Source organism: Sceloporus undulatus, chromosome 7 (genome assembly GCF_019175285.1).
Source record: "Sceloporus undulatus isolate JIND9_A2432 ecotype Alabama chromosome 7, SceUnd_v1.1, whole genome shotgun sequence".
NCBI classification, from domain to species: Eukaryota; Metazoa; Chordata; class Lepidosauria; order Squamata; family Phrynosomatidae; genus Sceloporus; species Sceloporus undulatus.
The window spans coordinates 4000965-4069438 of NC_056528.1; the positions used below are offsets into that span (position 1 = coordinate 4000965).

General features: G+C 43.9%; 1 protein-coding gene across 1 annotated transcript; it reads left to right on the forward strand.

Moving 5' to 3' along the window:
* The first annotated feature begins 11875 nt into the window (after positions 1-11875).
* PLEKHN1 (pleckstrin homology domain containing N1) lies at positions 11876-60657 on the forward strand. Its single transcript, XM_042479323.1, is given in 17 exon segments — positions 11876-12040; positions 19966-20065; positions 32584-32730; positions 33943-34023; positions 35338-35425; positions 41125-41138; positions 41140-41250; positions 44206-44355; positions 44513-44593; positions 52552-52621; positions 53491-53645; positions 54441-54626; positions 54978-55241; positions 55871-56023; positions 56955-57170; positions 58373-58427; positions 59000-60657. Coding segments are annotated over 17 exon segments (2109 nt in total). The 5' UTR covers positions 11876-11960; the 3' UTR covers positions 59158-60657.
* The last annotated feature ends 7817 nt before the right edge of the window (positions 60658-68474 follow it).

Below are 68474 nucleotides of genomic sequence, written 5' to 3' on the forward strand. Positions count from 1 at the left end.
TCAGCTTGCCTTAATGGGTTTGTGCCAATTCCTTTATATCCATGGAAGGGACTTTGTCTGAGTGCTAGAGTTTTATTTCCACTGCACAGCTTCTAAATCAAAGTGACTGCTCTTCCATGAGTAAGCTTTACAATATGTTTTTGCAGTGCTCCAACTTATTATTTAGACAGTGCCTTCAGTTTCTTCTGTGACTGTGACAAGTCCCATGCCACAACCATGTCTCCCTTGGCAGTCTTATCATTGTCCGCTTGTTTTTTGGATATATATTTTGTTTGCCTGTGATAGCGTGGGATATGAAATATTTCACACAATGTGTTGGGCGAAGCAGGTAAAATTGTTCCATGTGCTTTTCAACCTTTGCTCTTCCAGAGGTTTGGGACTTCAATGCTCGGAGGTCACAGCCTGCATGGGCAACGGTCTAGATGACTTGTTATATTCACAAAGGAGTTTAGCACATGGGGGACAACTGGAAGTATAAACGGCGATTAACCCATGACAAACCCACAATTGCGCGAATGGTTTTCACACGACGTCGAGACAAAACGTGATTAAAGTGCCATTATCCCGTGAATAACAAGGTAAAACAAAACAGCAGCAAATCCTTCATGGGATTTATTGCCTGTTCATTCATGGGATAATAGCTCTTGTGTTAATCTCATTTTAATCACGTTTTAATGTCAGTTGTGTGATTTTTGTGGGTTAATCACTGTTTAAACTCCACATTTGCCCCTGTGTGATAAACTCCAAAGTGACTTTTATGGCAACTTTGCCCCAAAGGCCAGAGGTATAGCTATGGAGAAAGGGGAAGAATGAGGGCATTGCCCCTAATAACAATTCTGTTATCACCAAACGATATTTTCTTTCAGTCCCCAAATTTCTAGTGTAGAGAGTGAAATGTTACAAATGGTTTTGTAGTGCTTCCTTTTGCTGTGTTCACATTCACTTCGTAACTTTGCCCGCTCCTTTTCTTTGGATGCCTGAACTGTATTTCGAAATGCTCAGTTGAATATGTAAGTCACTGCAATACTAGAAATTTGGGGGCTGGAGGAAAATTGCGCCAGGGGACAGTATTCGTATTGGGTTAGGGGCGATGTGCTCATTTTGTGCATGCTGTATCTACCTTCTTGATAGATACGCATGGAAAAATGCATTGTCGGAGTGGGTTGTCTGTGCAACTCGCTTGGGGAGGATGTCCATTAGAAATGGGGATGCAATCTCTGTGTGCAACCTTGAAGGACGACCCATTTAAAAACACATTTGGAAGTAAAAACACAACTCTGTTATTGAGGCCTGTTACATTCAAGCTAGGCTGGAAATGTTCTCATGGCAAGGAATGGCATCCACCAATTCCGTCCTTGGATATAACATTGAACAACTGACAATCAGAGCATCTCTATTTCATCAGAGCATCCCAAATGCCATGAAACAGTGGGAAAGAATGTCATTGTGTGCCATTCGAAAGAATGGAGAGTGATAGTGGATTTGATAAACAAAACTGGGAAGTAAAAGTATATAATATTGCCAACTGAGGGTGTGTAGTGTATGCCATCAGTGGCCTCTTGTGTGTGTATATGTGTTTCTTTTCTCAGTTTGACCCACAACTGACCAACCCAAATGACTAACCCTAACATGACTTTTGAAGTGCTTTTCATCTTAAGTCTGTTATTGTTATTATTTTAGTGTAGGGCTGCTGCCTTTTGGGGATGGTTCGTTCAACGTTTGAGCATGTATTGTCCGAAAACTGTAGCAAAGGAGTTGCGGAAGGGAGGAAGAGAGAACCCTGCCACTCTTCCCTTCTGCAACCTCCATTCTGGGAATATAAGCTCTGGCTTAGCCATACTACAAAGCCCTGGCTCCAACCACCCGATGTTCAAAGAGCCTCTATTTTGTCGTCGTTTTAATTTATATGTAAAGGTGTGCCAACTTATTTATGTGCATTGGTACTTTATTTTGTGTTTCCGAATTTTTTGCACTATGAAAGGGATGGGGACACGAGCAATACAAGCCAGTGTGTAAAATAAACATTTTAAAAAACGTTGTTGTTTTAATCTACTGCAAGTTGTAAGATGCGTCGTCCACCACCATGAGCCCAGTTCGTTGCACATAGAAAATGTGGGAGCCAGATCGGGGGTTTCCATTAGTATTTCAACATTTCTCCCTATTACTTATCACAGTGTCAGTGCGCATGGGTATTCCCTATTCAGACTCTTATTGCTATTTGCCAACAAGTTGATTTTAACTTACAGCAATCCTATTATGAGAGAGAAACTGCTAAAGGACCTGGGTCTTTGACTACCCTATAAAAGTCTTCCAAATTCTGGGCTGTGGCCTCCTTGATGGATTTAATTCACCTTTAGTGTGTTTTACACTTTACTGAGTATTATCTCTGCTTAGTCATCTTGGCTTCTAGGGAGAGTTTGGATTCTAGGACCCATTCATTTGTCTTTTCAGCAGTCTACTGTATTTGTAGAACTCTCCTCCAGCACCACAATTCAAACGTGTTCATTTTCTTCCCATCAGCTTCATTCAGCGTCCGGTAATAACTTGAAGGCACACAACAACATCACCTTTGTTTGTTGAGCACTAACATAATGTAATGTTTTATTGGCCCCATACAGACAGACCAAAATAAAGCTGCTTCAGGTCATTTTGGAGGTAAGCTGTTTAAATCATACATGCATGCATGCTAAGAGTCCGGAAGCTGTGCCAAAGCCATGACCCAGTCCTAAGAACTGGAGTGCAGCTTCGGCGCAACTTCTGGACTCTTAGTGCACATGCATAATTTAAACAGCATACCTCCAAAGTGACTAGAAGCAGCTTTATTTTTGGCTGGTCTATATGGGGCCATAGGCCTGTTACAGATAGGCCAAAATAAAGCTGCTTCGGGTCTCTTTGGAGATATGCTATTTAAATGACGCACCTGTAAAATAGAGAAAGAAATAGAGAGGAAACATTGGAAGATAATTTTGTATATGATCTCGACGGCAAGACTACTATATGCACAAAGATGGAAAATAGAACAAATACCAACTATAGAGGACTGGTTTAATAAGGTGATGGAAATGAAAGAGGCGGACAGACTTTCTCGAAGTATAAAAAGAAAGGAAGAGGAAGAGGAAGACGATGATGTGTGGAATATAATAGAACAGTATTGGAATAGTGTAATGTGAATAGAGGAGTGTTAAGAAGAAAAGATAAAGAGATAGGAAATGGGTTAGGAAGGGAGAGGGGAGGAAAGGGGGGAGAAGAGGTGGGGGGAAGGGACGGGAAGGGAGAGGGGAAGGGAATTGAGAATATGTAAGTGGTGAAAGCGAATGTAAATAGTTTTGTTGAATACAATAAATATAATAATAATAATAAACTTTAAAAAAAATGACGCATGGGTCCTAAGAGTCCGGAGATTGCACCAAAGCCACACTCCATTCCTAAGCACTGGAGTGCAGCTTTGGTGCAGCTTCCGGATTCTTCGGATGCATGCATCATTTAAACAGCATACCTCCAAAGAGACCCGAAGCAGCTTTATTTTGGCAGTCTGTAACAAGCCCATAGTTCCCATTTTAATGCTATATCATTTTACAATTGCTGTGTGCCAGGAGAGGGCACCCTCACACTCCCCACATGCTGCTAGGGTTCAAAAAAATTCAGTGGACACACCATGCATTGCACACTTTAAAGGCATCCTTACCTCGATGGACCACTTGTATGACAACAAGAGTGATAGTTCACTCGACTTTACTGAAGACAGTCTGCTATTTCACCAATGTCTTTTCTCATTGAGCAAAATGAAGGCCTTGCCCTGGCACATTAATAATTCTGCCTCCTCATTCATTTTTTTCCACGAGGCCCCAAATTTCTAGCATTGCAGGATCTGAAAAGTTCGGTTCAGGTGTTAGAAATACAATTTATATGCATCCAGGTGAAAGGAGGCAGTCGAAGTGACCGAAGGAACGCAAATGCAGCAATTGAGAGAGTTTCTAGGTGAGAAAGATCTTGCAGGGCAGGTCTCACTCTTTGCAATGCTAGAAATTTGGGAACCGAAGGACAATTTCAACAAGTGGGACAGTATTATTATTTTGTGGAGCAATGCCCTCCTTTTGCCCCCCAACACACCCCAGTTATACCCCGTCCCTCTGTTTGAAAGGCTTTCCAACCCAGGTTCCTTTTAAAGGTAAAGACTAGTTACCAGTTACAAGGATTTTCCCAGGGCCTGAAGTTTGTAGGTCAAAAACTGAGACCCAGGAATGGATCCAGTGATGCCATTATGTATTGTGTCTTAATACATATTATTCATTAATACGGTTGCTTACAGCTTCTCATTCAAACACATACACAGCATATTCTTCTATATTGGAATTCGTACCAAAATCTTAGCTAAGAAAAACAAATCTATCCGGATTATGGATTTTGATATGACCTGTGGATAAATCGAAGGCAAAACTTAGGGGCATGTAATGAAAGATATAAAGGACGAATGGCGGAGGATTCAATGCAGAATATTTTGTTTTCCTGCATCTTAAATATGCACCAGCGTCTGCACTTTACAAGCTCTGGAGTGTAGGATCCTGTTTGGGGCTGACAGCTTTTTGCCTTCGGTGTGAATAAAACATCCATTCAGAGGCTGTCTGGTTCTCCCTCCGGCAGGAGCTGCCCTGTTGCCTCGGTCTGACGGCAGCGGCAGGGAAAGCCTGCCCTAGATCAAATCAGCTGGAAGCTGGACTTTCAGCAGCTGCTGTCAGTCAAGTCACTGCCCTAGAAAGCCAGAGTTCATTCATTCCGGATCAGAAGTGAGAGGAAGAGGAATCGTGGGGGATGCTTACTTACCCCTATCAGTTTGCTAAGGGGAAATCTTTTCACTCTTGTTGTAAAAAGCTAAGGAATCTTATAGAATCATAGAGTTGGGAGAGACCGCAAGGGCCATCCAGTCCAACCCCATTCTGCCATGCAGGAACTCTCAATCAAAGCATCCCCGACAGATGGGCATCCAGCCTCTGTTTAAAGACCTCCAAAGAAGGAGATTCCATTAGACTCCAAGGGAGCATCTTCCACTGTCCAACAACCCTTACTGTTAGGAGGTTTCTCCTAAGGTGGAATCTCTTTGCCTGGACCTTGCATCCATTGCTCCTGGTCCTAGTCTAAGGAGCAGCAGAAAACAAGCTCACTCCTTCCTCAATATGACACCCCTTCAAATATTTAAACAGGGCTATCATATCACCTCTTAACCTTCTCTTCTCCAGGCTAAACATCCCCAGCTCCCTCAGTCATTCCTCATAGGACATAGTTTCCAGACCTTCACCATTTTAGTTGCCCTCCTTTGGACACATGGCTCCAGTTTCTCAACATCCTTTTTGAATAAATAATTGAAATGCCCAGAAGTGGACACAATATTCCAGGTGGGGCCTGACCAAAGCAGAATAGAGTGGCACTATGACTTCCCTTGATCTAGACACTAGACTTCTATAACATTACACTATCACATGTTATTTAACATTGTATACCTGTTTTTGTCTAATATTTTCTGTGGTTATTAGGGGACCACGGTAGTTTTCTTTTGCATGGATAACACCCCAAGTCTCACAGAACTTTTCCTTTCAAAGGTTGGGCAGGGACGTAGCCAAGGGGGGGGGTTCTTGGGGTCCGGACCCCCCTTCCGTTAGATAAAATGAATGGTGTGTGCTGCTGTGCCGCCGCACCCAAGCCCCATTATAATGGTGGCACTTAGTCTGGAACCCCCCCCCCCTTCCCAAAATCCTGGCTACGTCCCTGGCAAGGGCTGCATATTTTGCTGCACTGTTCTTAACTTCCACAATAAAATACTTTTGTAGAGTTCATGCAGCAAAATAACCAAGTGAAGGAGGCACAAGCCAAGGCAAATTTAGCTTTAGCCTTGAACTTGGCATGGGATTTGCCCAAGGCTACCATCTCTCCAGCCCAGCCGCCTCCCTCTGCAAGATAGGGATAAAACCACCAACCTGACAGTGATTCATATCTCTTCTATTTTGCTTTTGCTTGTTTGTTTAACCTAATTGAGATTATCGTGACCTCGTTCCGAAGGATTACTGATGAATATTCTCCAAGTATTTTGATCCCTTTGGAAATATTTCACAAAACGCTGCTATTATCATGTCTGGTGTCTTTCAAATAACAAGAATAATAGGTCACAGGATTACAGAGCTGAACAGGATCTCAAAGTTCATTTAGTCCAGCTCAGTCAATGCAGAAAATCCGCTGGTGCTCCATTCCTAACAGATAGCCATCCAGTCTTACTAATGGCAGAGAAACCTTCAAGAGGGGAGGGAAGTGCTGGGTGCAAGGAATGTCTCTGGACATATTAACGTATATATTGGACTATAAGTCGACCTCATGTATAAGTCAAGGGCAAGTTAGGGGCAAAAGTATGGATTTTGCTATGGATAGGTCAAGGATAAAATTTAGGGGCATATAGCAAAGGAACTAAAAGATGAAGCAAAGCAAAACAATGTCAAAGAACTTACAAAAGTCCATCAGACATAACACTTTGCACTTACTCTTAAGGATGGATTCATAAGAGAGTAGATGGGGTCAGCGCTTCACATATTATACTCTTGCTTTTCACCAGGAGATGGTTCCTTCTTTTAAATAAGAGTTAAGATACAATACTTAACTCATGGATAAGTCGACTCAGGTTTTTTCTGTCCATTTTTTGACCTACATTTCTAGACTTATCCATGAGTATACGCAGTACTTTTGTTCCTAAAATCTTTGCTCTGTGGAACATCAGACGTCATATTATACTACATCTGTGTAGTTCAGTATCCTTTAAACTAGGGATGAGCAGTTTCCCTAAATCATTGGATCCCATAGAGCCATGCTCCCGCACTCCAAAATACAGGTAAACTGAGATTCCATATTAGCCCTGCCTTCTTAATAATATGTTTGTGTGAAACATCCATAGTCATGGTAGGAACAGAGGTCTCTTTGAAATTTTGGCTTTGAAAAATTGGTGTTGTGCAGGTGGAGGGAAGATGGAGGAAAGGGAAATCTAGGGCCCAAACAGATAGGCCAAAATAAAGCTGCTTTGGGTCACTTTGGAGACATGCTGTTTAAATGATACACACATCTTAAGAGGCCAGAAGCTGCACTAACGCTGCACTCCAGTCCTTAGGACTGAAGCATGGCTTTGGCACGGCTTCCGGCCTCTTGGGACACATGCATCATTTAAACAGCATACCTCCAAAGTGACCCAAAGCAGCTTTATCTTAGCCTATCTATTCAGGCCCTTAGTTCCTGGACATGAGGTTCTCCATCCTGGAATGGCACCAGATCACTGGGATTTCAGGCAGGTAGACTTTGCCAAAAATACCTGGAGATACCAATGGCTGAACCAGAGATTTTGCTTTCAGCCGCTCTGCCACTGGTCTACAGCCTTTCCTTTTCTATTTGGAGCCGGCATTACAAGATGGAAGGAAGGAAAACGGATTGTAGGAAGGGACTGGATACATCCGATAGTTGTTAGATGGCCCTGGGCTTTTTAAAAAAAAACCCAAACTAAGCAGCCATATCTGTGATTTCATTTTTTCCTATTAACCTACCTTTAAAAAAATTAATCTGAGGCATCCCAGTTCCGACTGGAAGATCAATAAAAACAAAAATGATGCTTATGTAAGTCACATTGGAACATATATGTGGGATCGGTCATTGGAGTATTCTCTTTCCACGCAGCCTCCCACCTGCTCCGCATTACTGGCCAGACTCTTCCTCCAGTCTCAGATATCTATAAATAACCACCAGTTGCATAAAGTTTTTCCAAGAGCGCAGTCTATCACCTAGCCAGCAGTCTTTAAAAAACAAAACCCAGAATTTCCTTTTTTAAAAGTACCTTATTACTAGGAACACAAACCTGTGACATGACTGGGGGGCTTTGTTTAAAGAGCGTTGTTCTTAACAGCTGAAGCTGATATTAGGCTGCATCCAAGCAAAACAGAATGAAAACCCTTCATAGAGTAATGAAGGCATGGATATTTGGCAACAGATGCAGAGCTTCATGTCTGAGGCACTGAAGTAATTGGAGATAATTGGCAGCAGAGAAGAGAATCATAGACTTGGAAGAGACCCCAAGGGTCATGCAATCCAACCCTCTGCCATGCAGGAACTTTCACTTAAAGCATCCCTGACAGATGAGCATGGTTCACACTACATTTGCCCCGATTGCATTTTCTTGCTGCAAAATAAAATAACCCACTCGTAGTTCACATTCACAAATGAATTGATTCAAAATGGATCCGCTCCAGCCGTCCCAAGGGCAAATTTTAATCAATTCCGATCCGCATCTGGTTCACGCTTGTGCGGAATCGATTTATCCAAAAAGACGCTGAGAAAAGTCAGCGTCAAAAAGACGCGGGTTAAACGGGTCTTGAAAATGGCTCCCTTCTCTGAGTTGCTCCAGTGATTTGGTTCAAGTGCAAACCAGGGTCATTTAGGCCTGATACAGACAGGCCAAAATAAAGCTGCTTCGAGTCACTTTGGAAGTATGCTGTTTAAATGATGCATGCGTCCTAAGAGGCCAGAAGCCACGCCAAAGCCATGCTCCAGTTCTAAGGACTGGAGTGCAGCCTTGGTGCAGCTTCCAGACTCTTAGGACGCATGCATCATTGAAACAGCATACCTCCAAAATGACCTGAAGCAGCTTTATTTTGGTCTGTCCTGGTTCAAAAGATCTGGTTTAAAAGGTAGTGGGAATGAGGCCTGTAATGATCCCCGGTGCCGCTCCTTGTGTAACTTCAAGGCATTAGCCACTCATAGAGTCCCAGCAGATCTCAAAGTTTGCAGAACACCTCCTTGCCCAGCATCACTTAAGACAGAAAGAACAGAAAGGATGAGGAAGAAAACCCAAAATAGTCTCATGAGAACTGAACACGGTCAGCGGTTAGTATGTTCTCTAAAGCTGCATCCCGCCCTCCATTGTTATGAAGCAGCCGTTGCCTCTTCTTCACACAAGACTTAAGAGTCTTTTGTAGACACAACGGCTTGTGCAAATCTAAGCACACCGGGCGAAATACCAAAGCGATTCAGCTGGAGGGATACTACACCGAGTACGCTTTGATTCTTTCGCTCTTTTTGGGTGGGACCTTCATTATATAGCATCTAATATATTTAATGTAGAAGAGACGAGAACACCTCCGCACAATTGTTCAAAAGGATCACAGGGAAAAGATGAGCAAAGTGAAATGATAACAAAGTAGATGACACCCAGGTTCTCCAAAATCTCATTAGATTTGAGATTACAGCCCATTTCTGTTGCAATGTATTCAGCACATGGATTAAATACAGTTTCTCATGTCTTTATTTTTAATGAAGACACTAGTACTGCTTCGAAAGCTTGCAATATAAATTGTATGCATTTTGGTTGGTCCAATAAAGGTATCACTGTTTTGTGGATTTTGCATGTTATTGTCCTAAGTAACATCTTGTGATATGAAGTCGAAGGCTTTTAAAACATGGCAGTAAACTATTTTCTCTACATGCTAATGGGAATTAATGGCTTTTTAAAAGTAACTTTCTATTAATCTAGCCTTGACTTTAAGAGTTTGTCGTGGGTCCAGAGTGGAGCAGAGAAAATGCAATTGGGGCATGTGTAGCGTAAACCACGATCCGATGTCAAATCGGTCCATCGATTTGGATCACGCATCGATTTATCTGTAAGTGGGAATGAGGCCTTTGACAGTAGAAAATGCAATATCAATAAACCACAGCTTGCTTTCCTTCTGCAGCATCCAAAATCTGATGTCTGAGGCAGATGCCTCACTCTGCGTAATGGCAAAGCCAGCTCCCTGACGGTGCCTAATGTTACCAAAACAAAACAAAGCCGCATTGCAAGTAATAAAGCAGTTTGACACTGCCATGACTCAGTGCTATGGAATTCTGGTTTTGGTTTGTTTTTAGTTTTGTGAGCTTTTCATCCCTCCTTGCCAGAGACTACAAACTACAAATCCCAGATTTTGATAGCATTGAGCCATAGGAGTGAAAGTGGTGCCGAACTGCTTTGTTTTTGTAGTACACCAAAGCTGCCCTGAGACCCAGTCTTGGGAGAAGGACGGGATATAAATCAATATATTCATCATCATCATCATTACCATCATATTCCAAATAGTAAGTTTGTTTCCCTTCTTTCAATGTACAGGTAGAATGGGCTTCCAGTTAGTTGCAAAGCCAGTTGAGGAGGGGAAACCCACCAAAAATATGAATCATGCCTTTGGAGGAAACTGCTTTGGACTTTCCCTCTTTCTTTTTTTTGTCTCAACAAGCCTGGCTACTTACAGGTGAAACTGGCAAGGAGTCCTTCTGTCTCGGTGGTTGTTGTGATTTGAAAAGTGCCTAAAGGAAGATAAGAGTCTGTTCTTCCAGAGACTAGGACATGAAGCAATGGATTCAAACTACAGGGAGAAAAAAGATTCCACTGAAATGTTAGGAAGAATTGCCTAAGAGTAAGAGTTGTTCGATGGTGGAATAGCCTTCTTCGGAGAGTGATGGAGCCTCTTTCTTTGGAGGTTTTTAAACAGAGCCAGTAGGGCTTAGTGGTTTGAGTGTTGGATTATGACTCTGGAGACCCAGGTTCAAATCCCAGCTCTGGTATGGAAACCCACTGGGTGACTTTGGCCAAGACACACTCTCTCAGCCTCAGAGGAAGGCAATAGCAAACCTTCTTTGAGCAAATATTGCCAAGAAAACCCCATGATAGGTTTGCCTTAGGAATGCCGTAAATTGGAAACAACTTGAAGGCACACAACAACCAGAGGCTGGATGGCTATTTGTTGTGTGTTTGTGTGCGCACGTTTTGATTCTGTCTTCCTTCCTGGCAGAAGGGGGTTCGACTGGATGACCCTTGGGGTCTCTTCCAACTCTAGGGTTCTAGTTACCTGTTAGGAGGTCAAACATATAGCCATGTGAGTCTGTAGAATCAGTTTGTAGAGAGATCTTGTAGCACCTTTGAGACTAAGTCTACAAATGCTCATGCTGCCAACTTCTTTCTTTTAGTGAGTCTCAAAGGTGTGATAAGATCTCTCTCCATACTGATTCTACAGACTAACACAGTATTAAACTAAAGAAGTTGGCAGCCAACTTCTTTCTTTCGGTGAGTCTCAAAGGGATGACAAGATCTCTTTCCATACTGTTTCTACAAACTAACACGGTTATATCTTTAAAATGAAGACGTTGGCAGCCAACCTCTTTCTTTCAGCGAGTCTCAAAGGTGCAACACAGTCTCTCTCCATACTGATTCTATGGACTAACACGGCTATATCTTTGAACTAAAGAAGTTGGCAGCCAAGTAAAGAAGTCGACAGCCAACGTCTTTCTTTCAGTGAGTCTCAAAGATGCGACAGGATCTCTCTCCATACTGATTCTACAGACTAACATGGCTATATCTTTGAACTAAAGTAGTTGGCAGCCAACGTCTTTCTTTCGGTGAGTCTCACAGCTGTGACACACGATCTCTTTCTCGGCGCACTGTTAGGGGATCAAATGACCCCTTCAGCTGTTGGGAAGGAGAAAGCGCCACAAAAGAGTTCCTGCCTAGCCTTGTATTGTGCTTCTGCTTGTGAGACAGAGAGACGCAGAAGAGCGAGAGCTGTATCACAACCTTTAGGAAGGGAAGTGAGAGCACCCAACCTTCAACAAAACTGCCTTAGGCAGAAAGGCCTTTTATTCCCAGCTCACACACCCATCAGAGTCACTCTTGCAGACGGAAGTGGGGAATGTGTGCATGACACACTAACACACACATACAGAGAGAGAGGCTACTCCAGCAGCACATTGGCACACCTCCTCTGGCTTCACACCCTCCCTTGTCTGTGCTCTCCAAAGAGCACTGTCTCCTCCTTTCTTTCTTTCTTTCTTTCTTTTCTTTCTTTTCTTTCTTTCCTGTTGGCTTCTGTTTTCTCCCCAGCTGTTCCTGGATTAGAGGAGTCACTCTCTCCACCAGCAACATGGGGAACATGGCTTGTGTTCCCCAAGCACCTGGGAGGTTCAGATATTCCTTCTCTAGGAAGCCCTCGCTCAGGAAAGAGTGAGTATTATTACTATTATTATCTCCAAGTTTGCTTTCGAAACATTTTTTAAAGTCTCGGTGGGAAGAAAGGGAGTGAAAATTGCATTCTCTGGCTGTGCCTTTGCAAGGAAAGGTTTTTGTCTTGACTTGCAAACAGGAAAAGAACCAAGTCGGACAAGCCGCTTTCCTTGGGGTTTATAGGGACCTAGTGCTGAAAGGACTATCACACTGGGGCTAACTGTGGCATTAAAGAGAGATTAAAGCGCATTTAAAGCATCCCGCAAATGAAGCAGAAATGGCGAGTAATTGCGCCGATGATTATCACACGCAACTGTGCAAATAGTGATAGCGGAGACGCGTTGTCGCTGAAGTCCCCAAAGTAAAATGGTGTGCGTTAATGCTTCTTTGTGACCACTTTAACGGCAGGTTTGGGGCGACATCGTGTGGAATCGTTTCACGTAATTTCACGGTTTTTGGTTTGTATGTACAGAGCTGTGTAAACCTACAGTGCTTTATAAATAAATCCTAATAATAATAATAATAGTAATAGTGCTGTAAAATTTTACACAAGGAGATAAAATATACACAAACCTTCCAGACAGCGTGCGATCTGCAAGCCAAATAAAGTTACAAAATTAATGCCTCATTCAGTCTACTTCCTCAGATGCATATAATACTGTATTCACTGTTTCTAGTTGTATCTGGGCTGGGCTACTTGTTCAATTCATGCATTGAAGCCACACCAAGTTTTAATGCAACTGCATGGTTAAAATCAAATATGAATTCAAGGTTGCATGGGTATCCCTCGGCTATTGGCAAAAATTGACGGACATCCCTTTTCACAGCATCTGGTGTCTGATTTATATTGATATTGATGTGTTTCATAGTTCCTCATTTAGTGCAGCCCCAAAGAGGCTTCTCTAAGAATTAGTGCTTGGAAAGAGCTGGGAAATTGTGGATTTGTTTTTCTGTATGCTTTCCTGGAAAGTTGTCATTGGTGTATAGAGCAAGCCTGCGCATGTCTGCTCACAAGTAAACCCCACACCATTGGGGCTTAATTCCAGCATCCATAGAATTGCGTCCCTATTTGCTCACTTCTTGTATTGTGCATTTGGTAGGGAAAACTTTTCCGACCGCATGTACACTTCTGCACACTCCTCCTTTTGCTGTCTGTGTGTACAGTGTCTTATGGGCCCTTGCACGCCTGCCAGATTTATGGCAGCATAAGGTTTGATGGACTAGAGCCCACTTCAGCAAGCAAAGTGGGCATGAAACCGTATGCCACTATAAATCCATTAGGGTTTAAAGCACTCTCTTTGTCTTTCATAGTGACTTCTAAGGAAACAACCTCTATGGCATCCTAAAGGCAAATCAATTTATTATACCATGAACTTTTATGGATTGCAGCGGTCTCCTAGAATCACAGTGTTGGGAGTTACCCCGAGGCCGTATAGTCCAACCTTCGTTATGTTTGCATTTGTCTCTATAAATTAATAACATGCATGTTGTTTGGTAACACATTTGGTAGCCATTTGGTATCCTTAGGTTTGTATTTGTCACCATTAAAATAATAACATGCATGTTGTTCGATAACGCACTTGGCATCTTTATTTTTCTGCGTGTTATTAATTTGTCTCCATTAAATTAATAACATGCATGTTGTTAATAACATGCTTAGTGATCATTTGGTATCTTTATGTTTGCATTGGTCTCCATTAAATTAATACCATGCATGTTGTCTGATAATAGCATGCTTGGTAATCCTTTGGCATCTTTATCTTTGGGTTTGTCTCCATTAAAATGATTATTGATAATGACATCCGTGGTAATTTTGACCGGAACGAATTCTAGTAACTATAATCCACATGAGTCTATGGGACTGGATTGCAAAACCAAGGCGCTTGTTGTTATTTCCTGTGCAAAATGACTTTTCATGTAGGAAGTTCAGCTTGTCTGGAAGGGTGGACCTCACTTTCAGGTAAATCTGTTCACTAGAACTGCATGTTTTAGGCCAAAAGAAGGCAATTTTGGTGAGTCCAAGAGCCACCTTTCTGCCCTGGGACATTCTGGGATATTGTTCATAGATACTGAAAAATGCTAGCTTCCTCCCATCCCAAAACAAAACTGGAAAGCTTCCAGGAGAAGCAATTCACTCCTTCTTTTTCGGATGCTCTGCAGGGAGGACTAAGACCTGCAAAAACAGTCTGAGACCAAATCTGCACTGCAGAAATAATGCAGTTTGATACTGCTTTATTTGGCCTTGGAATTCTTGGATTTACACCTAGAGAATATCAGAGTGCTCTGGTGCCACAACAAACTACAGTTCCCAGGCTCCCATAGCATTGTTTCTGCGGTGCAGAACTGACCTTAGAAACCACATATACAGTCCCTAGGAGAAGAGTCACTCTTTACTAGCTTCTGATTTAACCCTCTGTCCCTTGCTGTCATTACATGCAGACTTGAAAATATAAGATTTGGGTGTTTTAAAAACTTCATAGGCCTCCCTGTTTAAAAAGGGCTGTCTTGTTTTGGTTTTGTTTGCTCATGCAGAACTAACTCAGGCTTACAGCTGAATGGCAACACATGGATGAAGCTGCCATTCTAAGGGTCCCTCTGGTTCCTTCTCTTGGCATAATAAGGTCCTGGATAGATCCTAGATAGATCAGGCCTATCATGGTCAGCTAAGCATACATACAGTCTCTGTGTATGAAGGGCTGGAGAACTGGCCTAGATCAGTGGGCATGCATGCTGTCGCCCCAGCATGGAGTTTGCCAGAGTTCATGTACTAGAAAGCCAGAGGGATGTGGCACTTTGCAATAAATAAGTGGTGTTTGAGTTGCAGTTTGGGCACTCGGTCTGCAAAAGGTTCACCATCACTGGCATAGATTAACTCAGTGCTCTGGCAATTTAAGGGTCAGCCTCAGATTTCTAGGTGCCTAGTCACCAGCTAGAGAGCAAGCGTGGCATAGTGGTTTGGGTTTTGGACGATGACTCTGGAGTCCATGGTTCGAATCCCCGCTCAGCCATGAAACCCACTGGGTGGTCTTGGGCAAGTGGTGAAGGCCGTTGGTCTTAAGAAAGGAGTTAGACAAATGGACGTAGGAAGATATGATAATGGCAGTTGTCATCACTCTCAATTACTAAATGACAGCTCCATGCATAGAGGCATGAATCTGAGGAGGAACAGAACTACTGTTGTCTTCATGCAAAAGCAAACTGCTGCAGCCTCTCCTTGCTTGTCTGTCCTTCCTTATTAATAACTTCTGCCGTCTTCACCACATTCTGATGTTGTTTGGTCATATACGTCCCAGCTTTCATCTATGAAATGTTGGAGGATATGTGGTCATACCCTCCAGCCAGCGTGGTGCAGTAGTTTGAGCATTGGACTAGGACATTGGGAGACCAGGGTCCAAATCCTGGGCCGGCCATGGAAACCCATTGGGCACCCTTGGGCAAGTCATCCTCAGAAGAAGGCAATGGCAAACCTCTGAAGAAACTTGCCAAGAAAACCCTACTATAGGCAAGTTCCTTAGGGTCGCCATAAGTCAGAAATGACTTGAAGGCACACCACAACAACAACATGTGGTCACTTAGCAAAGTTTTTATCTTCGTAGACTCTTTTCTGTATTGATTGGTTTGAGCAGCTTGTCGGCATTTGCCACAAAGCTCCAGTATTGCAATTTTCATGCAACCTCAGTTTCACTGTTGTTTGATTTGAGGATATGCCATAGACAACTGATACTACCCCATGGTTGCATGTTGAAAAGGAAGCCTGGCTGGTTTGCTTAGATGGAACATTCTTGATAACAGTCTAAAGACTCCCACTGAAAACTACTGGGTTAAATGACACTTTGGTTCAGCTCAGCAAGCCATTTCTTTTTATGTAATGCTGCTGTTTTGCATGGTATTTATTATACTAACACCACCATGCAAATAAACCCACGGACATTATCGCCCTGCAAATTCTTTTGCTGCTGGGCAGAGACAGGAGAGGATTTTGTTCTTGTTCACTTTTAATAAGGATGCACTGAAATGAGCAAGTTTCTTCATATTCATAACGGGGGGAAAGGGGTTTGAGTCCTAGTCTATGACTCCAGAGACCATGGTCCTATACAGACAGCCAAAATAAAGCTGCTTCGAGTCTCTTTGGAGGTATGGTGTTTCAATGATGCATGCATCCTAAGAGTCTGGAAGCTGCACCAAAGCTGCACTCCAGTCCTTAGGACTGATCATGGCTTTGGTGCGGCTTCCGGACTCTTAGAACGCATGTATCATTGAAACACCATACTTCCAAAGTGACTCGAAGCAGCTTTATTTTGGCTGTCTGTATCAGGCCCATGTTTCAAATCCCTGCTTGGCCATGGAAACCTATTGGGTGACTTTGGGCAAGTCACACTTTCTCAACCTCAGAGGAAGGCAAAGGCAAATGTGCAGAGTACAAGGCAACGCACAGAGACAATGCTCATTCACATGCTGCTTCTGTGCATTTTAATGTGCCACTAGAAGAAATCTTGCCAAGGAAATCTCATTACAGGTTAGCCTCAGGGTCACCTTAAGTCGGAAATGAAGGCACACAACAACAACAAGTGCACAGAGGTTAGGAGCTGATGCTGGCATGATGGCAGTGGGGTTTTCCCTCTTGTGCGCAAGGTGCAAGTGAAAGCTTCAAGCCTCTTTGCAGAGTAGTCTTTAAAAATGCCTTCTGCCAAGCAGATTGGGGAAGGAGGCATGGAGCCATCCAACTTCGCTAGTCCATTTTACTGGAATCCCTCTTTATGAGTTCCATCATGGAAGAAATATAAGATATAGCTGTAACAAATATTGATGTTGCCCAGTAAAAGGTGACTTGAATGTTCAGGTTCACCTCCTAACCTCTTAATATAAAACATTGCAGTGGGCCAATTGGGAATTGCATTGTACAATCCCTGTATGGAATATACATGTTGAGTATCGTATGTGGATCAGTGGCCAGAGAACATGACTGACAACCCATTGTGCAATTGTAATGCACAATGCAGAAAGGCAATGTATAGAGGCAATGCTCATTAACACACTGCTTCTGTATATTTTAATGTGCTATCGCATACATAACCACCCCACATGCACAATTTTGCTTATACCACCTTCAGCTGGGTATGTCTGTGTACATTGTACAAATGATTCACTTCATGCAAATTATGTCTCTCTATAAGAAGGTTAGGATAGGGAAGGGCTGCTATGAAAGAAGTGGACAAGATCATAAAATGTAAAGACATAACTCTGGCCACTAAAGTGGGGATCATCCAAGCCGTTGTGTTCCCCATCACAATATAGGAATGTGAGAGCTGGACAGTTAGCCAGGATGACTAAATTGAGGCTTTCATATAATGAATCATTAGCAGAGACAACAATGCTAGGAAAGGTGGAAGGCAGCAGAAAGAGGGGAGCCAGCATGGCATAGTAGTTTGAATGTTGGCCTATGACTCTGGAGCAGGGGTAGGCAACCTTTTTGAGCCGGGGGCCGGGTTGCTGTCCCTCAGACAACTGGGGGGGCTGAAGCCAAAATAAAATAATTAAATAATTTTTAAAAATTTTAAATAAATAAATAAACCGGGACAAATGTAGGACAACATTTTCAAACGGTGGACACTTTTTTAAAAAAAGTGGAGTACACATGAAAAAAATTGCTGATTTTTTTAAAAATGTTAATATAAATGCATGTTTCTGAGGCTTCTATAGACAATTACCCCTGCGCGCGAAAGGCCAAAGGCCCCGGTGGCAATCGGCGGCAGGACCGGGCTGGGGCCGGTCCCAAAGCCTTGCTGGGCCGCATCCGGCCCGCGGGCCGCAGGTTGCCTACCCCTGCTCTGGAGACTAGAGTTCGAATCCCGGCTCAGCCATGTAAACCCACCTTCAGCAAGTTCCAGTCTCTCGGCCTCAGAGGATGCCAAGGACAAACCCCCTCTGAAGAAACCTGCCAAGAAAACCCCATGTTTGGTCACTTTAGGGTCGCCATAAGTCAGAAATGACATGAAGGCACACAACAACAACAACAGCAGCAGAAAGAGAGGAAGACAGCATGCTAGTTGGATAGCCTCAGACAGGGAGGACAGGCCCTGAACAAAGAGGATGAGGACAGAAAGTCTTGGAGGTGTCTTGTCCACAGGGTCACCATAGTCGAGGTTGACTGGAGGGCGGCTAACAGCAACAACATATCACTAACATGATGCCAGCCTATGTGCAAAAGATGCTACCTATCCCTGTCGTCTGTGGTAAGGGTCCAAATAACTGCTTGCAACCCCAGTCTTCAACATTTCGGAAAGACCCACTGTTTTAGTCGGGACTCTTTAACCCAGGAGTAATACAGGGCCTTGGATTCACACAATCACAATACACTAATCTAGGTATTCTCTTTCTTTGTTTCTGTTTCTTTAAAAACATCTAGCTGACTATTATGCCACTCTACTCAACTCAGTGTCAAATAGTAGCTTACTATGCTGTGTTGCTATTGGTGAAAAATAAGCCTACTCAGCTTTATGGACCTTGAACTGTTTTTATTATGGGTTATTATCTTCTGTTGGAGTCAAGCCTCTTTGCCACCAAAAAGTTGAGGTGGGTTAAAAAGCGATCTTTTTGGTTGTGGTATATACACAGATCCCATTTTTGCTTCTGATCAGATAAGTTTGGTAGGGTTCTCTAATGGTTTTATAAACCTATTAGACATATTTGACTCAAAAGCAAGAAGGACAAATAAGTATGTACACCACGAGAAGCAATGCATCCTCAAAGCATTTACAACAGTGTTAGGATCTTTAGGATCTCCTCTGAACAAAACTTGACAAGAAAACCCCACTGATAGGTTTGCCTTAGGGTCACCATGAGTAGGAAGTAACTGAGGGCACACAACAACAACAACAACAGCAACAGCAACAGCAACCCACTAATGAGTTAAAATTCCCTATTCATTCCCAGTACCTCTAGTTAAAAATTGATTTAGAATAACAATAGGCTTGGGAAGTCAAGTGCCCTATCTCTGGGCATTGACCTTGGAGGGTGCATGGAACTCCTGGCATGCAAACTATGCGCTCTACCACTGAGCTGATGTTTTCCCTTAAGTTTGGGAACTTAGGTTTGCCTTGAAATTACACCTTGGGGCATAGGAATTCTTCCCTGGAGGCTCAGATTGAATATGGTGACGGAAAAAGGTACTTGGCACATGATAGTAGTCACACATCCTGATAGCTCCAAGAGTAGTTTTATGAAAGGGATGCCCAGGCAGTGTCAGCTGTAGCACACTGACTCAACATATGCTTTGCTTACAAAACATCCTAGCCTGAAACTTTAAGTATGGCTGGGAAAGATCCCTATTTAAAGAACTGAAGAGCTGATACGAGTCAGTACAAAGGAGAACTCAACTGTTGGTCCATGCTTTCTAAATGATAGGTATGAATGCCAGTCCAGTCCACATCAGTGCTTTGAACAGTTATGTTTTGGCATAGAGAGTCTGGCACCCCTGGAAGCGTGATGGTGGGGTGGGAGGATTCTTCAAAATGGGATCCTTAAAGTATTGTTTCTAAGCTTTGATATACAGCTACTACTGATCAAGGTGGCACTATAGTTTAATTTGATATGAAATAGGCTCCTATACCATTGATATCAAAGTAGTGGTTTGTCAAACTCACATGTCTGAAGAGAGTGTGCCTTTTCTTCCTGTCCATGCTTCCGCATCTGAAAAAAAGGAAGACGGAAACATTAGTTTAAATGTGAAGTCGAAGACTTTCATGGCTGGCATCCCTAGTTTTTTGGGCTTTGTGGCCATGTTCTAGAAGAGCTTATTCCTGACATTTCGCCAGCATCTGTGAATGCTGGCAATACTCTTCCTTGCCTTGCTTTTCTGCTTTGCTCTGTTTGCCTTGCCTTGATCATCTCAACTATGTTCCTTTTTTATTATTATTGCTTTGCAGACAAGAGAGTAAGAAAAAACTAGCTGGCCTTTTCGGTTTTGAACCGGGACAGGAGAGGGATGTGAGCTCCGACAAAATACTCCAGTATATTCCTGGAAAAGTAAGTACTGTCAGTTTTTGTGGGGTAACTATCTTATTTCTAATTGCGTATATGGCACTTTTAATCATGTATGTGGCGCTTCTGATGTGCAATATCTTGTTTGCACTCACATCCCCTTTTGTCTTGGTCGCCCTAAAGTAATAATGGCCTTATTTTAAGAGTTGAGAAACTGAGATGTAAATATTTGATCAAGGCTGGTCACTTAGATTATGGCCGAGGAAATTTAACATGAATGCAAGACCCTTCGGTCCGTACCTAAAGCTTCTTGCGCATTATATAACACAATGTGGTTCAAACTGATTCAAATTGTAATGCCACTGTTGTTACTGTTGTATGCCTTCAGGTTGACTCTATGTATGGCAACCCTGTCTTCAGGTTTACTTGGTATAATTTATTCAGAGGCGGTTTGCCACTGCCTTCCTCTGAGGTTGAGAGAGTGTGACTTTCAGAAGGTCACCTAGTGGGTTTCCATGGGTTTTCTATGGGTTTTCCAAGGGGTGGATTTGAATCCTGGCCTCCTGGAGACCTAATCGAGCACTTAAAGCTCTATACTGCATTGGCTCCATCATGCCATATCCCCAAAAATGATTGAAAATGGAAGAGTACTAGGTAAGTCGAAATTCTTTATTACAGTCAAATTGGTATGCATTCAATATTTCCCCCAACTTGGGTTCAAATCCCTGCTCAGCCATGGAAACCTATTGGGTGACCTTGGCCAAGTCACACTCTCTCAGCCTCAGAGGAAGGCAAAAGCAAACCCCTCTGAAGTGAACCCATCTTGCCAAGACAACCCTGTGATATGTTTGCCTTTTAGGGTCACCATAAGTAGGAAAGGCACAGAACAAGAGTAGTATTTCATGCAGAGAGAAAATGAAGCAGCCTAGAACACTCTTTCCAGTTGGAAGTATGACATATCTGTGGGTTAACCAGTAGGCCAGTCGTATTTGCCACACTATTAAAGAGTTGTTAATGATCTGTGATAAAATTTGCATGGATTAGACAGTCCACAGTGACTGTCTCCTCCCCATTGGCCTCAGTAGCAAGAATTCAGCATGCAAGCCAACCCTCCTCTCTGTTCAGGAATGCTGGCATGTTCTCAGGCTGCATTTCCGCAGGTAGGGATGGTGATGACAGAGCCCTGTCACCGACCTGTATATCCTGAGTTCTCAGGGCAAAGAGGTGGGGAGGAAAAAGATTGTGCTGCTCTTTCTGTTCTTTTGAAACGGCAGGAAACCAGATTATGGATTAAGTTGATTCATCCCACCTGGGCTATATATGGCAGTTGCGCCCAGGTGTTCAAGAAAAGGTGGCACGCCAGCTTCTCTAGCAAGGCGTGCACATGCTTACATACCAATGTGCACCCAATTCTAGTATAGAATCATAGAGTTGGAATAGACCCCAAAGGTCATCCAGTCCAACCTCATTCTGCCATGCAGGAACTCTCAATCAAAGCATCCCCATTGACAGATGGCCATCCATCCTCTGTTTAAGGACCTCCAGAGAAGGAGACTCCAACAAACTCCAAGGGATTGTGTTCCACAACAGCCCTTACTGTCAATAAGGTCCTCCTAATGTTGAAGTGGATCCCACTTTAAATTTCATGGCTCCATTCTATAGAATCCTGGGATTTGTAGTTTAGAGTTCTAAGGCCCTCACCAAAATAGTTTGGCTCATCCTCCTTTTTCATTATCCTTACAATTCAAGGGCTTTTTATCTAGGAGCAACCACAAATCTAACCTTCTATGGAACAAACAAAGAGTGGAAAGCACTCTTCTGTCTGTTGCAAAGGCATCCTCAGCTGCTATCATATATGAAACGTTGCAGGGTATAACAACGACAACAACAAATGTTGATTTCTTACCTGCCTCTCCCCAAGGCTTGAGGCAGGATAGATTAAGATACAGTACATAACTAAAGACATGAAACCATTTAAACGTGTTGTTTAGAATACATAAACACAGAGCTATGATGACCAATATGCATTGAAATCACCCGGATGTAAATTAAAACTGTACCAATTTAAAATGCATATTTTAAAACCGACTGGGTAGGGCTGCCGGAAGAGAGAGGTCTTTAGTACTGTTTTAAATTCAGTCAGCATATTTAGCTGTCGAATCTTTCCTAGCAGGTCATTCCACAATCGAAGGTGGCCAACAAAAAGTGATGGGTGATGGTTGCCAGTCTAGTCCTGATTGGGTGTTATTGTATGCTGTCATAGTATCTGGTATTGTGCATGGCTGCATCCCTAAATGCACTTATTATCTGTGATTAATGCATGCATTTTTTGCAAACTATAATAGGGTTTGCTGGTGTAGTGGCTTGAGCTTTGGATGATGACTCTGGAGACCAGAGTTTGAAGCATGGCTCAGCCATATAAACCCACTGGACGACATAGTTTTTTGTGGGTTTTTTGGGCTATGTGGCTGTGTCCTGGAAGAATTTATCCCTGACATTTTTCCTGCATTTCTAGCTGGCACCTTCAGAGGTTGGTGGCATGGAAGTGAGTGGCAGCATGGAAATGCGCCACCAACCTCTGAAGATGCCATCCATAGTTGCAGGCGAAACGTCAGGGATAAATCCTTCTAGGACACGACAACATAGCCTGAAAAACCCACAAAAAACTATGGATGCCAGTTGTGAAAGCCTTTGACTTCCCCTGGACAACCTTGGGCAAATCCTACTTTCAACTCCAGAGGTTGGCAACGGCAAACTCTCTCTGAAGAAACGTGCCAAGAAAGCCCCATGATAGGTTCACCTTAGGGTTTCTCCATATGCCGGGAGTGACTTGAAGGCACACAAGAAACCTGTGGACAAACAAGTTGGATTTAGTAGCAGTGCTCTCCCATGCCGCTAAAGGGTTGTAGTAGCAGCTGCCTCACCAGTCAAAAAGAATTGTGTATGTCAGGGTTGCCTATACATTTGTCCCTCCATATTCGCTAGGGTTAGGGGCACAAGACCCCCATGAGTATGGAAAAACCGCAAATAACAAAAAGACCATGTTTTGACCTGAGAGGACATCTCTCTAGGAACCTCTAGGTCCTCCAGTGCAACTCTGTGGTCAATGTCCAACATATACTGACCATGGAATGGCACTGGAGTATCTACAAATGCCTAGTAGAGTATTCTCTCTAGGAACCACTAGGTCCTCCAGTGCAACTCTGTGGTCAACGTCCGACAGACACTGACCATAGAACTGCGCTGGAGGAGCTACAAAGTCCTAGTAGAGTCTTCTCTCTAGGAATCTCTAGGTCTTTCAGTGCAACGTTTAGTTAAAGTTGACCACAGAGTTGCACTGGAGGACCTAGATATTCCTAGAGGGAACATATTCATCAAATCTGTGACTAATCAAATCTGCAAAAATATCAAAGCTGCAAATATGGAGGGATGAGTGCATTTATCCTCTTGACACAATTGTGCAAAGAAGAGAGCATCCCTCGTAGCAACGTATGGCTTTGTGTGCATCTGAACGTGTTGACATTGGCAAAGATGGAAACGTGGACCCACCACAGCTTGGGCCTTGGTGCTTCCGGTCTTGCGATATTTCCCAACTCAGTTGGCTCCCACTTGGAGCGAAAAGCAAACTTTGGCTCGCTGAGAAAGGAAGCGCGGTCTAGATAACAAATATTACCTTCACCCATCCCTTTCTGTATCTGTGTGTGTTTTAATGACCAAGCAGAGTCATAATTTAAAAAAACCCCAGTGACGCCATTCTTTGTCCAGAGTTGACGTCCTTTTCTCACGGCGGCCATCCCTGGTGATTCAACTCCAAGTCATGCTGTTCTGTTTTAGCAAAGGTCTGAGGGAATTTAATGTTTAACCTGCCTCACCTTTTGGCGAAGGTGGAGCAAAACAAGACATGTCAGTGCCTGTCTTGCCAGGTCAACCCACCGTTTCCAAACCCTGTCTCTCTCTTTTTCTCTCGTGAGGTGATTTAAAAGCCGAGAGAAACAAAAAGGGATCAAAACCTTCCCTGGGATTAATAGCAAGTGAAAGGCATTTATGCAAGTCTGTGAGAAATATAAACAGCCCAGAGGGGGAAAATACCGCTGAGTGATGAAGGGGGTGACAAAACATGAAACGCTGGTTTCTTTCGGTTCAGGCCACAAGCCAAACCATTTGAATGGATTCCGCCGGAGGAATCTTGATGATTCTTCCTTTTTCCCGTCCTGGGTAGAGTTGTCTGGAGGGTGCAAGGATACGTTTTTGGATAAAACAAACAGGAAACGTTTAATCTTCGGAGTGCTTGGCATCTTAATGGTAAAATGACATTTAATGTCATGAGGGAAGAAATCGGCCTCATAGTGTCTAGGAGACACTCGGCCCTAAGTTTTATTTACCTGACGATTCATGGAGAAGACACTACTATGTCTTTTAATAAAATATAACTGTTACACAATGGTGGATAAAATATCTAGGCTGGCACTGGAAAGTCCCCTTTCGTACCCAATCCATTTATGACACAAACTCTTACACAGTGCTATGGAACTTCATTCTGTGGCGTTAAAGTGAACATTCAGATTCATTTTTAGGGTACGGTTCCAAGGTCCTCTATTTAGTTAACACACTACTTTTACACCACTGTCTATATTACTTGTATTCTTTTGTATATATTATAGGCCTCCTTGCAAAGTCTTAAGCAGACAAGGGTTCAAATTCTTTAAGTTAGGGATGAGAGACGTGTGGCCCTGGTCCCGATGCAGCCTCTAATATCATTTTTTTTGGATGCTAGGCATTTACAGGTGTTAAGAAATGTCAAAACCCATATTTCCATTTTCCTACCTAATAATCAGTTATCTTGGGCCACTTGTAAAAGAGGACCCTAAAATCTACCCACGCACACAACGTCTAGCTATCTACTCACAGTGTTGATAGTTTGCCAATGGAACTGTACAGCATTAAAAAGAAATCTAAGGCCCGTTACAGACTGCCAAAATAAAGCTGCTTTGGGTCTCTTTGGAGGTATGCTATTTAAATGACGCATGGGTCCTAAAAGTCCGGAGGTCGCGCCAAAGCCACACTCCATTCCTAAGCACCGGAGTGCAGCTTTGGTGCAGCTTCCGGATTCTTAGGACCCATGCATCATTTAAACAGCATACCTCCAAAGAGACCCGAAGCAGCTTTATTTTGGCAATCTGTAACAGGCCTATGTTTAGTCTCTAAGGTTATGATATTACCCTTATCCAGACCCATCCTCTTTATACTGTAACATGTACTACTTTGCTTATTACTTTGCAAATGTGTTGTGTTTGTATTTGCATGTCCTTTTGCTCATTCATGCCCGGGTCATTTGCTCCGAAGTCTTGAGATGACAGTGCCACTGAAAAATTGTTTAAGGGTTTGGCCTATGATACACAAGGCATAAAACTAAGGGGCAGAACTGGCTGACAAAGCATAAGGGTCCCCCCCTCGCCTAGAATTAGTCAGGATTAACTCATCACAGATGAACAAGACTATGTCCTATCTGTGCCGTTCACTAAGCATTATTTACCAGTCACCTCAGATGTTCTTGCAAACAGGTGACATTAAAGGTAGACAGCATATTCAAAGGTAGCTGAGAAAACACAGAGACACACACGAATGGTCATAACAATGCATAAATAGCATGGTGTCAAGTTAGCTTATCAAGACCTCAGTCCAGTTAGTATTTTTGTTTGTATTTGTTACATGGCCAACACAGCTACCCCGGCACCTTTTCTGCTTGAAATAGCAGCTGTGTATGTTCTTCCCCATTTGTGTTTTTGTTGCTTGTCCTTTTGAGGTTGCTGAGCTACATGTGTCCCAGTTTTCCTCTGTTGATTTACTGTGGAGCAACTGATTTAATCATTCTTACTCTTGTTGGGTTTAGCAACTGGATTTAGAGCTAAGAGGATAGTGCCATCTCTCCCAACTCTGTTTTGTCTTCCAGCTTTTTAGCTCATTCTATCCCCTCTTCTCCCCCTTCGCGCTTTCTCTCCTACTTTGACGTTTGCAGGTTGAAACGAAGCAGGGAATGTAATTTCTAGCATGTGCCTTTCACCACGGCATCCGCCAAGCTACACACTGAGCTTTACAGCCATTCATGTCAACCATCATTAACGTCATTGCTGTCATGGACATAATCCACAGCTGCAATCCAGCCCAACCAGGTTGAGGGAGTTGGTAGGATGTTGCTTGGGGTTTGCGAAAGCGGCGGGTGTGTGCCCAATTCCTATTGGCTCCCCAAAGCCTGGGAACCCTGGAAAGATGAAAATCTGGTTTCCACTTAATGGCCTGAAGGGTGTCTAATGAAACTTGGGTGTGCGGTTGTCTGTGATAACACATATACCAAAGGTGGTGTGTTTGGGTGTGTGCAAGCAGGTGGAAGAGGCTGTTCAAAACTATTCTAGGTTCTCCCCTCCGGAGAGCTTTCCTCAACATTTCTGTCAAGTGTCTAGGGCAGTGATGGTGAACCTTTTAGAAGCCGAGTGCCCAAACTCCAACCCAAAACCCACTTATTTATTGCAAAGTGCCATGTCTGGCTTTCTAGTAACAAACTCTGGCAAACTCTGTGCTGGGACGATGGCACATGTGCCCACAGAGAGGGCTCTGAGTGCCACCTCTGGCACACGTGCCATAGGTTCGCCATCACTGGTCTAGGGCTATTGGTGTATATGATTGGTTTTAATATTACCCACAGTGTATTGTGCAGAGGGAACATCCTTCCTAGCCAAGGGAGATTAGATCATTCGGCTGTTCTAGACAGGACCAACATATGGTCAAGCATCTTGGAGGCTGAAAGTTGCTGCATTCTGGAAATTGCGTTATCTTCTAGTAACCATAGGCCGTTTTGTACTACACAATTATGAAAGTATGCCTCCACTTTAATTGTCATAGCTGCATCCTATTGGAATCCCCGGATTTGCAGTTTAGGAAGGAGGAGTACTGTACACACTCGACTATAAGTCGGCCTCGTGTATAAGTCGAGGACAGATTTGGGGGGCGAAAATAACGGCTTTTGATATGACCCGTGGATAAGTCGAGGTTAAAATTGAGGGGCATGTAACAAAAAGGTATAGAATGAAGCAAAGGGAAACGATGCCAAACAACGTACAAAATTCAAGCAGGCATCACTGTTTGTGCTCACACTAACAACAGACCATCAGAATGGCTTTCTATACTGGAGTGCGCAAAGTGTGCATCCTGGAATCACACGAGGCTCTCCCAGGCTGTTTGTATAGCCTTTGTCCCCTCCAGAACCCCAGTGACCGCTTTCCTATCCTCCCTAAAGCATGAATTACAGTAACATCCAAAATCCACAAAAAGGTGATATTGGGCCAACCAAAAATACATTGCCCAAGCAAGCTCCACTGGCTTCTTCGTGCATCAAAGGTGTTAAAAAGCATACAGGAGAAGAAACGTTAGAGTCACAGGCCTACATATATCAAGATATTGTTTTTGCTGTTCTCATTTAAGATGGTATTGGGGTGGGAAAAACCTTTCCTGGTTTTTAGTGTGGTATTAGATCTTTAAGCCCTCCTCCCCAATGCTACACATTAGACTGCTTTAGAGGCGATGCTGCCAGTGAACATGGCTCTTGCTCCAAACAGATAGCATCATACTGTTACACATGTCTTTTTCAGCTCTGAAAGTGAAGACATCTGTCTTTGCATTTAATTCAGGACTGGGAACTTAATGTGGAGATCTCAGTTGCATGCTTCTGCAGCCACGTCCATCCTGGGCTCAAAGTGTATGTTATCATTATAGGTTTTGGTGCTTTTGGGGCCGCTGTGTGTTTCGGTGGCAGAAGAAAGTGGAAGACTTTGACCAGAGACTGCCCTAATGAAAGGTTATCCTTTATAATTAGACACCAGCGAAACAAAAACTTCAGTTTAAATCTTTCTCCTGTCTGCGGCTTGCATGTGGAATCTGTTCTTTGCATTGTGCTGCCTTTGCTCTTCTTTCCTGATCTCTGGGCCCAGCAAGGACTTTCCAGCTAAGAATAATATTATCAGTCGACAGTTATCTTTGCATTTCCTGAGGTCACAGCTCTGACACAGCAGCAGAAGCAATAATGCCTCGACATCCCAGTATCTTTTGACACTTTTAAAATAGGAAGGCACAAGGGCAGAGCTTCGGAAAGTTGCTTTTTTAAACTATAACTTCCAGCATAGCTAGTGCAGAAAGAATAGAGTCTTTATTACAGAAGTTGGTGCATGAGCTTTCGTAGACTTGAGCCTGCTTCTCCTGATGCACCCATCCTTTATTGGGATGTTTCCTTCTTGGCCAGACTGCTAGATTCTCCATGTTATCTATCTGTTGGCTTAGCAGTGTCTGGATCCAATTAGGCCCAGTTAAAGCCAAAGAAACCCAAGATAGAAAAAGGCAGAGGAGGGGAGCTTGTGGATAAATTAGCACCTCATCACCAGTTAACTGGTTCGTCTCTAGCTGTTTGAGCTTCTGAAGTGGCTGCAGCATGGAGGGAGGTGAAGCCCATTCCAAAGAAGTGAGGTAAGTGAGGCACCCGGGCACAGCGTTGGTCTGGTTAATAACTGCTGAGCCTTCATCTATCAACTGGGCCCTTGCAGCTGTCTCGGCTGGCACCGGTTATTAAAAAGAAAGGCACATAAGGATTAGGACTAGCTAATTCCATAGGCTCTGACCTCCTGGACCGTGCTATCGGCCTGCTACTTGATCCCACGATCCCCTTTGCACTTCAGAGTACTGTACACCCACCCATCCCATCCTAGAGGCTGCAAACACACTTTTGACACCAGCATATGAGTTGGCACTTACAGGGTGGTTTAAGGCATGCTTTCCAGCATTTGACAGCGGAGAAGGTGCTGCAGTTGCTCTCTAGATGGAGAAGCTGAGTGACAGCTGATGGCAGTGGTGTGCGACAAGATGCATTGGTGTGCTATTAAGTCACCATGATGGGTTTACAGGGAACAGGTTGTGCTGGGTTTTTGCCCCCCAAGTATGGCTTCAGAATCCTACCTAACCTGTTTTAGAGGGAAAAGTAGGTACAGCACGGGCAGTGACTCTATTATGCCATCTTAAGCTTTGTCTGGAAGGCAGCATAGCATAGTGGTATGAGTGTCAGACTGTGACTCTGGATGCCAGGGTTCATAGAATCATAGAATCAGAGAGTTGGAAGAGACCACAAGGTCCATCCAAGTCCAACCTCCTGCCATCCAGGAACTCTCCATCAAAGCATCCCCGACAGATGGCCATCCAGCCTCTGTTTAAAGACCTCCCAGCATGGCCATGAAACCCACTGGGTGACCTTGGGCAAGTCACACACTCTCAGCCTCAGAGGAAGGCAATGGCAAACCTCCTCTGAGCAAATCTTGCCAAGGAAACTCAATGATTAACTCACCCCAGAGGTGCCACGAGTCAGGAACAACTGGAGGGCACCCGAGAACAACAAGTGTTCTCTATCTCACCACTTCTCCATCCCAGCAAGTGTTAGTTGAGTCTGCATTCATGCAAACAGGGGCAAACATTGCTATGGAAGCGGTTAATTCTTTTTTTTTATAATATAATAAAATAAAAGAGTTAAGTCTGAACTCTTCCTTAGCTGTTATGTCTGCAAGTAGAATCTGAAATCCAGGTTGTGCTGAGAGTTTGTATGAGTTCAGAAGGATGGAGAACTCAAAGTGAACATGGGGAGAAAGCAGTTCATAAAAATGGGCTAGTTTAAAATTGGCATGAGAGAAACAGTTCACCAAGTGAGCCTCCACATTGCAGTCTGCAGTAATGTAGCCACTAGTAGGTTAAGGACTTGATATGCAGGAATTATGCATCTGCATAAGGAAAATCCAGACTCTGGATGGTAAATTCCATGCGCTGTATTAAATTATGCAGATTAAGCAAGACGACATGATGCGTGTGCTTATTCCTGGCATAATTTATTCTTCATTTTCAAAGGAGGAAGAGCTATGTTGTGAATTGTTTAAAGGCTTCACTTCCTGACCACCTCAATTCATGCTTAGGCCCTTTCTTAAACCTATTCAGCTCTTTTGTCAGTGCCTACATGCTTCCAAGCCAATCCTCACAGTCTAAAAGGCTAGGAATTATGTGCGTGTGTTGGCTTCTTTTAAACGAAAGCTAAATCCTGTACCTAACATATGTCCCAATAGTTGGTTGTTGAGGAAATTGGTATTTTCTTCCATCCTCTTCAGTGACCAAATTCGTGCTGCCTTGACACACCTTTCAGCTACTGTGGCTGAAAGGGATCCATGGCTGTTTTATGGCTGTTGGGAGGTTGCAGAACATCTGGTTATGCTCCTGTAGCTAGATGCATAATAATTCAATATGGAGGTCTTTAAACAGAGGCTGGATGGCCATCTGTCAGGGATGCTTTGATTGTGAGTTCCTGCATGGCAGAATGGGGTTGGACTGGATGGCCTTGGTGGTCTCTTCCAACTCCATGATTCTATGATTCTATCCTCTAACATCTCAGAGATGAAGTCTGGATTGCATGTGACCAAGCAACATCAGATTGTGGTCAAGATGGCAAAAGTTATTAATGAGAAAGCCGCAGCAGTCTGCTTTTGCCTGAGTCTACAGGGAAGGACAGGATTCTGTGCCCTCCTCTCCTCCTAAGTGGAAGTAGTGGAAATGACTTTTGCACTTTGGATCCATTCTGTAGCAATTGAAGTAAGCTGAGGACAAAGGGGTGGAGGAGAAACCTGGCTTTTTTAAAAGTAGCCACACACACACACACACACACACACACACATGAGAGACTGCCAAATTGGGAGAGCTGGAGTCTATAGAGTACATCAATCCACTCAGATTTTCAGAGGAGCCTTGTGGCTCTCAGCTGATGGCATCACAGGTCTGCATCCATAGCCAGGAGCTTCTCTGACTCTGCCCTCCTGCTGTCTTTCAGCTGTGGAATGCCATGGGGATACAACAGCTAGTGAGTCTAGAGTACTGAAAGGAGATATGTAGTGTAGTTCCACATACAGAACCGTTCCCCTATTCCACCTTGACCACAATCTGATGTCACTTGGTCACATGTCTTCCAATCTTCATCTCTGAGGATCTTGGCCTCTGTGGTTTTTGGAGTTAGGCATTACTCTGAGTTCTAGAATGTTTTGATGAACCATGTTACTTGAAGACATGTATTTAATGCTCTTCCTTATAAACAGACCTTGGGGATCAGGTTAGGATGGGCCAGTTGTTGGTATTACATCTCTCAGTATTCCCATACTGGGAGATTATGGGAACTGAAATAAAAATGAGTCAAATTTCCAAACTCTACACACATTTCCTCTGGATGAATTGGAGGGTTGACGCTCCAATAATCTGGAATGACCTGCCAGAAGAGAGACTCGCCAAATAACCTCCCTTGAGGCTTTCAAAAAGGCGATAAAAACAATTCTTTTCTGGCGTGCCTTCTCAGCCTTAATTGATTTTAATTTGTTATTGTGATCTGTATTTATATATGGTTTTATTGTGGTAATTTTATTCAGGGAGGGAGGGTGAGGTTTGGGGGGAGTCGTGGGTTTGCGTTGTTTGATTGCTTTGTATTGTATTAACTTCTATTGTTACCTGCCTCGATCCCCAAAAGGGAAGAGGCGCTATATGGATGCCAATCCAGTGCCATGCTGACATTGGAAGAAGGCACCCGGGAGTGAAGAAGTGAGAGTGTTGTGATGTATTGTGGCTGAAAACTACACAGCAGATGTTTTGGTCAGGCAAGTTCCTGCAGAAGCAGCGAGGCGAATGAGAACGAGGTGCGGCTGGAGGCTTGCAGACATGAAAAGAAGGGTATGGAAAAAAGACTCACAGTGTCCAGGGAAAAACAGAGAGAGAGAGAGAGAGCTAGAGCTATAATAAGCTGAGCTTGGAAATTCCAGAGGGTTTGCCTGTTTGCTTGGAGCTTGGCTTTGGAAAATAACTTTGCTCAGATTTGGTAACTGGTTTTTGTGCACATATGCCAGGAGAGGAGGGATCGGATTCGGTTTACTGCCTTTTGAAGCCCCTTAGCTGGATTTGTCGCAATGCGAGATGCGGAGACGGAGTGGTGAATTTCCTTTAAAACCCTCATTGACTCCTTTCCAGGGCATTAAGCGGAGGCCACATTGCAGTAATGCCATCTATAATCCATGGCTGGCATGGAGACTCACCCAACCAGGGCATCTCCCATTGAAGGGGTGTGTGCCCCGATCAGCCTGATTTAATCGCCTGCAGACCTTTCCCTCAAACCATTTGAAGACAGCATTCAGATTACGTGACTCAGACACGTAAATGCATCTTTGTGTGACAGAGGAACATCTGGGTTTGAACGTTTGTGGTGCGATGTTTGTGGCTTTTAGTTTGGCCTAATTAAGGTATTATCACAGTATTGACTTTGGAACCCGTGTCCCAAGGCATTGATTCTATAGGAGGGGCATTTGATGAATTTAGAGTGTTTGGATTTGAAAGGCAACATCTCAAGGTTTTAGATCCTCCAGTGAGTCTCGGGTATTTGTGGGTCCATCCTCCAGTTGTGATGAGTTGTCTTTGGAGGATCCTTTCTAAAAATGGCTCGCGTTTCATCTTTGTTACAGAACCTGACCGCCCAGGAAAACGAGAAGGAGAACTTTGACCAGCGCTTCCCAGGCCTCTTCAAGAAAGGGAGAAGGAAGACGGTGGTGCGGAACCTGGGGAAAATTATCTATTACTCCAAAGTCAAATTTAAATTCCAGCATAGTCAGGTGAGGTCTATATAGATAAGGAAGGGAGCATTTGTAGCTGAAGAGTAGGGTAAACATAATATTTGTTTAAAAAGAAATGAAGCAAATCTTTTTCTAGGCTGTTACACTCCCCTTATAGGATCAGGTATGTATCTGGGAGGGATGTGCTCAGATGGAGCATTGTATTTGGAAGCCCATGTGGCACAGCTGTACCCTGAGGTTTCTTTTCCTAAACTGAGTTGTACCCGTCTGCAGCCCTTCCTTCAAAGCAAGCAAACAAACCACAGTTCTTCATGCTCAGTTAACATCCCCTTCCTATTAATGCAAGGAGCTGCATGTTGGACTGCTGATGGAGATCATTTGGAAACCTGACGTGCTTCAACACACGATGGCCAGAGTATTGGCCGGGTCTTGCAGACTGCAAATTTGCTTTTGAGAACGATTCAGTCTGCTTAGTCTTAACAATTTAAAGCCCTAAATCAGGGCTTTGCAACATCTTGACCATGCTCTGCTTGGTCCTGGACAGCTAGGACCTCTAGGAGCAGCAGTATTCTTTTAAAACCAGTTGCAGCCTCCCACAAATTTCTATTTGCCCATCAGAAAGATTTTCATGAAACAAAAAGTGGGCTAGCAGCCATTTCCATTTGGGGAAATGCAGCCCAAAACAGTCCCAGAGCAAAAAAATATTGGACCCCTAGACTTTGCCACCCCTGACCCCAGTAGCCTAGAACTAAAGAATCTAGAGAACCCTATTTTTTGATATCTGTATATACTCAGTTAGCTTCTTCTATCCCTCCCAGATGTTGTGGTGCCAGAGCTCACCCTCCATTCAGCTCTTCATCCACTTTCAGGCTAGAAGCAAGTCGGCTAGATTAAAGGTTCCTTATCCCATCTCCCTAAATCAATAAGAAGGTATAATCATTTCCCATTGATTTGGGAACAGCACCTTTTAGGTAAACTTTCTGACTTAATGTCCAGACCAGAAAACAAGTTCTCATTCTCCCTCCTTCCCTCTGTGTTTGAATGACAAACCCTAGTTCATGTATTATTGTTGATTGGTTTTGGATGCTGCCCTTTTCTTGCCTCACCTCCATTTCCATTTTTTAATGCTAAATGTTAAACTTTTATGAAGCATTTTAAGCTATCTTGAGACTCCCTGGATCATGCTGAAAATGAACCAAACACCTCTTTTGCATGGAAATGACATTTTTGCACTTGCTTTCTTTGTCGCAGGAGCTGATTGACTGCTACCTGGAACTCTTTCAAGCCTACCTCTACTTCCAGTCCCTTGGACCTAATGGACTCACCTATCAGGTAAAATCAGAAGCTGTGTTGTTGGCTCCAGTTTAAAGCAAATAACCAGGGAATAGTGGCATCTGCTTTTGAGCAAAGGAGGCTGTCAGCCAGTGGCAGAGCACAGGCTTCCTAGCTTCAACTCTGTAAGTTCATGGAGGCCTGGGAAGGATCTGAGACCCTGGAAGGCAAGTCACCCTCAAACTGAGATTAGACAGTTCTAGGTTAGTTAGATGAATAGTCTGACCCTTTGGAGGCTGGAAAAAATACTTTTTTGGACTACACTTCCCAGAATGACTCAATGGCCAGTGCATGCTGACTGGGGGATTCTGGAGTTACAGTCCAAAAAGGTAATGTTCCCAAGCAGTCATGTATTCATCATCAATCCTATCATCCAGCCAGCTCTGTTTTAGCAAACACTGGGGTCATTGTTTAAGAAGGTAAAGCCACCTTGGGGCCACTACTCAGCTTGCTCCATGAGGACCACTTTTAGACCCAGTTGAGGATTCAGTACCACCCCACACCAGAAGCAGGAATAGATGACGACAGGGATGATGATATCTCCTTGGTCGTCTACCTGGTTCTGTTTTTGTGTCCTCGAAACAACCGTGTTACTTCTCTGTTCCTCCTCCTTTGTGCCCTACTCAGTCTATCAGTCCCTATTTTGGAACTCAGACCTGCCTCACTGTTGCCTTGCTCTTTGTCTCATCCTGATCCAACTTACATCATCAACCACCCATCCAAATAAGTCACTATTTGCCTCCCTAAAATGATGTATTATTTTCCAGGGTCATGCAAGGCAAACCAACAGTGATGTGAATCACCCAGTGATGTGGTCCCCTTTTATATCCCAAACCTCTGGCCTTCTTTCGAGGTACATTCAAGGGTCATTCTCCTTTTTACTACTGTGCTGAGTCACATCTTTCTTACACCGAGTCACAGAAAAGCAGAGTCTTTGTATAAGGTTATAGCCACTTTGAGAATAACCTTCACTTTGGCCTTATGGGAGAGTAGTCCAGCAGCACAATGGGGAACACAGGCCCCATACAGACAGGCCAAAATAAAACTGCTTCGGGTCACTTTAGAGATATGCTGTTTAAATGATGCATGCGTACTACGAGTCCGGAAGCCGCACCAAAGCCACGATCCAGTCCTAAGGACCGGAGCGCAGCTTTGGCGCAGCTTCCGGACTCTTAGGATGCATGCATCATTTAAACAGCATACCTCCAACTGACCTGAAGCAGCTTTATTTTGGCCTGTCTGTATGGGGCCACAGCTCTAAATTTAAAGAAACTGGACCAGCAAATCTAAGACAGTTGCATTCTACTTCTGCAGGGTTTGCTGCCCTTGAAGGAACTCCAGCTGAATGAACTTGAGAACCCAAAGGGATCCCAGGAGGAGGTTTATGCTTTCCAAATTACAGGTGAGAGTAATGTTGCATTTCTTTACTATTCTGCACTAGCTTGGAGCCCAGTTCAATACGTATGTATAGATGAGAACAGGAGCCTGCTTGCCTTTCCTAGTCTCCTGATCTGCTAGTCCAACCTTCAGCATCCTGAATCGTCTTCAGAAGCTGTACATAATCATGCAGCCTACACATGAACAACCCTGTACAACTAAATTAATTTGACATGGGTGCTTTTTCTAGTACAAAACTCAGTAATTAACTGCACAGTTTTAGTCCCACACATGAAATGATATATCCTTAGCATGAACAGCTTGCCATGGAGTCTCCAATTCGTGATAATTTTGGCCTCAAGGATGTTGATGTTGGGGCGAACGTGTCTGCACTCCCCTGCACACAAATAGGCCAGAAAACCAGACAGTGGAGAAAGCTAACAAGAACAAAATCAACTCATTTGAAATGTGGTGCCGGAGAAGAGTTCTGTGAATATCACAGACTGCTAAAAAGACAAAGGAATGGTCCCTAGAGCAAATCAGGTCTGAACTCTCCCTAGAAGCCTAAATGACTAAACTGAGACTGTTGTACTTTGGACTTAACATGAGATGACGTACCTTGTTGGAAAAGAGGATAATGTTTGGTAAAGTAGGAGGCAGAACAAAAAGAAGACCAAGGAAGTCATGGGCCTAAGTTTGCAAGACCTGAGCTGATGACTGGGTTTCTTGGAGGTCTCTCATTCACACTTTCACCATAACTCAAAGCGGAAGGCAACAAATAACAACACAGCCATGTGATGCAGCCATCTAAGGGCAATGAAGACTAGGATGTACCAAGATTTGTTTTGTATGTGTGAGTTATTAAGTAAGGGATGTCATATTGAGGAGGGAGCAAGCTTGTTTTCTGCTGCTCCAGAGACTAGAACGTGGAACAATGATTGCAAGCTATAGGAAAAGAGATTGCACCTCAACATTAGGAGGAACTTCTTGACAGTAAGGGTTGTTCGACAGTGGAAGACACTCCTTTGGAGAGTGCTGGAGTCTCCGTCCTTGAAGGCATTTAAATAGAGGCTGGATAGCCATCTGTCAATGGGGGTGCTTTGATTGAGAGTTCCTGCATGGCAGGGGGTTGGACTGGATGGTCCTTGTGGTCTCTTCCAACTCTATGATTCTAAGAGCAAAAGAGTTGTTAAGTAAGTGCTTCTTATCTTCCATGGTCATTATGATCTTCAGCAGCAATAATGGCACATTTGAAACCTCATACTCTCCTCCTTGGATATCCTGCACCTCATGACCATTGTAATATTCTGAAAACACATTCTCACTGCTTCCACATACACACTGGATCTCAGCATCTGGTGTCATTGCTATATAGGATGCATTTGCCCTGCAAACTCATAGGCAGATGGCACTAGCAAACTCTCTTAGGATTTGGCTGAGTCCACAATGGTTATAGCCTCACTCTCCCTTTGACTACTTCATGCCTTTTCAACGATCCTTTTTCATGAGCGATGAGCAATTGTTGTAATTTAAGGATGACTAAGTCCTTAGAGAGCTTCTGAGCCAGACAGGTTCTTCTCCCAGGAAGGCTTTCTTGTGCAAAACCAGTTATGACTCAGAACAGAGAAAGAAAGAGAGTGAGATTGCAAGAGGGCAGGCCTGGAAGTGAGTTTCATTGACTGAAGCGCCTCTGTAGCTTGTTGTCTTGTTGGAAACAACGTCTGATCTTCGTAATAGTTTAGACCTAGGGGCTCACTGGTCTCTGGACATGTTGCTCAATTTGAATACCGGAAGTTGTGGCTTCATTTCTTAGATAAGCCCCTGAAAATGTGGGTGGGTGGGTTGTACATTGAGAAAGTCCTGGGTTTGAGTCCTTAGCCTCTCTAGTTAAGATGATCTTGGGTAGGGAATGATAGGAAAGTTCCATCTCTGCCTAAGATCCTGAAGAGCAGCTTCTGGTTGACCAGACAGTACAGGGTTAGATGGATTAAGGGCGCCTTGGGACAGATCTTGGCATGCCTATGGGGCAAGGGCTTTTTGTGAAGATAAGCTGGTTACCATAAGATTGTGGCTCACTAAACAACAAATCCCAGGCATCCATAGGAAAGAGCCATGTCAGTTGAACTGATATGAAACAGAGGAGATTTGCCACTGCTTTCTTCTTAGGTCATGCAGCGGGATTCAAACCCTGGTCTTGCAGAGTCCTAGCCCAACTCTCATGCCACTACACCATGATGTACACTACACCTTTGCTGCCGCCGTGATTTTACAAATGAAAACACACATTCCTGTGTAGTTTTCACACCTTTGTTTGCTCAACCGGTAGGACTGGCCCAAGCCATTTGCTCCCTGATGTGAATGAAAAGGTGGCACTCCCTCCCTTGCCCTATATAGAGAAGCCAATTAATTGGGTAGCAGATTTTGACTTCAGCACTGCCAAGGCTGGTTGGCAAATTTAGGGGTGCAGAACAGACTGTATGCTATGCCCAGATGTGCTTTCTCATTGTCGTTGTGTGCCTTCAAGTCGTTTCTGACCTCTGGCAACCCTAAAGTCATGGGCCGACATTGTAACCACTGTAGGACACCTCCTTTTTTGATTTCTCTCTGGAGATCTTTACCTTTGTTTGGAGACTCAGGGGCCTTTCACACAATTATAGCACTATGAGTCTACTTTTAACTGACATGTATGTACACATCCTATATGGAATCCTAGGGACCAGTTTTGGGAGGCACGTGAACTCTCTGGGCTCTAAATGCCTATCCCTAAACTGCAAAGATTTCATTGGCAGTTAAAGTGGAATCGTAGCACTATAACTACGTAGTGTGGAAAGGCTCTCGGACAAGGAGGATGAAAGAGCATCAAACATTGTGTTAAACTTTGAGATCCATAGAAGAATTTATTCCTGGCATTATGCTGGCGAAATGTCAGGAATAAGAACAAAAGCACAAAAGAAAGCCAGGCTGGCTAGCTATCTAGGTGACTTCTGAGTCATTGGGCTGCAACAACCCATCCAAATTCTACATCATCTAGGTTTGCTAAATGGGGCAGAGAACCAACAGTTTGAGGTTTTGCAGATGCAGCTATAATAAGCAGTTTCTGGGGCTCATCGGGAGGGCATGAACTTTTCCCCTTTGCAATACAAAATCACAACAACAACCTCCCTTAAGGGCAATTCCATTTGGGAAGAAAGTCTTTGGGGGACACACTTTCCTTTGGGGTGAAAAATGTTCAGATGATGGAAACACTTCCTTTTTACTGACGTAGGCTGGGACTGGAGTCCATGAGTACGGTAGAAAAAGATGATGTGTGCATCAAAATTGTTGATGGAGAGGGGGGTGAGAGCATTGCTGTTCCCCTTTATTCTGCCCCCCCATGAAATTTTCCATCAGTCCTCAAATTTCTAGGAACGAGAGACTGAAAACAGTTCATGCCTAGAGCTCCTATTCGTTGTGTTTGCATTCTCTTGGCCAAACACAAACACATTTTCTCTCTCTTTGGATGTCTAACTGTATTTCTAAATGCTCAAGGAAGGTTTTTAGCTACTGCATTACTACACATTTGAGGACTAAAGGGGGATTTCATGGGGAGGCAGACTTCTTATTTTGGGGGGCAGTGCCCTCAATTTATTAAGTAAATCTCTGGCATGCATTCATGTGCAAGAAATAAAAATAATAATACATGTGTACAAATATATTAATTCTATTGGTATATTAGTGTGATATACTAATCTAAGTGCCGATTTGTGGTACAGTAGGCCCTTGTATATAAATGTATAAATTGTTATGCATTGAACTATTGGTGGTTTAGCACTGCATGCTAACAATGCCCTGTTCCAGACTGCCAAAATAAAGCTGCTTTGGGTCTCTTTGGAGGTATGCTCTTTAAATGATGCACGGGTCCTAAGAGTCCGGAGGTCGCGCCAAAGCCACACTCCATTCCTAAGCACTGGAGGGCAGCTTTGGTGCAGCTTCCGGATTAGGATGCATGCATCATTTAAACAGCATACCTCCAAAGAGACCCCAAGCAGCTTTATTTTGGCAGTCTGTAACAGGCCATAGCTACTTGTGGGAGAAAGTCATTTTGCATATGCTCAGGGGCTCCTTGTTTCTAGTACAGTGGGACCTTGTTATCCATTGGGGTTTGGTTCCAGGATCCCCCATGGATAACAACATCCATGGATGCTCAAGTCCCATTAAATATTATGGCATAGCAAAATGGTGTCCCTTATATCAAATGGCAAAATCAAAGTTTGCTATTTGCAGTGTGTATATATATATTTTCAATCTGTGGATGCTTGAATCTGTGGTTAAAAAGACCGTGGATAAGGGGGGCTGACTGTACTTACGTAGCCAAAGCAGGTCTGTGAAAGATAACTAGAGGAGTAGTAACCGTATACTTGGGAAAACCTAGCAGCGTGAAAAGATTTTTAGGGGAAAATGCCTAAGGGAAGAAATGCATCTCCCAAAATAGGACCCAGCATGTTCAGTGGCCACAGAAGGCCGAGTGCCTCTTTGGGGCAGGGAGAGAATGGAATGTAGTCAATGTGGAGAAAGGCATGGCTGGCTGGAAGTGGAATAGACAGCCATGGAGAGTGCAAAACTTGGTTGCGTTTCCCACCCCTTGTGCATATGTCCCAGTGGGAGTCCTTCTGGTTTTGCAAGGCACCGGGAGAAGAGAACCCCTTTCTTGCTCTCCATCTCAGTATGCCCACATGGCACACACCCTGACAAACAAAATTGTGTTTTTCCCTGGTTCGGGCAACCTTGCAGAGCCTAATAATCGGTGTTTGTATTAAGCCTCCGGCGCTGGAGAGCTCTCCAGAAGACCAAAGTACTCATTTTGCTGATAATGATTTGTTATGACGGCTTGCTGAGTGCTGGCTTATCTGGGTGCTCCAAGTGCCCTGGTTGAGGTCGTTTCAAAGCGTGGCTGATATTTGTTTTAATAAGAGGTGGAGTAATGAATGACGGGTTGATTCGCGTAGGGCAGACCCCGCTGTCGGGAAGAGGGCAGTTTATTAACACTTCAGCCTTTATCGCAAGGACTGGGCCAAAGGCTGGTAAGCAGAGACAGCTGGAAAGGCAAGGACCAGCAAATAACTGGGGTGGTTCCAGCCTAGAGGGATCAGAGAGCAAAAAGGAATCATTGGCCTGTTACAGACTGCCAAAATAAAGCTGCTTCGAGTCTCTTTGGAGGCATGCTGTTTAAATGATGCATGGGTCCTAAGAATCCGGAAGCTGCACCAAAGCTGCACTCCGGTGCTTAGGAATGGAGTGTGGCTTTGGCGCGACCTCTGGACTCTTAGGACCCATGCATCATTTAAACAGCATGCCTCCAAAGAGACCCGAAGCAGCTTTATTTTGGCAGTCTGTAACAGGCCATAGAGTAAAAAGGACCAGAGAGTCAGCAGGAGGACTAGCTCAGAGGCACACAGTCACAGAAAATTGCACGCTTAGTCCCAAATGTAACATTTGAGACTACAGCTCCCCAAATCCTACACCCAGCATAATACATTTCTGGGAAGTCTGGGAGCTGTAATCCAAAATGGAACATTTTCATCCCTGCTTAATCCTCCAAAGTGACCCAAAGCAGTTTTATTTTGGCCCTGTCTGTTTGGGGCCAATATGACATTTTTAATGTACTTGTCCACCGTGCAAGAATCTTATTCAGTACTGGGAAAAATATATATCTCAATATGTACCATTTGCCCTTTTCCTCTCCAGGTCCCTTGCTCAACCCCCCTGATAGTCTACTGCCCCAACAAGTCAGAGGTAAAGCGTTGGCTCTACCACTTGGAGAAGCAGATCCATTTAAATGGAGGGAACCTTGACCTGCCCTTCTTGACTCAGGTGAGTGTCTGCTTTGGATGTTGCAGCAAGAGGATAGACAATGTGCTATAAGAACAGCAATCCGAGAGTGTGGGTTGTGTTACAACCTTTCGTTCTTCCCCTTAGCAGCATGAGACATACATTGTGTGACTAGAGAATCCGGTTTCTTCTTATTCACTATGACTACTACTCCTATTGTTGTTGTTGTTGTTGTGTGCCTTCCAAGTCATTTCTGACTTATGGCAACCCTAAGGCGAATGTATCACAAGGTTTTCTGGGCAAGATTTGTTTAGAGGAGGTTTGCCATTGCCTTCCTCTGAGGCTGAGAGAGTGTGACTTGGCTAAGGTCACCCAGTGGGTTTCATGGCCAAGCGGGGAATTAAACCCTGGCCTCCAGAGTCATAGTTCAACATGCAAACCATTATGCCACGCTGGCTCTCTACCACTCCTATTACTGTTATTATAGTATGAGTATGTTGATTTGTGTTCTCCGTAACAAAACTTGTGCTCAGACAGAATTGTGAAATTAAATAAAAAGCTTCACTAGAGCTATACAATAGCAAAAGCTGAAGTTACAAAATATGTCTATCTTCAGACACTAAATGCAAGCCCATTCATTTTACCTCCCTTTGAACAGAGCCTGGGGAAATGACATATCTGGACTACCACTCCCATAATCCTCAGCCAGTATGGCCAAAATTCTGATAGTGGTAGTCCAAACATTTTATTTCAAGCTCTACCTTTGAATTCTTTATCCTCTTTCAGTCTTCATAGTATTCCTTCTGGAAGTGAAAGTCCAAAAATAAAAATAAAATCAAAATATTTTCTAATCTTTGCCATAGTAGGGTAAAAGACATGCTCCCTAGACTCAAGTTGAGCATGAGTCAACTGTGTGATGCAGCAGTTAAAAAGGCCAATGCAATTCTAGGCTGCATCAATAGAAGTATAGTGTCTAGATCAAGGGAAGTAATAGTGCCACTCTATTCTGCTCTGGTCAGGCCCCACCTGGAATACTGTGTCCAGTTCTGGGCTCTCAATTTAAAAAGGATGTGGAGAAACTGGAGTGTGTCCAAAGAAGGGTGACTAAAATGGTGAAGGGTCTAGAAACCATGCCCTAGGAGGAACAATTTAGGGAGCTGGGGATGTTTAGCCTGGAGAAGAGAAGGCTAAGAGGTGATACGATAGCCCTGTTTAAGTATTTGAAGAGATATCATATTGAGGAGGGAGCAAGCTTGTTTTCTGCTGCTACAGAGAATAGGACACAGAACAATGGATGCAAACTGCAGGAAAGGAGATTCCAGCTCAACATTAGGAGGATCTTCCTGACAGTAAGGGCTGTTTGACAGTGGAACACACTCCTTCCTCGGAGTGTAGTGGGGTCTCCTTCCTTGGAGGTCTTTAAACAGAGGCTGGATGGCCATCAGTTGGGGATGCTTTGATTGAGAGTTCCTGCATGGCAGAATGGGGTTGGATTGGATGGCCCTTGAGGTCTCTTCCAACTCTATGATTGTATGATCTGTCGGGGATGCTTTGATTTGGATTTCCTGCATGGCGGGGGTTGGACTGGATGGCCCTTGCAGTCTCTCCCAACTCTATTATTCTATGATTCTATGATTCTATATTCTGGGGAGGGATTCAAACAGGACTGTGGGGCTTTTAAATGAAAAGGGTTAGTCAGCGTGGGAAGAAGTGAGTTAGCAGGTGTGAGTTGGATCCCATCCCAGTCTCCGCACCTGTGAGATGTGGTTTCGTGTCTGCGATCGGCATTCCGGGGAAATTCCTGAGTTGAATGGCCTTTTCTCTTGTATTCTGATGCTGGCCTCTTTTCAGTCTTTTCATACACAAGGTGAGTAATTCTTTCAGGACAAGGAAGCAAGACAGATTGTCTAGGAGGAATGTGGAAAAGACATCTGTGCTGATGGGAATGGTGTGTGTGTGTTGTGGGGATGTCACATATCACAGTTTCCAGTCTGGCTCTGGACAACTCAGCTCCGGCTGCTGCTGCTCTTTCCACTATACACAACAAAGGCATACCAGGTTCAAAGTGTGGCAGAAGATTTGGTTGAGAAGAAGTGACCATCATGACCAGTTTGGGTCTGTCGGAAACGTCCAGAGCAGGCCCAAGACGTTTTGCTTCCTGAGATGGAGCATCAAATGCCACTCCACATGGATGTGAGGGTGATCTGACTGAGACATCTGTCACCCCATTGATCGCCAGGGTTGATTCAGCTGATCTGGCTGGCTAGGCGGGTGTCCCCTTCCTCCCTCACTGCTCCATGTGCGTCCCTCCCGAAGCTGCGCACTTGGTGGAAGAGGACGACCATCCCAGATAGAAGGAGTGTACCCTTCTTCGGTCAAGGGTATACGATAGCTGCGCTCCCCTGCTAGAACCTCCAAACAAGCTCAAGGTCCAAATGCCACTCCACACTTCATCATTGAGCTTTACATAATATGCAAAGCTGGCCAAGTTATTTTGGCACAGAAGGCCATCTATTTCTATTCTGTCTTTCCCCCAGATCTGGGAAGAAGACAGAACAGAAATAACAATAACTACAACAATGAATATATTTATTGATATTCTACCATTTCCCCAGTCTGGGACTCAAAGCAGCATACAACACTTAAAAGAAACACTGCTTTAAAATATACCAAATAAAAAAGTTAAAAATATAATTATCCATAAAATTAAAATCAATTTAAAAAGCATAGTTACTTAAAAAGAACAAATAAACCAAACAGATGTGAAGTCGAAGGCTCTGAAGATGCCAGCCATAACTAATGGTCGATTGCCTTTTCATGACACTGAAAATGGTAGGGCTGGTGGTGAAAGAGTTTCTGACAACTGCTCCCACTCAGTAGCATAAATGATTGGTGAGTTGCTGATATCCTGCTTGCCAGTGATCCAGGACAGATGTATATTGAGTTGCATGCGTTAAGCATTAATTCTTTTTGTCCTCCTCCTTTTTCAATGTTTAGAACGAATGGAAACAAGGCTCCGCTGGGCGGGAGCAGCTCCGGTGGTCTGTGCAGAACGCTCCTGTGCAGGAATGGAGGGGGACCCAGCGGGAGTCTCTGGGCGACATCCTCTGTGTCTCTAAAGTGCAGTTGCAACACTTGCCCTTCCAGGTAAGACCCCTTCCTCCAGAAAAAGATTATGCGCCTTTTATTTTGGATGCCTTTCCCAGACATTTCTCCTTACTTAGTTGTGATGTGGGGATATTATAACGGTTGGCTGTACAATCGTAGCTGTGTACAAATCTTGGTCTTCTTTTTCTCCCAACAGGAGGCACACGACCGGCTGTTGATCCTCTATCCATCCACCCTGGTAATCGTATCTGAAGAACGCAATGGCCTCTATTTTAAGGTAGGAGAGTTCTCCCCAAACCCTCCATGCACCTGTGCCCTCTTTGACTTGGTCTTCAAATAGTCTTCAATGCTTTGTTATTCATCATGATTAGGATTGTCACCCAATTATCAGTACATTTTCATTGATTGGTTGGATGAGTTTTAGTCGAACCATCTATTGATTCAGTTTGCACATTTAGTTGTATATTTTTTATTATAACACACACACATTTAAAATCAGAGTATAGATGGATCCTTTCTCCATTGCTGTTTTTCAGCCATTTTTAAAGGGGATTTATATGTGATTTATATGCACCTGCCCTTTCTGCTTGATCAATGCTCATATAGGTTACGCTTTGATATCTAAACCTAAGTACAAAATGTACAGTGAGGCTCAGCTCTTGGACTCCATACAGTTCTTTGCATTTGATTCTCGCCAGTATAAGCAGAGGCAATCTTGAGATTCTTTTGAAAATGGCTAGGAGCTGAGTCCAGTGTGTGGATCCTCTGATCAGATTGTGGGACACTTGTTCCATAAAAGATGCCTGTGGTTTTGTGAGGTCATGCGCTGGGGCCCAACTGTCCCTGACAGCTGGCTCACCAGACCTCACAATCTGCTAAAGTTGCCTCAGTTCCCTTTAGAATGAGCCCAAGGGCTGTAGCAATGGATATACATTATTTAACAGAGGCTTCTTTGGTTTCTAAGAGTTTTGTCCCACATGGTGAATCTTAGCAATGTCCTTTCATGCTTGGGTAGTAACGTTGTGGTAGGTGAGAGTCCTTTTTCCACTCTAGGGGCCAAAATCCAATTTTGGAAGGATCGGAGTGGAGGCAGCACATTCTAGCAAAGGCAGGACTAAAGGCATGAAGTAGCTGTGCTACAGTTTCCTCTGCAAACCAGAATTCAGTTGTTTGCAACAACTCTCTGCACTTTAAATAGCCTCTTATCTCTATCCCTCCACCACAGACAGAAGAGAGCATGAGAATCAGCTTGGAGGCCACATGGGGAACGCTGTGAGCCACTGCTGGCCCAGAGGCTGAAGGTTCCTCTGTTGTTACCACAAAGGCAAAAGCCATGCTGAATTGTTTAAATTGGAAACACTGGTGTTTCAACTTGGAAATTTGTGTATGACCAGCCTGTGCTTGGCCACCAGATCAAATAAATTTGGATCTGGTGGGAAACATAGTGATCCAAGGTCATATAATGTATATCCCCAAAGCATCAGGAAATCCTCTAGAACAGTGGTTCCCAACCTTCCTAATGCCGCGACCCTTTAATACAGTTCCTCATATTGTGGTGACCCCCAATCATACAATTATTTTTCATCGCTACATGCAAATATGTGTTTTCCGATGGTCTTAGGTGACCCCTGTGAAAGGGTCGTTCGACCCCCAAAGGGGTCCCGACCCACAGGTTGGGAACCACTGCTCTAGAAGGCCAGTGGCCATGTTGGCCCTCTGTGTTGAAAGAACTTAGCCTTTGTCTTGGAGCCTTATGTGGTCAAATGCCTTTGTGAAAGGGATCTAGGTGTCCTAGTAGACCACAGGTTGTGCATGAGTCAACAGTGTGATACAGCAGCTAAAAAGAGCCAATGTAATTCTAGGCTGCATAAATGGAAATATAAGATCTAGATTGAGGAAAGTAATAGTACCACTCTGTTCTGATTTGGTCAGACCTCACCTAGAATACAGCGTCCAGTTCTGGACACCACAAGTCAAAAGGGATGATGACAAGCTGGAGCATGTCCAAAGGAGGGCGACCAAAATGGTGAAAGGTCTGGAAACCTGGAGTAACTTAGGGAGCTGGGGATGTTTAGCCTGGAGAAGAGAAGGTTAAGAGGTGATATGATAGCCCTGGTTAAATATTTGAAGGGGTGTCACATTGATGATGGAGCAAGCTTGTTTTCTGCAGTTCTAGAGACTAGGACCTGGAGTGATGGATTCAAACTACAGGAAAAGAGATCCCCCTTAAACAATAGGAAGAACTTCTCAACAGTAAGAGCTGTTTGACAGTGGAATGCGCTCCCTTGGAGTCTGGTGGAGTCTCCTCCTTTGGAGGTTTTTAAACAGAGGCTGGATGGCCCTCTGTAGCCCTCTCTGATTCTATGTGAGCAAGCAGATGATTCATTGCCCTGTGATACCAACTGCAGGAACTTGACTTTTTCCATCGGCACGTCTGGGCTTGGCATCAGTTTGAAGTTCCTCATGCCTGCCTGACAGTGCTGAATTTCAGATCCATTTCTCTGTTGCAGACTGAAAAGGCAAAAACACAAGCTAAACTGGGTCACTGTGGCTGTTCCAGGCAGTGTGTTGTGTGTGCTACGATAAAGGAAGTCTCTACCAATGTCACAGGAGAGCATGCTATTAATACCAAGCCATGATGTAACCTTAATGATTTCCGATTTTGTTTTTACCCTATCCTCCTCTCAGAGAGCTACCAACAGCATGCATTATTTCCCCCACTTTATCTTCACAATAACCTGAGTCCTACCCAGGATTGACCAATAAAGCTTTATGGCTAAATGGAAATTTGAGTTTAGGATTTCCGTAGGGGTTCGCCTCTTTTCCACTTGAAGATTGCCATTGTCTTTTCCTGAGGCTGAGAGAGTATGACTTGCCTGAGATAACCCAGGGAGTTTCATGGCCAAGCAGGGAATTGAACCTTGGGCTCCAGAGTCACTTTCCAACACTCAAACCACTACATTGAAACTGTTCCAGACTGCCAAAATAAAGCTACTTTGGGTCTCTTTGGAGGTATGCTATTTAAATGATGGCTGGGTCCTAAGAGTCCAGAGTTCGCACCAAAGCCACACTCCATTCCTAAGCACTGGAGGGCAGCTTTGGTGCAGCTTCCGGATTCTTAGGATGCATGCATCATTTCAACAGCATACCTCCAAAGAGACGTGAAGCAGCTTTATTTTGGCAGTCTGTAACAGGCCTATGTTTCAGAGGAATAGCGATAGCAAGTACATTTCTATACTGCTTATCAGTGAACCAGCAATCCCTAAGCAGTTTATAATGTGTATGGAACTGGCAAAATGACCTCTGAGTATTCGTTGGCTAAGAACATCTTATGGAATACATGGGGGCACCATAAGTGACTTGAAGGCATATACACTCAACATGGAAGCTGAGGTTACTTGTCCAACTGAAATAAGCTAAATAGCAGTACCAAGTGGTTGAACAGAGAATAAAGCCAGTTGATGTTTCTTAACTGAGGCTGGGTGGTGGTGAATTGGATGGGAACGAGTGCTAATATGTGTGGCTTGGCTCTTCTTGTGCGATGCATCTCTTTGGCTTTTGCTGAAGCCTTGCAAATGAGTGCACAGAATCTTCTCGCTCTCATGCCCACCTGTTTCTGAATATGTAATTTATTCAGATGGCTTTAAAACAAGGGTGCTAGGTCTGTGGGGCAATTGTTTTGACCCTGGGATCTTCCGCGGTGCCAACGATACCAAAACAATAAAACACGAACAAAACCAAGACATGGCCATGTCCACTTTTTATATAGATGTGTGAGTATTCCAAGTGGTTCTTCTTCCCTGTAGACCACTTCAATGCTGACCCATAGAATCATAGAGTTGGAAGAGACCACAAGGGCCATCCAGTCCAACCCCATTCAAACATGCAGGAACTCTCAATCAAAGCAACCTCAACAGATGGCCATCCAGCCTCAGCTTAAAGACCTCCAAGGCTGTTTTGCTCAGGGCTTTCTCAAGCATCCTCTGAGATTTCTTCAGCTAGCTTCATCCCTTGCCATGGGTACAGAGGTCAGAGGAAGCGCACCATTTGCCCATCGCATTCCACATTGGAGTGTGTTTCTCTTTCAGAGACCCTGCCAAGCGCAGCCTCCTCTTGTGGGTCAGTTCACAACTGCAGTGGACATGTGGGCATTCCAATCAGAGGAGGCCATGTGGAAACAATCTTTTTATGAAGCTTTGGAGGTGGTAATTGAGGCAACACGCCTCTGTGAGGAATGGCTTGCCCTGCCAGGGAAGAGGGGCAGGGAGGCAAGGATGAGCAAGCTGAATTTGCTCAAGCCAAGAGGCGGCAACAGACATTTGGGCGCAGTTGTAGGAGGGCAGGAGGTGCCCTGTAAGGTGGCACACGCTGCTCAAGGCACCCGGATCTTTCAACACAGAAAACCTGATAGACTACATAACCTGTGTCTTTGGTTGGCAGGTGTCTGGGTGTGGAGGGGAAAGAATCACTAGATACGTATAATATATGCCGGTAATGATTGCAAGGGTCAGTAATGTTATTAATGAGGAAGAACACATGTTAGGAGATGCTGCAGCAGTTTGTCTTTGCCTGAACCTCCTGGGAAGGGAAAGATCCCACTATCTCCCCTTGTATCTCTCCACTGAGCTAACTGAGTGCAAACTACTTTTGTACTTTAAACATAGCAATTGAATTAAAGTGCAGCTTCCGGATTAAAGTCCCCATGGAGGAAATGGGAAGAGGAGGAGAGGAACTGGGGACAGTTTAAAAGCAGATGAAAAAGGCTGAGCAACATAGGATTCATTGGGATTAGTGTTGCCAACAAGCCTCGAAGATAATTCCCGGAAATGTCTGTCCAAAACCCGCTGAATCCCCCCAGATCACACGGAATATTCAGTCACAATTCCCAGAAAATTCCCATAATGTTAAAATGGCAGATGTTTTGCAAATAAACGTAAACATAATTGAATAAAAATAATTGTAACTTATTTCAACCCTCAAAATCACCATTGAACCAAACAAAGAATCTTTCAGTCCTTTTAAGATATTTATTTTGACATGAAGGAGGTTCAGGAAGCTTTGTGCCAAATAGAAATGTGTTCAGATGCAACCACACTGCAGAAATAAATCCAGTTTGAAACCCTTTTAGTTGCCCTGGCTCAGTACTAGGGAATCCTGGGAATTGTCTCTGGAGTCTGGAGTGAAGATGCAGCCTGAGTTGGGTCCAAGACACACTGCAGAAATAATCCAGTTTGTGACCGCTTTAACTCTCCTGGCTCAGTGCTAGGGAACCCTGGGAATTGTAGTTTTATGAGAAAGAGCTCTGGTGCCACAATAAACTACAATTCCCAGGATTCCCTAGCACTGAGCCAGGAGAGTTAAAGCGGTCACAAATTGGATTATTTCTGCAGTGTTTTGGACCTTCATTATTAAAAATGCTCAAGGTCCAATCCATACTGCAGAAATAATCCAGTTTGAGACCGCTTTAACTGCCCTCGCTCAGTGCTAGGGAACCCTGGCAATTATAGTTTTGTGAGAAAGAGCTCTGGTGCCACAATGAACTACAATTCCCATGCATCTGAGAAAATACGCTTAAGTCTAGGAAAGCTCATGCTGCCAACTTTTCTTTCAGTGAGACTCAAAGGTGCTACAAGATCTATCTCACTATCATCATCACCATTATTATTATCATTATTAAATCCAAATGCAGCTGAAGAACTGGACTTAAACTGGCAACACTGATATCCTGTAGACTCATTCTCTGGGGCTGTGATCTGGAAGCGTGGAGGCAATTCCCTTGTCAAACCAGGGAATCCTGGGAATTGTAGTTTGTTGTGACATGTTGAAACACTGCTTTTACTGGCAGCCAGGGCTCCATGCATGGAATTCTGGGCTTGGTGGTTTGCCCAGAATCCCATCATCGCAGGGAGCCTTGCAGTTAGAAGCAGTGCGAAACTGGATTATTTCTGCAGTATGGATGGCAATGGAAAAGGGAACGAAAAGAGAGCCACAAAACAAAATTCTGGAAAGACAGGGCAGGGATGCCAACTGACCAGGTGCTCTGCCCATGCTCAGAGGCATATTTACTAACACACACACACTCAGGGACATCGCATTCACATCACACAACCCAAATGGTCCTCACAGTACAACAACAACCCTGAGAGGTAGGCTTGGGGCACTCTGCCCAAGCTCAGGAATTCAGAAATCCAATTGTCACTCTCAGGCAGACACAGAAGTCCACAACATCAAGCCATGATACCATTGTCAAGTATTGCCTTTGTGTGCCTTAAAACTTATGTCTTACTTGGAAATCCAAGGCAATTGGGAAGCCAGCCAAGATCCCTCACTCCCTGCCTCTCTCCAGCACTTTTGCCCCTGGAGCCTGAGAATGCCTGAGGGGGGGGGCAATCACTGTCCTCTCTCTGATTGGCTGAACTATTCCTCCAAACGGGCTTGCTCCGTCCTGGCTCTCAGAGGGAGCCATGAGAGAGAGAGAGAGAGAGAGAGTTTTCTCCAGCCCTCTTGGCTGAAAACTGTTACACTCCAAAGGGTTTTGGTTGCTCTGCAGCAGGCTGCAGCTGAAACTGGCCAAAGGCACGGAAAAGGCACTGAATTAGAGCAAGGCGCGGAAATCACACGAAAAGCTCTGAAAAGTCCCCGTTTTCGTGTGAAAGTCGCGAAATTGGCAACACAACCTTGTCAAACTGGGACAGTTGGAGGATAAGGCTCTGCTGTTTCCTGCCAAAGGCCTACTTTAGTCCATCATCTTTGTGTTGTCACATATTGGTCAACTAGTCTTGGAAGCAGGCAAGAAGGATGTATGGCTAGATAGCTTCCTCTTGTTAAATCATCTCTTGATAAAAGATTCGTTTGTATTTTCTTTTGCATTTGTCCTTTCGTCCTCTTTTCTCTTTCTTGTATGAACTAATATATCTAAATTTTGTTTGGTTTTTGAGCAGGGAGGAACTTTGTCCCTTACCAAATCCTCACCTTCCCACTTGAAAAATCCCACTGAAACCTCTACTCTATCCTGAGCAAACTGTTTGCGAGAGTAAACAGTAATAGGGACTTTTTGAGGGATTACATAGGCCTTTCATGGAGCAAAGTCCTCTGGGTCACATTATTTTGGGGGCAATTTTATGGCATCAGCTCTAGGCCTTTGTAATGGATCATGAAACTAAGAGGTAACACAGTGGTTGAGGATGTGAAAGCCTATAAAAGCCTTCCGCTATCTCTAGACTCCTAATTCCCTCTCCTTTAGATGTTAAAATATTAATCTTAATAGATCCTAAAATGTATATTAATAGATAAATTTTAAAATCTAATAATTACCAGAGCTGTGTGTTTTCCGCAATTTAAGAGAAGGGATTACCTCTCTCTCTCTCCTCTTGCATGAAATTGAACAATTTAGGCCAGTGATGGCGAACCTATGGCACGCGTGCCAGAGTGGCACTCAGAGCCCTCTCTGTGGGCACATGTGCCATTGCCCCAGCACAGAGTTTGCCAGAGTTTGTTACTGGAAAGCCAGAGGAACATGGCACTTTGCAATAAATAAGCGGGTTGTGGGTTGCACTTTGGACACTTGGCCTCTAAAAGGTTCACTATCACTGATTTAGGCCTTGTGCGCTGGGCGGCAATATAGAAACACCTTAAATACCTTAAATAAAGTAAAGTAAATTGAATATGTAATCCCAACCAGAGTAGATCCACTAAAATAATGGGCCTTTAGTAAGTCAGCACTTACGTAAGTTTTACTGATCTAGTGGGTCAATTCTAGTTGCTACCAGCAGTTGGATTTAGGCTAAAGCTTGCAATCCTGTACTCAGATTTGTGGGAATGCACCCCAGTGAGCTTTAATTTTGAGTCAACATGGGAAAGATGTAGTGCAAGATATTGGTGGCTGTAAACAAATGAACTATAATGACAGATATTATGAGTGTGCAATCTGATATCTATTTATTTGAGGGTAATGCCCAAGTGCTGCATGGGATTTACTTCAATGTGTTTGGGCTACAGGCTGCAAACCAAAAAGTCCTTGGTTCCTATCTTGGATAATTTGTGTGCTAAAACCAAAAAAGGACCAATATTTATTGCTTAATTGTCTCAAGGCAGTTCTTAACTCACCGGCAACAAGTGTTTGCCTTCAATTCTATTTTTATTTGAGGTATTTATATATGTTTAACCTTGGGCATGGATGGGCAGCGTGTTCTATATTTTACATAATCTCCTTATTCTTTCATTTTCTACAAACAGGGAGAATTGCCCTTGAATGCTATTCAAGTGCAGTTTGAAGAAAACCAGAAAACCTCCTTTCTAATAGAAGGTATGCCAAAGAATGTACGAATGTGGCGTCTTGGGGTTGCGTGTGATACATTTATTTATTTGAAGCACACCTTGAAAGCAGAATTGCAACAGATGGGACCTAGCATATGAAGACAGTAATAGAATAGATGTAAAATTGAGAGCCTGTTGATGGGTTTTGCCTGTCAGTGAAAAGGTAGACTACAAGTATACAAGGAATACAAGGCGGCAGCAGGACAGACATGTTTTTTTGGGATAAGTACCAGCCAAAGATGCTTTTATCCTGTTAATATTCTGCTTTTTGGCCCAGTGCAATAAAGTCTTAGGTTACTGGAGAGTGTAGTCAAGGAAGCAGAAGACAACTAAGACATGGAAGGGCAGCTATGAAGGAACTAGTTAGGCTCCTCAAATGCAAAGACATTTCATTAAGTAAGGATATATCATTAAAAGTTGGAATTTTCTATGCCATGGTATTTTGATTTCTATGTGTGGAGAGAATCAGCTCATTTGAAATGGGTTGCTGGAGGAGACAAATAAAAGGGTCCAAGAGCAAATTAAGCCTGATTAGAAGCCAAAATGATTAAACTGAGGCTGTGGCACTTTGGTCCTATTATGAGATGCCATGACTTATTGGAAAAGATGATAATGCTTGGTAAGGTGGAAGCTTAGTAGTAAAGCTTAGTGTTAGCTTAGTGGTAAAGCACATGCTTTGTACACAGGAGGTCCCAGGTTTGATCCCCGTTTGGAAGGACCAGGGAGGAGATAAGGAGAAATGTGTCTGAGCTGCGTCACTGCTAGTCAAAGAAGACAACACTTGTCTTGTTGCAGATAAGGATTGTTGTGAGTAGACATCCTATTTAAGTCATTAGACCTGTCTTTTATTCTTTGCAGGTCGGTTAATCAACTCCATTCGGGTGATTTGCCCCTCCTATGAAGACTACCAGGAGTGGTTGTATTGCCTCAAAACAGCTCAGTTCCGTAATGTGGACTCATCCCTTTCTGGATCAGAGAGCTTCTCGGGACCAAAAGCACCACACTTGACTCAGGTAAAGTCCCATTTTTCCATCCTCTGATACATTGCAGCCTTGACTGATCTTTATACTAGCTCTTTGCTTCCCACATTCAAGAAATGGACATGGGTCCAAAACACACTGCAGAAACAATCCAGTTTGAGACCACTTTAACTGCCCTGGCTCAGTGCTAGGGAATCCTGGAAACTGTAGTTTGTTGTGGGACTAGGGACCTCTGACAGAGAAGGCTAAACGTCTCACTAGGCCGCAGTTCCCAGAAGTCCCTAGCATTGAGCCAGGGCAGTTAAAGCGGTCTCAGGCTGGACCATTTCTGCAGTGTGCTTTGGACTATACTTAGCTATTTGGCTTATAAGGATAGACTCCCACAACTTGACAATTCTGAATAGTTTGGCATGAGATGCCATTTGGGAAGACACACTTCTTGCATGCTACTCATTGAGGACAGTCAACTTGTGAGTATTTCTCGACAAGCTAAAAGGACTGTGATCTATAACAAAGATATCAAACCCATTTTAGGACTTGCTTCTAGGAACTCAAGAGTCTCTCGGACTCAATTCTCTAGCTGCAGTATGAGGGAAGCAATCCCAGCCTACCCTATAGGGCTATATGATAGGTAATCCCAGCCTACCATATAGGGAAGGAGCATTATTGAAGAACATTGGTGATCTCTACCTCTGGTCAATATTTGGACTTGGCTCCTCATTGTATCTAGCCAGTGCTTTCTCATCTTTCCCAAATCAGCTATGCCTTACTTCATAACCCTTACCACTTTTGCTTCCCTCCTGTCCTTTTCTTTGTTCACTAATGTAGTTCTCCGGAAGCGGGAGAGGCTCGCTCACCTCTGATGGCCGAACCAACTCCTGGGCATCCGGAGGGAAGGGGGCAACCTCCACGCACCATTCCCAGAACAGCACCGGATCCCTTTCTGAAAAGCAGTCATTTGGGGGGATGCCAGAGAACCGCTTAGCAGACGGTCCTATGCCTCAGGCAAGCCATGTAAGTAGAAATTCAGCAAAGTACATGAAGGGAGAACCCTCTTTGGCCATTGCTTAATACTTTTGTGACGCACCACCCGCAAAATAGTATACAGATACCTCAGATAACAAAGTAGATGTATTTCTGGCCATCACTACTTTAACAAAAAAATTGATACCAGGGTCAGAAAGAGCATGGAAAGATTTAGGATAGGTTCCTACATCACAAAAAGGAAGAGCACTTCAACCCCCTGACTATTGTTTTTCTCTGTGTGTGTGTTTTAATGCATGTAATAGGACCATGCAGGAAACTAGAGAGCAGTTCTCATGTAACAGGCTCAGAGGATTTTTTTTTTAATCCCTCTTATTGCAGTGTCTGGGAAATCCAGCATCAACGACTACAGGGATTGCAAAACCTGAACTGAAAAGGAAAGGGAGCTCTCGGAAGTCCAAAGGGAAGTGTGGCCTACAGAAACCACAACCCAGCAGTCAAGACTCTGAAAGGAGTCATTTTCAGCTCATCCCAGAACATGCCAGCGGGGAAGTCTTGTCTCCAGTGTACAATGAACCATACACAGCCCTGGCCCAACAACAACAGCCCCCTTCCGTTCCTCCACTGCATCTGGACCTCAACAATGTAAGAGACTGTAAGGCAGAGACTGATGTTAGAAGTAAGGGAAGGAGTGTGGTTCAGTGACAGAGATTTCATTTGTGCACATGCTGGGTTCATTTCTCAGGCTCTCCAGTTCAAAATTCAATTCTCAGCCCCTCCAGTTCAGTCCAGTTAAGCAGAGGCTGGATGGCCATCTGTCGGGGATGCTATGATTGTGAGTTCCTGCATGGCAGAATGGGGTTGGACTGGATGGCCCTTGGGGTCTCTTCCAACTCTAGGAATCTCTGGTTCAATTATTCTTTCTTTGGGGGTCTTTAAACAGAGGCTGGATGGCCATCTGTCGGGGATGCTATTGAGAGTTCCTGCATGGCAGGGGGTTGGACTGGATGGCCCTTGGGGTCTCTTCCAATTTTCTATGATCATATGAAAAGATCTGGTAGGAACTGGGGCAAAGCCCCCCATTTTAAATCCTGGAGAACTGCGCCCCAGTTAGATTAAACAACACTGGCTTATCCCAGAGCAGGCCACTAAAGAAAAAATACTGTTATGCTACCAATAGGATGTTGTCTATGACCCTGTAAATATCCTAATCGGCCCAATTTCTTCCAAAGCAGCAAGGCCTCATATTTATAACGGTGTTTTCCCCTCCGCAGCTGAAACAATGGAACTTGCCAAGATGTCAGAACTGCACAGCAGCCCAAAACAGGGAGAATACCCCTCCGCCTTGCTCCCCCATGTATGCCGACCCTTACACGCCCAATTCCCCCTCTTCACATGGGGCAGCGGACTCCAACTTGGTGGAAGAGGTATTTCATACATTGCATTGATGTTTATTCATGGGACAATCGTGACATCGCACAACATCGTGTGATAATCATCGCATTATCGCATGATATTGATGGGAGCATCCCGCCTTTTTTGCCGGTGTGATAATCTCCCAGGGTTCAAATTCCCACTCAGCTATGGGAAACCACTAAGCGACTTTGGGCAAGTCACAATCTCTCATCCTCAAAGGAAGACAGTGGGAAACCTCTGAATAAATCAGGCCAAGAAAACCTTAGCATGGAGTCATCTTAAGTTAGAAGTGACTTGAAGGTGCATAGCAAAAAGAAGGGGGACCTTAGACACACACACTCTGGCCTATTCCAGCCCATCAAGATCTGTGGTCAGCCTGCCACCTCTTTGTTGGTATTCCAGGGAGTGACTGAAAGCACTAGCTCAGTGGTGGCGAGCCTATGGCATGCATGCCAGAGGTGGCACTCAGAGCCTTCTCTGTGGGCACGCATGCTGTTGCCCCAGCACAAAGTTTGCCAGAGTTCATTACTAGAAAGTGAGAGGGATGTGGCACTTTGCAATAAATAAGTGAGGTTTGGGTTGCAGTTTGGGCACTCAGTCTGCAAAAGGTTCACCATCAGTGCACTAGCTGAATGTGCTTTTCCCCACTCTTGCCTGTGGAGAGCAGGAAGAAGGAATGAAGCCTGCCTCCAAGTAGGAGTGCTAGGTGGAAAAACTCACTTGTAGCTTTACTGGGGACTCCGCAGTGTCAAGGTGTAGCCATGGATAATACTGAAACACGATGCTGTTACCAGTCCCTATCTCATACCATTTCCCCACCCCTGATGTAAACCAGTGGCCTGGCAGTGCAAAGCAGCTCTTTAATAAAGCTGAGATCAGAAAAGGTTTGCTTTCCCTTGGAATACTTAGCTAAATCCAGGTATGTTCTTTTTCCTTACCAAGTTCATGAGACGCCATGGGCAGAGTGCCTTGGAGCATCAAAATGGCTACCCTGCCATGCCAGTGACGGTCCCCATCACCCACCACCCTCCGGCGCAAAAGAAGAACTGCCAGGCATTACCTGGCAACCACTGGCGAGAGCCAACCGCAGCTCAGAGATGCAGCCCTGCTTTGAATTATTCAGCAATGCCTCCGTCAGACACTGACTACTTGACCGCAGTGAGTGCAATTTAAGGGTTCTTCAATGTGTTGGGCCTGTTCCAGACTGCCAAAATAAAGCTGCTTGGGGTCTCTTTGGAGGTATACTATTTAAATGATGCATGCATCCTAAGAATCTGGAAGCTGCACGAAAGCTGCACTCCAGTGCTTAGGAATGTAGTGTGGCTTTGGCGCAACCTCCGGACTCTTAGGACCCATGCGTCATTTAAATAGCATACCTCCAAAGAGACCCGAAGCAGCTTTATTTTGGCAGTCTGTAACAGGCCATCGGGAGCTTTTCTAGTCTCTGGGTGCAGAAGAATATGTCAGTGAGACAGTGTTTTGTGCTTCTGTAACTCATCTATATACTACCAGACACAACCCTCAGTATCTCAAGTTTGAAGAATCAGAGGTTGGAAAAGAGCACCATTTGAGATCTAGGATGCAACTCCTCAGTTATTTCATCCTTGCACGCACACGTTAACTACTATAGTTTGTATAGAAGTTCTTTGGCTGCTTTTTTGAATGAACCATAAATGAGTAGGACAGCACATGCTTTGCATGCACAGAGTCCCATACTCAGTCCTTGGTATCTCCAGTAAAATGGATCTTAGTTGGCTCATGTTGCAAAAGATGCGGAAGCTGGGGAAAGCTACTTAGGAGGTTAAGTTTCCCAGAATCTTTGCCATGTTGAGTTGTGCATTCTGGGAGTTGTAGTCCAAAAGTAAGCTTTTTCCAAGCTTGGAAAGGACTTCCGTCTTCTTGGAACCTGGAGTGCCACTGCCAGCTGGAGTAGAGAGTGCTGAGCCACTCATCTAGATAGCTTAAAAGGGGATTAGACAAATTTATGGGGATGGAGATGGGGAAGAGGTTAGGGAGAGGGAACAGAAGGAGTCCAGGCTCAGAGGTAGTATATCTTGAATCAAAGTTACTCTAGATGCATATGGTAGGGCTAGTGCTTTCACATCCTGCTTATGGGCTTGCCTGGACCTTGTGGGAAGCGGAACATGAGACTAGATAGAGCTTTGTTTAAAACCAGTAGGAACACTCTCCTTATATTCTTATGCTTACTCTGACAAAGCATTGACAACAGTCCTAATGTGGGAGAGGACAAGTGGGAGCAGACTGTTAAATCAGGGGTTACAAAAAGGCCCCTGTGGAAAAGTCGTAGTGGGTTTTGTAGCACTCATCTCTGTCTGTTTTCCTCTCCATTCATCCTCCAGAGCACCTTGTCAAGGGATAGGGAAGAACTTCCAATGCCTTCCTTGCCAACTTCAGGTGAGTCCTTTGGGAAATTTCCCCATTTCCTGTGACACCTCAAGATAAGCCACAGACTCAAAGTGCTTGGAAAATATATACTGGCCATAGATCAAGATGTGACCAAGAGAAGGCAGCTAGGATGGTATCAGCCTCATACAGCTTAAATGCAGGAAACTCTAGAGTGCAATGGAAGAGGCTGATGATTATGTTGCATGCTTTGTATTCACTTAGGCCATTATCAGACGAGTGTGGAACTGGGGGTCTTCCGCACTGGGTGGTTCGAATTCACGTTGTTTCGCACAATACTGCTGAACTACAAGCCCCATCCCTATCATAAAAAGTCCATCTTTTAGAAACATATCTAAGAAGGACATGGAAGGGGTTTGGGTAGATCTCTGTGAGGAGAGCCACTGCTTTGGTGCCATGACCAGAAAGACATCCCACAGTTGAAACTATGGTGATAATTGTAGGCTGAAGAGAAGAGCCTCTGGTGCTAGTTTCGGGGTGCATGTGAACGCAGGCACTCCTTAAGAGGTTGCTTTGTTTGTTTATACGTATGTATTTAGTCTTCTACTTCCCGTCTCTTATAGACAAAGGGATTGGAACATACGACCTTCCAGAAAGCGGACGAGAACGTCTTGACTCTGCCTATCATGACTATGCTGAACTCCAAAGCTTCCAGAGCGACTTCAGTTATGACAACATTTGGGACATGGAGACAAAGGACAATGATATCTATCATTGCTAGAGGCTCAGGCCATTTGAAGGGAGTTATAAAAAAGGCCAGAGAGAGGCACCCCGACTCTGTTCTGACTCTCCTCCGCTTCTGTGCTGGATAATATAAAACACTGGATGCTGAGCCCAAATTCTTTCATTTCTCTAAAAGTGGCAGGTTTCACTATCCTATGGAAGGCTATGGCTTTCCCTATTATATTAGGACATGTCCTCCCCCCTTTTCCACTTTTTCTTCTCTCCCTTTGCTTAACCGGTGTGGTGCTATGACAGATTCATCTGAAAAGGAGCCTGGGATTTCAGCAGCCCATCCAATCCGCTCTGCCGATCTTTGTAGGAATGGGTCTAGGACCCTGGACTGTTTGTAGCTCCTATGCAGAAAAACCTAACTCTCCCAGTTTGTGGCTGACTGGGGCCAAGACTCTCGCTTTGCATCAGATCAGTGGGTTTTGCTATTTTTCGGTTCAAGAAGAACAAGAAAGAAAGCCATCGACTCACCTTGGAAAGCAAGGAATTAAGAGAGAGCTCGCGTTTGTAAATCTGGACATCGGTTCAAAGGTTATAGGTTAAGATACTAGTTGAGTGCCTTATAGAAGATATCTAACAGTGGAGGAATGTGAACTCTGAAACTCCAGCCTTACAGTATTAGGAATTTGGGATGGGAGATGACCTGATAACAGCAGAGGTACTGTTTATTTTATTCTAAGGGAACTTGATGGTAGCCAAAAACACTGCATTCTGTGAAAGTGTGCCAAAATGGCCAGCATTGCAGGCAATCCTGACTAAATCTAAACTGAGGATGTGTAAATAAGTATTTAATTTGAAAATTATATGTTAAAGTCATCAGCCAACAAGGAGGCTATGTGTGTCTGTGCAGGTACGCACATATACACACAATGGGGTGGTGGTGGAGGTATAGATAAGAGCCAGTATTTATCTCCTTTATTATTATCTTTGAACTTGTCAAGGGTCAAACCTGGAAACCTGCTTTGAGGAGCTAGACTTCTCTTTGCAGTAAGAAAGAAGGGAGTACCCTCTGTTACTGTCGCCACAGATTCTGGAACGGAGAGGCTGCTGTGCAGTTATCTAGTGCACCTATGGATATGCCCTATTCGAATGTTACTCAATTTAGCACAGTGCTTGGAGAACTTGCTGCTTTTTTCGGACTACGACATTTTGAATCCTCAAGCCAAGTGGGGATTCTAGGAGCTGTAGTCCCTAAAAGAAACCTTTCCAGAGTGGTTTGGGATAGCCGAACCCCAAACCTTACCACCTGCAACTGGGACTTGTCCTTTTCTTTGTGTCCTTTGAGCTTACAATGTCTGCCAACAACACACCCTTGCTTGTTGCCCTGGTTTCTTCTCCTCCCAAACATGAACAAGTTGCAGAGGAAAATGGGGCAGGTGAGCCAGGAATGTTGCCAGCCATCTGCAAAGCTTTAGGCAAGATGTCTGCAGGAGCAGCATCAAAGAGGAGAGAGGAATCTCTGGGAACAAGTTGGAGAGGTTTGCTGGAACTGTGATGCATGGAAAGCTATGGGTTCAGAAAAGGGCCGGGCAACTTGTGGGCAGAACATGGAAAACTTCCTTTTTTGACCTACAATGTCCAGAATCTCAGAGCTAATAAAATCACTTTTCCCACTCTGGCTTGTCACCCTCCAGATGTTGTTAGAATGCAAGTACCATCATCCTTCACTGTTGAAGCATTGGCTGTGACTGATGAGACTTGCAGTCCAAAACATCTGAAGGGCTATACACTGCCTATCCCTGATTTACAACATAGCAAAAGGGTGATTTGTGCATACCTAAAGAGCCAAAGGATTATATTTTTTGCCTCAATTCTCCAAGGGCTGAGTTGATGAGATGAGATTCTCTGGGTTCTACATTCTTTGGAACAAGTTCATTTTTTTGTCATTGTGGAGGTTGGAATTTTCTTCCTCTCACCACAAAGACCAAAGCTATTCAGGACTCACTGGCCTGTTACAGACTGCCAAAATAAAGCTGCTTTGGGTCTCTTTGGAGGTATGCTATTTAAATGATACATGGGTCCTAAGAGTCTGGAGGTCGCGCCAAAGCCACACTCCATTCCTAAGCACTGGAGTGCAGCTTTGGTGCAGCTTCCGGATTCTTTGGGTGCATGCATCATTTAAACAGCATACCTCCAAAGAGACTCGAAGCAGCTTTATTTTGGAAGTCTGTAATAGGCCACTGTTTAGCTGCTGCAGACCCCACTCTATGGCCATTCAGTGGCTGATGGAGATCAGGAGTGGGGTTGCGATCAGAGAAGTGCCAGGCTATTTCTCCACAACCAGATGAAGGGTAACATCATCCGCTGAGACCTCTGGAGGATCTTGGCACATGATGCTCTGCACCTGGCTATGGAGACATAGCCAGACTTCTCTGGTTCTCCCCACCAACTACTGCATGTCCCCAAAGTAAGGGCTGTAGCAGCTACATTATGAATCCCATAATGGGGGTAAAAAGGGAGCCATAGCATAGTTCTAATGTGAAACCTTTACACTATGCTCCATGGTATAGGATCTCAGCCACCCAGTTCTGCCAACCTAGTGATATGCCATATTGGCCTTTGTTATGTTGTGCTGGTGTTACATCAGGAAAACACCCGTTGTGTCTTCTTTACTTGAACCTTATTTTAAAATTGACAACTATCCAGCTAAGTTTACATGTTATCTTTTTTGTTTGTTTGTTTGATATTTTATTTAATATAAAAATGCCTAGCAGGAAAGGGAGGAGGAATTAAAATCCTGTTTAATTTTAAACATGGGGGGGAAAGTGTAATGTTCCTGGAGCAGCTGCTTTTTTCCCAGCCGTTCCGGTGTTAAACTAAAGTTGAGAGTGTGTGCTTGCTGCTATAGAATAATTACAGGCTTCCTTTTTTTGTACTCTACTTTTTAAAATGTGGATTTAGTGGCAGAAGGAAGAGAGATAAAAGGAGGCTGGGTGTGAAAATGTACACGGCTGAAACCATAGCTGTATTAGAGCAGTGTTCAGTGACCTTTTGTGGGAGATTGTGCGCGTATGGCTGTGTGTGCATGTGTGTGCAATGGTGGGTTCTAGCAAGGTTGCAAATGTATTGTTCTCTTGGTAATTTCTTTGTAGACCATGATCCTAATAAAGTTAATATATCTAAGTGCTTATGGATTTGACTGCTGCATTCCCTCTGTGTGTGTTCTTAGCATTCTCCTGTCCTTTTGCTCCATGACCTGCCAGACTCCATTCCTGTGCAGACCAGAGTCGATCTGATATTAGGACTCCTGTTTTCCTTTTAGTCTGAGCTCTTTTGTATTTGGAAATGAGAGATAAAAACAGCACAGTGGTCCCTTTCCTTGATGTATGAAATGAAATGAATTTATTTCCCCTTTCTTTCCAAAAACTAGAACCTAGGGAGGTCATCCAGGATGAAATTCAAGACTGATGAAAGGAAGTATGCCTGTGGGATTCACTGCCACAAGATATATGGATGGTTGCCCACTGAGATAGCCATAAAACTGGATTAATAACTCCATGGAGGGTAGGACCATCACTGGCTATGTATCACTTCCCACATCAGAGTCAGCATATGGCACTTCATTCCCACTTACAGAAAAATCGCTTTCTGATCTGAATTGATGTAATGATTTGACATCGGATTGTGGTTCCCACTATATTTGCCCCAATCGCATTTTCTGGCATGGAATCGAATCAAAATGACCCACTTGTGGTTCCCATTCACAAATTAATTGGTTCCTGAAGCAGATAAGCCACTTGTGGTTCACACTGGGAAATGAATGGGTTTAAATAGAATTGGTTCCTGCACAAGACATCCATTTCCGCTTTACTGGATGTCATAATAAACCGATCCCAATCCACATCCAGTTCCCATTTGCGCTGAAGCGATTCATTTTAAAACCAAATTGTGAAATTGAATCCGATTTGGTTCTGGTTCCCACTTGCGCCGATTCGATTTGGTTGAAAAGAAGCTGAAAAAAACCAGCATCAAAAAGAGGTTAAATGGGTCTAGAGTATGGCCCTCCTTTCGGAATTGCTTCAGTGATTTGAATTAAGTGGGAACCATGCTCATTTAAACCAAATCATGATCGGTTTAAAAGGCAGTGGGAATGAGGCCTATATATCAGTTGCTGGGGGATGTGAGAGGATGCAATTTTATGCATGTTCTCCTGGTAGGCTTCCCATGAGCAAATGGTTGGTTGCTGTGTGAACAGAACAGTGGACTACTAGACAGGTATTAGACTTGAACTTAATTTCTCATAACACAGGCTGGGATGCTTCATGTTCTCACATCTGCTCCAAATCCTTGTTTCTTAGAATAAGGAGTCCCACATTTTTCCATGTATAGCATTATTTCTAGCAGATCTTCCCACAGCTTGAACACAGACCTGGCTCTTTGTTCGTAGGTGGAGGAGACAGTTTCGGTGCCAGATTGTGCCTGTCTCAGCTCAGGCGAAGCCGATCAAAGTGCTCTCTGTTCCGTCATGTGCAAACCTCTTATCTCGATGCAAACTTTCTAAGGCATATATCAAAGGATGGGATTTGTGGCCGGCGAGCTGAGTTTTCAGTTTGTTTTCTTCCAAAGCCCCTTCTGTTTTCTCACTGTCGCCCATAAAATCCAAATGGTCTGAAGCCATTTTCCTTACAAGGATCTTAGGCTTGCCTCCTGAGTGGGAGGCCCAATTTCAAGAGAAGCAGGACACATAAAACCTAACCTGTCATCAGCTAATAGCTCCAGACTTTGCTTTGTGCTTAGATTCTCCCAGCGCCACCATTTTGCTGTGCTGCTTATCTTGTAGACATTAGGAAGCTGCCTTAGGCCAGAGTAGATATTGTTGTGCATCTATCCTGAGAAAAGGGACTAATGTAGGGATCTGGGGGGAGATCTTTCATCCATAGCTTGAGCAAAAGCAAACTGCTGCAGCTGCTTCTAGCCTGAGTTTTCTTCCTCAATCATTTTTGTCATCTTTGCCACTCTCTGACCTTGCATGCCAACATGTGTCCTGGTTTTCATCTTTGAAATGTCGGAGGATTTGAGATCTCATGATTTGGCGCTTGCTGTGCCAGGGCAAAACCAGTATTAAACTTCAAAACTTTGCAGCCTGAGTCGTGTCTACAGCAACGACACAATTTATTGGAACTGGTTTGGAGTCTCACACCTTCTGCAAATGCTGTATGCACAGACAGGCAAGGCAATTGGATTTCAACAGACACGCCGAGGAGAAATCAAAAGTGCACAGACTTGCCTGAGAAACCTAATAGCTGGGTCTGAGTTTCCAGGTCACCTAGTTTCGCTGAGGATTGTATTACCTCGAAGCCGGCTCCTGGAAGGAATGGATTTTGGACGTACGTAGGTTGTAAAAAGATATATATCTTGTACATGGGAGTGCCTCGAACGCTCATTTAGCATTAGGAGCACAGTAGTTCTCTTACGTACATTTAGCTCACACATTTTTACAACAATTTGGTACATATTTAAGCACTCATTGGTACCCATAGATGTACCCATTCCTGTGTTTCTACATTTCATCCTCACAAGAATAGTGAGGTAGGTTGGGCAACAGGCCTCTGCAACCAGGGAACTTATATTACCATGTATATGGGTCCTTGATATCCACTGAGGTTTGGTTCCAGGACAATCTGTGGATACCCAAATCCATGGATGCTCAAAACTCATTAAATACAATGGCATAATAAAATGTTGTCCATGGAATCCATGGAAGAGGAATCATTGGATGCGGAGGGCTAACTGTACCTACAACCTACTAGGAGCATTTTAACAGTGTAGTGACAGAGCAACTGCATGATTCAAGGCCCTAACTTCTCCAGCTGCCTGTACTGTCTGCTTTGATTGGCAGCATCTCTCCAAGTGTTTATGCAAAACATGTGCTTCTCGCTGCCAGATTTCAAACTCCAGAAGCCAGGACATGAAGGTAGGGCCTTTGACATGCAAAACATGTGCTCTACCACAGAGCTACAGGCACTTGAATCAGCCAAATCAACTCCATGGCCAAACTGCTTCTGTGGGATCACACCCAAAGAAGACAAGTGAGAGAAAGAGAAAGTTTGCTTTATACTGACCATAGTCATATATGTAATCTGTTTGGGATTCCATACCTCCCAGTGTCCCAGTCTGGTAAGGACAGACCCAGTTACTCCTCTGTCATCCCACTTTTTCAGCTCTTTTAAAATGTCCCAGTTTCTCTCTCTTCCTCCCACTTCACCGCTTTGTCCTCTGCTTACCACAACTGCTTCAAGCTGATTTCAATGTTCAAAAGTTGTTTGTACTCACTTAACTGAACTGGAGGGGCAGATGAGAAGAGGAGGTAGAGTCTTGCCCAGCTTGTCTCTTCTTCATTAATAGCGTTTGTCATCATAGAATCATAGAGTTGGAAGAGAACCCAAGGGCCATGCAGTCCAACCCCATTCTGCCATGCAGGAACTCTCAATCAAAGCATCCCTGACAGATGGCCATCCAGCCTCTACTTAAAGACCTCTAAGGAAGGAGACTCCACTCCAAGGAAGTGTCTTCCACTATCGATCACCCTTTATGGTCAGGATGTTTCTCCTAATATTGAGTTGGGATCGCTTTTCCTGGAGCTTGCATCCATTGTTCCAGGTCCTATTCTTTGGAGCATCAGAAAACAAGCTTGCTCCATCCTCAATATGACATCCTTTAAGGCTATCATATCACTTCTTAACCGTCTCTTCTCCAGGCTAAACATACACACCTCCCTAAGTCTCTCCTCATAGGTCCTGTTTTCCAGACCTTTCACCATTTTAGTCACCCTCCTTTGGACACATTCCACCTTGACCATATTCTAATTCACACATTTCATGTATGAAATATTGCAGGGCTTGGCATTCCCATCCTTCATTAACCTTCAGCATTATGTTTCAGTGACACGTTGGAGATTTGGAGAGGTTCTACTCATTGCAGACCGTGATCTGCAACCTGGCGACAATGATCATTGCAGAAGCACCTGTCTGACTTTTTCATTCACTTGGCAGTAAAGCTGCTGTCAAGAGGCTGGAGGATGACAGAAACTGTGCAGGACAGGGTTATTATGATACACACACAGTGTCTCCAAATGCCAGCCACTTGCCTTCACTTTGGCAAAGGGTCTCACAAAAATGATCCGGCACAAACCTCTCAAGGTCATGGCTGGAGTCCTAGCCCTGTCTTCAAGGGTTAAGATATGAAAAATGGATCTAGCAGGGAAATCCTGCCTCTTGAATCCAGGTATCAAGGTCTGGATGGAATGGGTGCAATCAGTCATAAAATGTGCAAAGGAATGTCATGCACAAGGCCTTAAAAGATTTTGTGCGAAGGCCCATAGGCCACGATTTGCACAAACTGTGTGTATACTAGCATATATCAACAGTATACATGTAGGAACAGATCAGGAGTCCTGGGAAACACATTTGGGACCAGGATCGTGGCTTCCAAGTTGGACAGCTTAGACAAATTCAGGCACAATAAGGCTGCTGCTGGCTACTTCTCTTTGTGACTCTTTTATCAGCTGCAATAAGAGGCAGTATAGTTTGCTGGGAACAAGTTGCTAGGGAATACAAGTTGGAGAAGGCTATGTGCTATTGCCATGTCTTGCTTGGAGGCTTTCCATTTGCAAGTAGCCAGCCACTATAAGGCCAGAACATTGCACTAGGTGGTACTTCGCTCTTATCCAGCATCCTTCCTCCAATGTTCAATTTCTTACTTCAAAGGTTAGCAACTATGGCCCTCCAAAGGTTTTCTTTGACTACAACTGCATCAGCCCTTGTAGTCATAGTAGCCAATGGGGCAGGATGATGGGTGCTGCAGTCCAAAAACACCCAGGCAATCACAACTGCTCACCTGTCTTTGTTCATCCCATTAAAGGAAATGGGAGCTTCCTTGGATATCTAAGTGGCAACTTCAGACAGGAGATAGTTGTCAGGTTTCAGGCAAGGAGAGAAAGAGTTAAACTCACCACCAGCCTGTCCAGGAATGCCCAAATTTCCCATATGCTGCTATTAATCTCAGACAAAAAATGCATGCAGTTAACGCTATGTTTCATTTTGCCCTTAGGATTTTATTCCTATCTTTCCAGAGACCGTGGCTAAAACCACCACAATTTAGATGGAACCTAAAGAATTAGCAACCTTTATCTGAAAGGCCAAGGAACTAAACACATGGCTTCCAGGCAAGCCAGAGCTGGTTGCTTTCCATTGAATCTTTGCTGTTGCAACAAGTCCAGCAGAAACTCCTATGCTTTTGTTTCCAGTCACTGGTTGGGGCTTCAGATACTCCGTTTATTCATTTTCCATCCCCCTGAGAGCGATCTACATGTCACCTGGATCTCATAATGAAGACAGCGGTTGCCATCTCCTCTCCAATATTGCTATATTTGGCTCAACTCCACTGAGAACAAAGCAGCGATTGTGCTAAAATTAAAGGAAACTTTGATAAGATCTCTGTGAAGGCTCCTCTTTTCCAGCAGTATGGCTTGGAGTCTTTCTCTTCTGCTTCAGGGCCTGATTGAACGAATAAACGGAAGTAGTACCATGGCATAGTTGCCATCTTTTTGTGTCAGGACTCCTGTGCCTTTAACAGGTGTATCCTGTAAACATTGACCAAAGAAAGCATGCTCCAACCCACTGCTATAGTGATAAAAGCTGAAATACAGAGGCTTGTTCATCGTGATAATCCCAGTCCTAATAGTGATGCCCTGCAAAACCAAGACAGCTATGTAAATCCATTTCAGCAAACCAATTTTAGCTGTTTTCATCTCGATGCAGAGCAAGTTTTTTAAAAGGCTAATGGGTTTTAATTGCCCATTATAGAAATATACTGCTGCTGGAAAAACCCATTTCCACATTTCAGATACTGTGAGTGTAGAAGCTAACTTTAGGGAGAATATGGGATATGTGGATGGGTGAAGCTGTGCCACCATTGAATCAAAATGCTTCACCGCTTAGGATCCTAAAGACGCTTAAGAGTGGAGTCCAAGAAACAGAAAACTTGGAGTAGGAAAATAAAAGCACACAAACACAAAGCCAGTGGTAGTTTTTATTGACCTAACTTCCACTTGCAAACTTTCCAAGTTACACAGAACTTTTCAACTGTAGTAGTTTCCCATCCACCCAGTGAGCAAGTTCATTTACAAATGCAAGCTTTGATTTAACATTCCCAAAATCTAACGGCCCAAGTCAGCCTATTGTCCTTTGTAACAAAAAGAGTTACATGTTCTGCCGCCTGGTTGGGTTTTACAGAGAGGCGGGGTATAAATACATTTTATTATTATTATTATTATTATTATTATTATTATTATTATTATTATTATTA